General features: G+C 46.3%; 1 long non-coding RNA gene across 1 annotated transcript; it reads left to right on the top strand.

The window, feature by feature from the left end:
* The first annotated feature begins 46,615 nt into the window (after nt 1–46,615).
* On the top strand, nt 46,616–58,197 carry LOC139265152 (uncharacterized). Its single transcript, XR_011593480.1, has 2 exons — nt 46,616–46,837; nt 57,940–58,197. It is a non-coding gene; the product is annotated as an uncharacterized lncRNA (long non-coding RNA).
* The last annotated feature ends 13,892 nt before the right edge of the window (nt 58,198–72,089 follow it).

Here is a 72,089-nt window from a genome sequence, read left to right as displayed (position 1 = left end):
AGGATTTTCTTCTGAAGTCCCTGGAGTGGGACTTGAAACCATAACCCTCTGACTCAGAGGTGAGAGTGCTGCACATTGAGACATGGCTGACACTGGTTGGCCCCCTTTTAATATGCAGGTCAAGCATACCTAGCAACCCCGATTGCAAATTTAATGGATATCTGGGCAAGACAGACATAAACAGCGCGTTACGCCAACTTCAGTCCTCTGGGCTGCATAATGAGAAAATATTGACCACCCCCACCAACTCCTACACCCCTCCCTATCTCTGTAACTGTGGTATCTTCACAGAGCACAGCACACACAGCTCCTAACATGACAGATAGCTCTCTCGGAAGCCTCTCTGTATCTGCCTGGTTCTGTTTATTATTAACTCTGCAGTTGCAGTACACAATACGTCCATATCCACTGTGTGGAGCTACAAACACTACAAGCTTACAGACATTACACTTCTCCCTCCTTAATGAAGAAGTTATTATAACAAACATCATACATAACTTTTATGTTTATACATAACACAGGATGTAAACTTTTTTTTTCATATTTACAAATTTAAATTTACCACATGTTTTCTGTTTCAAAGAGGATACCTTCACTCTTGAACAGAACCTTCCAAACATGGTGTTGAATTTAAACTCATTGAGGCTCATCCTGAGGAACGTTTTCCTCCACGGAATTTCCTTGATTTTCATTTGAACTCACTCTAACTTCAGGCTCTTTGTTTTCCTGACTCAGACTCAGACTTTCATTCTGATTCTCTCCTGGATTTGTTTCCAGTACATTGGATTTAGGATTTGCTACTGTTGTATCAAAACTATCTGATGAGTCAGAAATAATTGAATCATTCCCACCTTCAACTCCTTCCATGTCTGTAGATAAAATATGATCAATATGAACAAACCTAACCTGTCCATTATCAAACATCTTTATCAAATATGTGCGAGGACCACATATCTTCACCACTCTTCCTGGTAACCACTTTAACCATTTATGGTGATGGTTCTTCACTCTCACCTTCTGGTTTAATTTCACACTTCTCTCTTTTACTCTACCTCTGTCATGATTCTCTTTCTGTCTTAATTGTGTCTCTTCTATGGACTGTGCCAAATTTGGTTTTAACAACGAGAATCTGGTTCGTGACTGTTGTTTGAGAAATAATTCTGCTGGTGTTCTACCTGTAGTTACATGAGGAATATTTCGATATGTAATAAAAAAATTAGCCAATTTGTGATCCAATGACAACTGTCGTTTCCTTGGATTTGGATCTAACATTTGTTGTTTGAGAGCACGTTTTACAATTTGTACAGTGCGCTCTGCTGCACCATTCGAAGCAGGATGGTATGGTAGAACCTAGGTATGTTTCACACCATTTTTGTTCGTGAATTGTGCAAATTCTTCTGAACGAAATTGTGGTCCATTATCCAAAACAATTTCTTCAGCGAGGCCAAATGAAGAAAATAATTTTTGCAAAATGTCCAATGTTCTACTTGTTGTTACTTTCCACATTGGAAACACCTCAATCCACTTCAAATGGCTATCAATTACAATGAACAATTGTTGGTCCTTCTAACTCAGCAAAATCAATATGTAGCCTTTGCCACACCCTGGGAGGCCATATCCATGGCTATAATGGTACTGGTGGTGGTTGCTTGCTTACCGATTGACATGTCATACGCTGACTCACGAAGTACTCTATATCTTTATCAAGACCTGGCCACCATAAATAACTGCGTGCAAAACTCTTGGTCAAGGACATTCCCAGGTGCTGGTCATGGAGGTCTCCTAATAATTTGGACCTGAATTTATTTGGTATAACCACTCTTGCACCCCACATGATACAATCTTTATCGACTGATAATTCATTCCTATGAATGAAGAATGGATGTGTATCTTTATCTGTTACCTGGTTTGGCCATCCATTTGCAATATACTCACACACCTTTGACATCACTAAGTCACGTTTCGTTGCTCTACCAATCTCTTCAGCTGTGACTGGCAGTTCATCAATGTATGAAAAATAAAACACTTCTTCCCTATCGGGTGTAACTTGTGATGGGGAAGGCAATCTAGACATTGCATCTGCATTACTGTGATCAGCTGATTGTCTGTATTCAATATCATAAGTGTACGCTGACAAAATCAAAGCCCATCTCTGCATTCGGGCTGCAGCTAATGTTGGAACTGGGGACTTTGGATGGAGGATTGCTGTTAGAGGCTTATGGTCTGTAACGACGGTAAACTTATGACCATACAAGTATTTGTGAAACTTCTTGACCCCAAAAATTAATGCCAAAGCTTCCCTTTCAATTTGCGCATAATTATTCTCACTGGCACTGAGAGTGCGTAAAGCAAAAGCAATTGGTCTCTCCTCCCCACTACGTGATACATGAGAGATCACGGCCCCAACTCAATACGGAGAGGCATCACATGCTAGCTTAATCTCCTTAGATGTGTCATAGTGAACTAACATGGTGCTCTCTACCAATTTGCTTTTACACTCCTTGAATGCTGTATCGCATTCTTTTGACCACTTCCAATGGACCTGTTTTTTCAATAGTTCATTCAGTGGATGTAATAGTGTAGCCAAATTTGGTAGGAACATGCCATAATAGTTCAAAAGACCAAAGAATGAACGAAGTTCAGTGACATTCCTGGGAGTGGGTGCATTTCTAATTGTATCCAATTTTTCCATGGTTGGATGTAAACCATCTTTGTCTACTCTGTACCCTAAGTACTCCACTGAGTTTTTAAATAACTCGCACTTACGAGCAGACACTCGTACTCTGTGCTTCTCTAGCCGTTTGAGGACTTCATTCAATATGTTATTATGAATTTGCCTATTTGGTGCTGAAACTAGTGTGTCGTCCAAATAACATACTACCCCTTCAATACCTTGCAAAATCTGGTTCATCACCCCTTGTAATAAGGCAGGGGAGGAAGACACTCCAAACGGTAGCCTATTAAATTGGTATAGGCTTAGATGAGTATTTATAGTCAAACATGATTTGGACTCCTCATCTAGTTCAAGCTGTAAGTAGGCATTCATAACATCCAGTTTTGAGAAGATCTGACCACCTGTCAGTGTTGCGAACAAATCTTCTATATTCGGCAATGTATTGGGGACATTACCCTCTAGAACCTGGTTTACGGTTACTTTATAATCACTGCACAATCTTACCTTACCATCAGACTTAGGTACAACAACAATGGGTGTAGCCCAATTACATCGATCTATCTTACAAATAATGTTCTCAGTCTCTAGTCTTTTGAGTTCTTGCTCAACTTTCTCCTTGAGTGCATTTGGTATGGAACGTGGCTTGTAGTAAACCGATCTAGCGTCCTTCTGTACCCTGACACTCGCCTTGAAACCTTGGATCGGACTGCCCGATTCGCAGAACACCTTCAGATTCTTCTTGATAAACTCATCCGTTGATGAAAATCTCGCTTCCACACAGAAAATCTATCTCCAACCCAGTTTCAGTGAGCTCAACAAATATCTTCTTAATAAGTCAGACTTGTCTCCTTTCACTACTATTAGAGGCAAGTTCTGAAATTGATCTTTATATTTCACCGGTACGGTGATACGACCTACCAGCAATTTTCTTTCCCAAGTAGCCTCACAGCTCTATCTTGGATTTCTTCAGTTGAAAATCACGCAATTTGTCGCGATATAGTGACTCCGGTACTACACTCATGGATGCACCCGTGTCAATTTCCATTGGTATCTTGAATCCCGCAACATCTATGTGGATTTTGATGCTTTCCGAATCGCTGTCCGTTAATCTTGTGCTCCTGATGACGTGTAACTCTAACATCTCCTCGTCCTGTTGTTGTTCTTCCATGCTATGTAGTCTCTTGGGATTTCTACTCATAGCGTTGAATGCTGGACTAATAGCTTTAAAAACTGGTTTACCTTTCAGTCGGCATGCCTTCGCAAGATGCCCAGTCTTTCTGCAGAAGAAATACTCTGCCTTCACGTATGGACAACTTTGAGCAATGTGTTGTCCCAGGCACCTATAGCATGACTTTGACGCTCTGTTAGAATTTCCAGTTTCTGAGAGTTTGTGAAACGTTACAGTCTGTAAGCTTGTAATGTTTGTAGCTCCACACTGTGGATGTGGACATATTGTGTACTGCAACCGCAGAGTTAATAATAAACAGAACCAGGCAGATTCCGGAGACTTCCGACAGAGCTGCCTGCCATGTTAGGAGCTGTGTGTGCTGTGTTCTGTGAAGATATCACATTTGGCGATGAGATGGGATTTTTCGGATGATTTAAAGCTTAAATTTTGTTGGTGAAGGATTCAGCCAGCCGATAGAGAGACTTTGGTATTTTCTGTCTTTGGAAAAAGCTACAAAAATCCGAGGTAAAATACTGCACACGGTGTGAACACCTAGAGATTAAAATGGCAGGTGTAATCGGACATTTGGGGGAATATAGACACGACTGGAAACGTTTTAAAGCGTATGTGGGTTGGCTAGAAATGTATTTCACTGCAAATAACATAATCAAAGTTCCAGACAATGCAGTCCAGAACCGGGCTGTGTTGGAACGTAAGAAAGCAATCTTCTTATTGGAGGCGGATCCAGCATTGTACGAAACCCTTGTAAATCTGCTTGTGCCTGACGAGCCAAAGGACACAACGCATAAAGAGATTTTAATGAAGCTGGAGCATCACTACAACTCCAAACCGTTAGAAATTGCTGAAAGCTAACGTTTCATAATCAAAAGCTGATGAAAGTATCAATGATTACATCGTAGCATTAAAAAAGCTATCGATGCACTGTCATTTTGGAAACGTTCAAAACCGAGCATTACGTTTTGTTTGTGAGATGAAAAATGATGCGATCAGAAGGAAGTTATTGACGACGGATGACTTGACTTTAGAGATTGCTTGTCAGACAGCGAGGTCGATGGGCATGGCCGAACAATATTCCCGAGAATTAAATAATGATTACGGTCGTCAGTCAAACGAGGTAAATCACCTGCAGGTTCAAAGTAAAAGATGGTCGGGGCCCAAAGTCTCAGAAACTGGAAATTCTAACAGAGCGTCGAAGTCATGCTATAGGTGCCAGGGACAACACATTGCTCAATGTTGTCTATACTTGAAGGCAGAGTGTTTCTTCTGCAGAAAGACTGGGCATCTTGCGAAGGCATGCTGAGTGAAGGGTAAACCAGTTTTTAAAGCTATGAGTCCAGCGTTCAAAGCTATGAGTAGAAATCCCAAGAGACTACATAGCATGGAAGAACAACAACAGGACAAGGAGATGTTAGAGGTACACGTCATCAGGAGCACGAAGTTAACGGACAGCGATTCTGAAAGCATCAAAATCCACATAAATGTTGCGGGATTCAAGATACCAATGTAAATTGACACGGGTGCATCTGTGAGTCTAGTGCCGGAGTCACAATATCGTGACAAATTGCGTGATTTCCAACTGGAGAAATCCATATTAGAGCTGCGAGGCTACTCCGGAGAGAAAATTCCTGTTGTAGGTCATATCACTGGACCGCTGAAATATAAAGAACAATTTCAGAACTTGCCTCTAATAGTAGTGAAAGGAGACAAGTCTGCCTTACTAGGAAGAAATTGGTTGATCTCACTGAAGCTGGATTGGAGTAAGATTTTCTGTGTGGAAGCGAGATTTTCATCAACGGATGAGGTTATCAAGAAGTATCTGAAGGTGTTCTGCGAATCCGGCAGTCAGATCCAAGGCTTCAAGGCGAGTGTCAGGGTACAGGAGGACGCTAGATCGGTTTACTACAAGCCACATTCCGTACCATACGCACTCAAGGAGAAAGTTGAGCAAGAACTCAAAAGACTAGAGACTGAGAACATTATTTGTAAGATAGATCGATGTAATTGGGCTACACCCATTGTTGTTGTACCTACGTCCGATGGTAAGGTAAGATTGTGCAGTGATTATAAAGTCACCATAAATCAGGTTCCAGAGGGTAATGTCCCCAATACAATTCCAAATATAGAAGATTTGTTCACAACACTGACAGGTGGTCAGATCTTCTCAAAACTGGATCTTCCGAATGCCTACTTACAGCTTGAACTAGATGAGGAGTCCAAGTCATGTTTGACTATAAATACTCATCTAGGCCTATATCAATTTAATAGGCTACGGTTTGGAGTGTCTTCTGCCCCTGCCATATTCCAAGGGGTGATGAACCAGATTTTGCAAGGTATTGAAGGAGTAGTATGATATTTGGATGACATAGTAATTTCAGCACCAAATAGGCAAATTCATAATAACATATTGAATGAAGTCCTCAAATGGCTAGAGAAGCACAGAGTACGAGTGTCTGCTCGTAAGTGCGAGTTATTTAAAAACTCAGTGGAGTGCTTAGGGTACAGAGTAGACAAGATGGTTTACATCCAACCATGGAAAAATTGGATGCAATTAGAAATGCACCCACTCCCAGGAATGTCACTGAACTTCGTTCATTCTTGGGTCTTTTGAACTCTTCTGGGATGTTCCTACCAAATTTGGCTACAGTATTACATCCACTGAATGAACTATTGAAGAAACAGGTCCATCGGAAGTGGTCAAAAGAATGCGATACAGCATTCAAGGAGTGTAAAAGCAAATTGTTAGTTCACTATGACATATCTAAGGAGATTAAGCTAGCATGTGATGCCTCTCCGTATTGAGTTGGGGCAGTGATCTCTCATGTATCACGTAGTGTGGAGGAGAGACCGATTGCTTTTGCTTCACGCACTCTCAGTGCCAGTGAGAGTAATTATGCGCAAATTGAAAGGGAAGCTTTGACATTAATTTTTGGGGTCAAGAAGTTTCACAAATACTTGTATGGGCATAAGTTTACCATCGTTACGAACCATAAGCCCCTAACAGCAATCCTCCATCCAAAGTCCCCAGTTCCAACATTAGCTGCAGCCCGAATACAGAGATGGGCTTTGACTTTGTCAGCATATACATATGATATTTAATACAGACGATCAGCTGATCACAGTAATGCTGATGCAATGTCTAGATTGCCTTCCCCATCACCAGTACGCCCGATAGTGAAGAAGTTTTTTATTTTTCATACATTGATGAACTGCCAGTCACAGCTGAAGAGATTGGTAGAGCAACCAAATGCGACCCAGTGATGTCAAAGGTGCATGAGTATATTGCAAATTGATGGCCAAACCAGGTAACAGATAAAGATACACATCCATTCTTCATTCATAGGAATGAATTATCAGTTGATAAAGATTGTATCATGTGGGGTGCAAGAGTGGTTATACCAAATAAATTCAGGTCCAAATTATTAGGAGACCTCCATGACCAGCACCTGGGAATGTGCTTGACCAAGAGTTTTGCACGCAGTTATTTATGGTGGCCAGGTCTTGATATAGAGTACATCGTGAGTCAGTGTACGACATGTCAATCGGTAAGCAAGCAACCACCAGTACCATTACAGCCATGGAAGTGGCTTCCCAGGGTGTGGCAAAGGTTACATGTTGATATTGCTGAGTTAGAAGGACAACAATTGTTCATTGTGATTGATAGCTATTCGAAGTGGGTTGAGGTGTTTCCAATGTGGAAAGTAACAAGTAAAACATTGGACATTTTGCAAAAATTATTTTCTTCATTTGGCCTGCCTGAACAAATTGTTTCAGATAATGGACCACAATTTGGTTCAGAAGAATTTACACAATTCACAAACAAAAATGGTGTGAAACACACCAAGGTTCTACCATACCATCCTGCTTTGAATGGTGCAGCAGAGTGCACTGTATAAATTGTAAAATGTATCCCCATAAAACAAATGTTAGATCCAAATCCAAGGAAACGACAGTTGTCATTGGATCACAAATGGGCTAATTTTTTGATTACATATCGAAATACTCCTCATGCAACTACAGGTAGAACACCAGCAGAGTTGTTTCTCAAACGACAGCCACGAACCAGATTCTCATTGTTAAAACCAAATTAAGACAGAAAGAGAATCATGATAGAGGTAGAATAAAAGAGAGAAGTGTGAAATTAAACTAGAAGTTGAGAGTGAAGAACCATCACCATAAATGATTAAAGTAGTTACCAGGAAGAGTGGTGAAGATATGTGGTCCTCGCACATATTTGGTAAAGATGTTTAATAATGGACAGGTTAGGTTTGTTTATATTGATCATATTTTATCTGCAGACATGGAAGGAGTTGAAGGTGGGAATGATTCAATTATTTCTGACTCATCAGATAGTGTTGACACAACAGTAGCAAATCCTAAATTCTATGTATGGGAAACAAATCCAGGAGAGAATCAGAATGAAATTCTGAGTCTGAGTCAGGAAAACAAAGAGTCTGAAGTTAGAGTGAGTTCAAATGAAAATCAAGGAAATTCCGTGGAGGAAAGCGTTTCTCAGGATGAGCATCGAATCAGTTTAGATTTGACACCATGTTTGGAAGGTTCTGTTCGCGAGTGAAGGTATCCTCTTCGAAACAGAAAACAAGTGGTAAAGTTAAATTTTAAATGTGTAAAAAAAAGTTTATATCCTGTGTTATGTATAATATGAAAGTTATGTATGATGTTTGTTATAATAACTTCTTCAATAAGAAGGGAGAAGTGTAATGTCTGTAAGCTGGTAATGTTTGTAGCTCCACACTGTGGATGTGGACGTATTGTGCACTGCAACTGCAGAGTTGATAATAAACAGAACCAGGCAGATTCCGGAGGCTTCTGAGAGAGCTCCCTGCCATGTAGGAAGCTGTGTGTGCAGTGCCCTGTGAATATATCACACAGACATTACAGTAGCCTCTTCCAGCCCTTCACCCCTCACTATCTCTGTAACCTCCTCCAGCCCCTACACCCCTCCCTATCTCTGTAACCCCATCCAGCCCCTACACCCTCCCTATATCTGTATGTTCCTCGAGCCCCTACACCCCTCCCTATCTCTGTAATCGCCTCCAGCCCCTACACCCCTCCCTATCTCTGTAACCTCCTCCAGCCCATACAGCCCGCCCTATCTCTGTAACCTCCTCCAGCCCTACACTCCTCCCTATTTCTGTAACCTCCTCAAGCCCCTACACCCCTCCCTATCTCTGTCACCTCCTCCAGACCCGACACCCCTTCCTATCTCTGTAACACCCTCCAGCCCCTACACCCCCCATCTATGTAACCTCCTCCAGCCGCTACACCATCCCTATCTCTGTAACCCCCTCCAGCCACTACACTCCTCCCTATCTCTGTAACCTCCTCCAGCCCCTACACCCCTTCCAATCTCTGTAACCTCCTTCAGCTCCTACACCTCTCCCTATCTCTGTAACCTCCTCCAGCCCCTACACCCCTCCCTATCTCGGTAACCCCCTCCCTATCTCTGTAACCTCCTCCAGCCCCTCACTATCCCTATAACCTCATCCAGCCCTACACCCCTCCCTATCTCTGCAACTGTTATATATGTAAACTTGTATTTACTCTGTATAGCCACCAGAGGGCTCATCCCCTGGAGTAGCAAAGGGATCCCATAAGGGAGCACAGGTATTTAAGGAGGCCTCACAGGTTGGAGAGGCACTCTGGAGATCTGCAATAAAGGACTAATGTCACACTTTACTTTGAGCTCACAGTGTTCAGTCTGACTCTTTCTCCATACATAACAACTGGTGACGAGATACAGACAGCGAACCCAAAGATGCAGAGAACAGTGGGCATCCTTGAGAAATTCTCCGTGGGAGATGATTGGGAAACTTTGGGAAGCGACTTGACCAATACTTTGTGGCCAACGAGCTAGATGGGGAAGAGAGCGCTGCCAAATGTAGAGCGATCCTCCTCACCGTCTGTGGGGCACCAATGTATGGCCTCATGAAGAATCTGCTCATTCCAGCGAAACCCATGGAGAAATCATACGACGATTTGTGCACACTGATCCGAGAGCATTTGAACCCAAAGGAAAGCGTTCTGATGGCGAGGAACCGGTTCTACACCGACAAAAGGTCTCAAGGCCAGGAGGTGGTGAGTTATGTCGCCGAGCTAAGACGCCTTGCAGGACATTGCGAATATGAAGGACATTTGCAGCTCATGCTCAGAGACTCTTTCATGCTTGGCATTGGCCACGAAACCATACTTCGCAAACTTTTGACTGTAGAGACCTTGAGTAAGGCCATAACAATAGCTCAGGCGTTCATTGCCACCAGTGACAATACGAAGCAAATCTCTCAGCACACAAGTGCTGCTACAAGTACTGTGAACAAAGTGATGTTGTTTTCGAATCATAACGTACAGGGCAGGTCACACATACCTACAGCTGCACGTCCGCAGATGTCTCAGAGTCTACCATCAAGGGTGATTAATACAAGGCCATTAACACCTTGTTGGCGCTGCAGGGGCGATCATCGTTTCCATTCATGCCGATTCAAAGGATATGTTTGCAAGGGCTGTGGAACAATGGGACACCTCCAATGAGTGTGCAGGCGAACATCTAATCCTGTTAAACCTGCAAACCACCATGTTGCAGAGGAGGACAGATCCATGGAGGATCACTACACACCAGAGCCTCAGACCGAGGAGGCAGAGGTACATGGGGTGCACACATTCACCATGAATTGTCCCCTGATAATGCTGAATGTTGAACTAAATGGACTCCCAGTGTCAATGGAGCTGGACACAGGCGGGAGCCAGTCCATCATGGGCAAAAAGACTTTCGGAAGATTGTGGTGCAACAAGGCCTCAAGACCAGTCTTAACTCCAGTTCGCACGAGGCTAAAAACTTGCACTAAAGAACTGATTCCTGTAATGGGCATTGCTACCGTAAAGGTCTCCTACGATGGAGTGGTGCACAAGGTACCACTTTGGGTGATACCGGGCGATGGTCCCACGCTGTTCGGCAGGAGCTGGCTGGGAAAGATACGCTGGAACTGGGATGACATCCGAGCGCTATTGCCCGCTGACGACACTTCGTGTGCCCAGGTCTTAAACAAATTTCCTTCACTGTTCGAACCAGGCATCGGGAAATTCCAAGGAGCAAAAGTGCAGATTCACCTAATTCCAGAGGCGCGACCCATCCATCACAAGGTGAGAACAGTACCGTACATGATAAGAGAAAGGGTAGAGATCGAGTTAGACTGCAAAGAGAGGGCATCATTTCACCAATCGAGTTCAACGAGTGGGCCAGTCCTATTGTCCCAGTCCTCAAGGGAGACGGCACCGTCAGAATCTGTGGCGATTACAAAGTAACTATCAATCGTTTCTCCCTGCAGGACCAATACCCACTACCAAAAGCCGATGACCTCTTTGCAATGCTGGCGGGAGGAAACACATTCACAAAGCTGGATCTGACTTCATCCTACATGATGCAGGAACTACAGGAATCATCGAAGGCCCTCACCTGCATCCACATGCACAAAGGTCTTTTTTTTAATAATAGATGCCCATTTGGAATCCGATTAGTGGCGGCGATATTCCAGAGAAAAATGGAAAGATAACTGAAGTCGGTCCCGCACACCGTGGTCTTCCAGGACGACATCTTGGTCACAGGTCGGAACACAGTCGAGCATCTGCAGTACCTGGAGGAGGTTCTTAGTTGACTGAACTGTGTGGGGCTCAGGTTAAAACGCTTGAAGTGCGTTTTCCTGGCGCCTGAGGTGGAGTTCTTGGAGTTCTTCTGCTAGAACCATTACATGTCTTACCATGGGTTTGGGGCAAATGCCAAGAAAATGCCGTTGTAAAAGCGAGAAAATTGTTATGCTCAAACAAATTGCTTGTGTTGTATGATCCATGTAAGCATTTGGTACGAGCATGTGATGCGTCGTCATATGGCGTCGGGTGTGTGTTGCAACAAGCTAATGATTTCGGGAAACTGCAACCGGTTGCTTACGCATCCAGAAGTCTGTCTAAGGCTGAGAGAGCTGACAGCATGATTGAGAAAGAAGCGTTAGCGTGTGTCTATGGGGTAAAGAAAATGCAACAATACCTGTTTGGGCTAAAATTCGAATTGGAAACTGACCATATGCCACTTATATCCCTGTTTTATGAGAGTAAAGGGATCAATTCTGTTGTGTTCCTAACACAGGGAGGTTAAAGTAACAGTGACCTCAGTCTTCATCAAGACACTCCAGAGTGAGCAACAGGCCTTAGGGGCTGGCTTATATACAGTGCTCCCAAGTGATCCTGGGATCCCTTGGGACTTCAGGGGATGCGCTCCCTGATGGCAGAACATGGGAGTGCATGCTTTACAGATACACAACATCACTCCCCCCCAAAGACAAAATGAAAACTATTTACAAGGTGAGTCGGTCGGGAGCCTTTCTTTCCCTGGTGGACCGCCTCGGTACAAATATCTGTTCTGGTGTGTTGGCTGTGCCCTCGCTGGGCTGGCGTGTTGTTGGCCCTGCAGGGCTGCTGGGTGAGCCTGGCCTTGCTGGGCTGTTGGGCATGATGTGTTCGATTTCCTGGTCCAGGGTGGTATCGTTGATCCTTTGGGTGTGTGTTGTGGGCTCCAAAAAGGTGGTGTTTGCTGTGGGTTGTTCAGGGCAGTCTGTGAACCACAGCCTTGTTTGGTCCAGGTGCTTTCTGCAAATTTGTCCATTGTCTAGTTTGACTACAAACACCCGACTCCCTATCACCGTGCCCGCGATCCACTTGGGACCATGTCCATAGTTTAGCACATACACAGGGTCATTCAGATCAATTTCCTGTGACAAGTGGCGCGACCATCATTTACATTTTGTTGCTGCTGCCTGCTCTCTATCTGATCATGCAGGTTGGGGTGAACCAGCGAGAGTCTGGTTTTAAGTGTCCTTTTCATGAGTAGCTCAGCCGGGGGCACCCCTGTGAGCGAGTGGGGTTTCGTGTGGTAGCTGAGCAGTACTCGGGACAGGCGGGTTTGGAGTGAGCCGTCTGTGACTCGTTTAAGGCTCTGTTTGATTGTTTGTACTGACCGCTCTGCCTGACCATTGGAGGCTGGTTTAAACGGGGCCGAGGTGACATGTTTGATCCCATTGCGGGCCATGAATTCTTTAAATTCGGCACTGGTGAAACATGGCCCATTGTCACTGACCAGTATGTCAGGCAGGCCGTGGGTGGCAAACATGGCCCTCAGGCTTTCAATAGTGGCGGTGGCGGTGCTTCCTGACATTATATCACATTCAATCCATTTTGTAAAAGCTTCAACCACCACCAGGAACATTTTACTGAGAAACGGAACCGCATAGTCGACATCGATCCTCGACCATGGTCTGGAGGGCCAGGACCACGAACTTAGTGGTGCCTCTCTGGGCGCATTGCTCAACTGAGCACATACGCTGCATTGCTATACACAGGACTCTAAATCAGAGTCGATACCAGGCCACCACACTTGGGATCTGGCTATCACTTTCATCATTACTATACCCGGGTGTGTGCTGTGGAGATCCGAGATGAACGTCTCCCTGCCCTTTTTGGGTAGCACTATGCGGTTACCCCACAACAGGCAGTCTGCCTGAATGGATAGCTCATCCTTTCACTGCTGGAATGGCTTGATTAGCTCTTGCATTTCAATGGGGATGCTGGCCCAGCTCCCATGCAGTACACAGTTTTTTACTAGGGACAACAGAGGATCTTGGCTGGTCCAAGTCCTAATCTGGCGGGCCGTGACAGGTGATTTATCATTTTCAAATGCTTCCATGACCATCAACAAGTCTGCGGGCTGCACCACCATCAACAAGTTTGCAGGCTGCACCATTTCCACCCCCGTGGTGAGCAATGGTAGCCAACTGAGAGCATCCGCACAGTTCTCGGTGCCTGGCCTGTGGCGGATGGTATAGTTATACGCTGATAGCGCGAGTGCCCACCTTTGTATGCGGGCTGAGGCATTTTCAGCGAACAGGGATATGAGAGGCTTGTGATCGGTTTCCAGCTCAAATTTGAGGCCAAACAGGTACTGATTCATTTTCTTTTCCCCGAACACACACACACGCTAATGCCTCTTTCTCAATCATGCTGTAGGCCCTCTCGGCCTTGGACAAGTTCCTGGAGGCATAGACGACAGGTTGCAACTTCCCCGCAACTGTGGCTTGTTGTAATACACACCCGACTCCGTAAGACGACGCATCACATGCTAGCACAAGTCTTTTACACGGGTTATACAATACAAGCAGCTTGTTGGAGCATAAAATGTTTCTGGCTTTCTCAAAAGCAATTACTTGGTTTTTTTTCCCATACCCAGTTCTCACCTTTACGCAATACACATGTAGGGGCTCTAAGAGGGTACTTAAACCCGGTAGGAAGTTACCAAAGTAGTTTAGGAGTCCCAGGAATGACCGCAGCTCCGTGACGTTTTGTGGCCTGGGCGCGTTCCTGATAGCCTCTGTCTTGGCGTCTGTGGGCTGAATGCCGTCCGCCGTGATCTTTCTCCCCAAAAACTCCACTTCTGTTGCCATGAAGACACATTTCGACCTCTTCAGCTGCAGCCCTATGCAATCCATTCGCTGGAGGACCTCCTACAGGTTTTGTAGGTGCTCGACGGTGTCCCGACCCGTGACCAATATGTCGTCCTGAAAAGCCACCGTGCGTGGTACCAACTTCAGTAGGCTCTCGTGTTTCTCTGGAAGATCGCTGCAGCCCACCGAATTCCAAACGAGCATCTGTTGTAGATGAACAGTCGCTTGTGCATGTTGATGCAGGTGAGGTCCTTCGAAGACTCCTCCAGCTCCTGCGTCATGTAGGCCGAAGTCAGGTCGAGCTTGGTGAACTTCTTGCCTCCTGCCAGCATCGCAAATAGGTCGTCTGCCTTAGGTAGCAGGTATTGGTCCTGTAGCGAGAAACGATTAATAGTTACTTTATAATCGCCGCAAATCCTAACTGTGCCATAACTTTTGAGTACTGGAACAATCAGGCTGGCCCACTCGCTGAATTCCACTGGAGAGATGATGCCCTCACATTGCAGCCTGTCCAGCTCGATTTCCACTCTCTCCCTCATCATGTGAGGTACCGCTCGCGCCTTGTGGTGAATGGGTCGTGCCTCTGGGACCAAGTGGATCTGCACCTTCATCCTGGAAAAGTTTTCAATGCCTGGCTCAAAAAGTGAAGGAAATTTGTTAAGAATCTGGGTACATGAGGCCTCATCGACATGTGATAGCACTCAGATGTCATCCCAGTTTCAGCGGAATTTGCCCAGCCAGCTCCTTCCAAGCAATGTGGGGCCATCGCCGGGACAATCCAGAGTGGCAGTTCATGCACCATGCCCTTGTAGGTGACCTTAACCATGGCGCTGCCCAGGACAGTGATAAGCTCTTTGGTGTACGTTCTCAGTTTCGTGTAGCTGGGGCTCAGGGCTGGTCTGATTGCCTTGTTGCACCACAGTCTCTTAAACATCTTTTTACTCATGATGGATTGGCTAGTGCCAGTGTCCAGTTCCATGGCTACGGGTAAGCCATTCAATTTTACGTTTAGCATTATAGGTGAACATTACAGCGAAAATGTTTGCACCCCGTGTACTTCAGCATCTGCCTCCTCTCTCTGAGGCTCGAAATTGCTTTGATCCACCAAGGACTGATCTTCCTCTGCCACATGGTGGTTTTCAGGTTTTGCAGAGCTTGCAGCTCATCTGCAAGCTCGTTGGAGGTGCCCCATTGTTCCAGAGTCCTTGCAAACATACCCTTTGAAACGGCTGAATGGAAGCCTCCACAATGCCAACAATATGTGAATTGCCTTACATTCATCCTTTGTTGCGGACCCTGAGTCATCTGGGTCACCTGAGGCCTGCTGGCAGTTGCAGACTCATGGTTTCTGCCCTGTACATTTCTGCTCACAAATATAGTTCCAGTTAATTTATGAACATTGCCAGCACTTGTGTGCTGAGAGATTTGTTTGGTGTTATCACTGCTGGACATAAACGCCTGTGCTATCGCAATGGCCTTACTAAGGGTCGGTGTCTCTACAGTCAAAAGTTTTCTTAGGATGGTCTCGTGGCCAATGCCCAGTACAAAAAAGTCTCTGAGCATTCGCTCCAGGTAGCCATCAAACTCACATTGTCCTGCAAGTCGCCTTAGCTCAGCGCCATAGCTCACCACTTCCTGACCTTCAGATTGCTGGCACGTGTGGAACTGATACCTCGCCATCAGCATGCTCTCCCTCGGGTTAAGATGCTCCCAAACCAGTGTACACAGCTCCTCATACAACTTATCTGTGGGTTTCACCGGAGCCAGAAGATTCTTCATGAGGCTGTAGGTCGGTGCCCCGCAGATCGTGAGGCGGACCACTCTCCTTCTCCGTCCAGCTCGTTGGCTATAAAGTACTGGTCTAGCCCTTCGACATAGGCTTCCCAGTCCTCACCCTTCGAGAACTTCTCCAGGATGCCCACAGTTTGCTGCATCTTTGCGTTGGATTCGTATACTCGTCGCCAGTTATTGTGTTCCTAACACAGATGAGACTGCACACAGGGAGGTTAAAGTAACAGTGACTTCAGTCTTTATTAAGACACTCCAGAGTGAGGAACAGGCCTTAGGGACCGGCTTATATACAGTGCTCCCAAGGGATGCTGGGATGACTTGGGACTTCAGGGGATACACTCCCTGGTGGCGGAACATGGGAGTGCTTGCTTTACAGATAGATGACAAGTGGTCCGCCACCATTCACGAGTGAATGTGCAGGACTGCAGAGCTTTGATCTGATTGTGGGATCGCTTAGCTCTGTCTATAGCATGCTGCTTTCGCTGTTTAGCATGCATGTAGTCCTGTGTTGCAGCTTCCCCAGGTTGGCACCTCATGTTTAGGTACGCCTAGTGCTGCTCCTGGCATGCTCTTCTGTACTCCTCATTGAACCAGGGTTGGTCCCCTGGCTTGATGGTAATGGTAGAGTGAGGTATTTTCTGGGCGTTGAGTTTACAGATTGTGGTGGAATACAATTCTGTTGCTGCTGATGGCCCACAGCGCCTCATGGATGCCCATATCCACAGCATAACTAAAACCGCCTATTTCCACCTCCGTAACATCGCCCGTCTCCGCCCCTGCCACAGCTCATCCGCTGCTGAAGCCCTCATTCGTGCCTTTGTTGCCTTTAGACTTCAATATTCCAACGCACTCCTGGCTGGCCTCCCACATTCTACCCTACGTATATTAGAGATGATCCAAAACTCGGCTGCGACTGTCCTAACTCGCACTAAGTGCTGCTCAACCATCATCATCATCATCATAGGCAGTCCCTTGAAATCGAGGAAGACTTGCTTCCACTCTAAAAGTGAGTTCTCAGGTGACTGTACAGTCCAATACGGGAATTACAGTCTCTGTCACAGGTGGGACAGACAGTGGTTGGGGAAAGGGTGGGTGACACACTCTCCTTCCGCTGCCTGCGCTTGATTTCTGCATGCTCTTGGCAACGAGACTCGAGGTGCTCATCGCCCTCCCGGATGAACTTCCTCCACTTAGGGCGGTCTTTGGCCAGGGATTCCTAGGTGTCAGTGGGGATGTTGCACTTTATCAGGGAGGCTTTGAATGTGTCCTTGAAACGTTTTCTCTGCCCACCTGATGATCGCTTGCCATATAGGAGTTCCGAGTGGAACGCTTGCTTTGGGAGACTTGTGTCTGGCCTGCGGACGATGTCACCCATCAACCCTGTGTTTGCTGACCTACATAACCTCCCGGTTAAGCAAGCCTTAAATTTCAAAATTCTTATCCCTTTTTTCAAATCCCACCATGGCCTCGCCCCCCCCTGCCTATCTCTGTAATCTCCTCCAGCCCAACAACCCCCCGAGATGTCTGCGTTCCTCAAATTCTGCTCTCTTGAGCATCCCTGATTATAATCGCTCCACCATTGGTGGCCGTGTCTTCTGTTGCCTAAGCCCCAAGCTCTGGAACTCCCTCCCTAAACCTCTCCGCCTCTCTACCTCTCTTTCCTCCTTGAATACGCTTCTTAACACCTCCCTCTTTGACCTAATTTCCCCTTACGTAGCTCGGAGTCAAATCGTTTGTCTCATAATATTCCTGTGAAGCGTCATGAGACGTTTCACTATGTTAAAGGTGCTATATAAATACATGTTGATCTTGACTGAACTTTGGGCTAAGTTATATAATTTTTGAATTTAGCTGCAGTTTGCGAACTTAGCCTATTTGCTTGTGAGGCACAGCCGTATTTCAGTTTTAATTATCCGCCTTGTCATCTTTATTGCTCGCTTTGACAGACCCAGTACCAGACCACACAGGCATGCATCCATGTGTAATGAAACAGTTCTGGATGTCTAATGAATGTGGATGAAATGCCGAATCCAATAACAGTGCTGCCTGAGGTTCCTCAGAATAGGTCACAACCAAACAGTGCCTAATGCCTCTCGTCATTATAACTGCTCCAGGAACAACTGATGCACCCGTTTGCAATTGGAATTGATTGTTGATGAACTGAATGAAAATTAAATTGTCGTTCTCTGGAGCTGAGAAGAAGCATTCAGAGATCAGTATTAAAGTCCAAACTTCCCGTGTGTATGTTGTAACAGAATGACACTCCAAAGACCGGTAAGACCCAAAGCATAGAATCAGAGAGCTGTTGGCCTGCACTCTCCTCTGAGTCAGAGGTCGTGGGTTCAAGTCCCGCTCCAGAGACTTGTGTACAAAAATCCAGGCTGACACTCCAGTTCAGTACTGAGTGAGCGCCGCACTGTCGGAGGGGCAGTACTGAGGGAGCGCTGCACTGTCGGAGGGGCAGTACTGAGGGAGCGCTGCACTGTCGGAGGGGCAGTACTGAGGCAGAGCTGCACTGCCGGAGGTGCCATCGTTCAGATGAGACGTTAAACGGAGGTCCTGTTTGCCCTCTCAGGTGGACGTAAAAGTTTCCACGGCACTATTGCGAAGAAGAGCAGGGAGTTCTCGCTGGTGTCCTGACTAATATTTATCCCTCAACAAACAACTAAAACAGATTGGGTCGATGAGGGCCTGGACAAGTGAGGGCATGGACAGGTGAGGGCATGGACAGGTGACACAGGCAGGTGAGGACATGGACAGGTGAGGGCATGGGCAGGTGAGGGCATGGGCAGGTGAGGGCATGGACAGTTGACATGGACAGGTGAGGGCATGGACAGGTGACACAGGCAGGTGGGGACATGGGCAGGTGAGGACATGGACAGGTGAGGGCATGGACAGGTGAGGGCATAGACAGGTGACATGGACAGGTGAGGGCATGGACAGGTGACATGGACAGGTGAGGATATGGACAGGTGACATGGACAGGTGAGGGCATGGGCAGGTGAGGGCATGGACAGGTGAGGACATGGACAGGTGACATGGACAGGTGAGGGCATGGACAGGTGACATGGACAGGTGAGGACATGGACAGGTGAGGATATGGACAGGTGAGGGCATGGACAGGTGACATGGACAGGTGAGGGCATGGACAGGTGAGGGCATGGACAGGTGACATGGACAGATGAGGACATGGACAGGTGAGGATATGGACAGGTGAGGGCATGGACAGGTGAGGGCATGGACAGGTGACATGGACAGGTGAGGGCATGGACAGGTGAGGATATGTACAGGTGACATGGACAAGTGAGGGCATGGACAGGTGAGGGCATGGACAGGTGACACAGGCAGGTGAGGACATGGACAGGAGAGGGCATGGACAGGTGAGGGCATGGACAGGTGACACAGGCAGGTGAGGGCATGTGCTGCATATAAAGAGGGAAGGAGCGTTAACATTAAATGAGGAGTAACAGTGAGCCTTGCTAGTTACTTCATGATTAGAACTACAAATATTTAATTATTATTCACATTTTTTTTTACTTTCCTGACAGCGATTATTATCATGTGTTAAGGAAAACAAACTCTTCCCCGGGAGTTGAAATGTTCTAATGATTTAACTAAAAGCAGGAGCAGTAAAATAACCACCAGTTACGTTACTATACAAAACACACACAGAACAATTAATTAACCCAACAATAACTGTGCGCGATATCAATGAACTTGCACGGGGCACTTTTCATAGAATTATAGAATTAGTTAGCACAGTACGAGGCCATTGGGCCCATCGATCCTGTGCCGACTGTGAGAGCGCGATCCCATCAGTCCCACTCCCCCCGCTCTTACTTCATCACCCTGGAACTTTTTCATTTAAAGTATTTATCCAATTCCCTTTTGAAAGTTACTATTGAATCTGCCCCCACCGCCATCAAATCACAACAACTCGCTGCATAAAAAAACCTCTCCATCTCCCCTCTGGCTCTTTTGCCGATGACCTTAACTCTGTGTCCCTCTGGTTACCGACCCTCCTGGAAGCAGTTTCTCCTTGTTTACTCTGTCAAAACCTCTCATGATTGTGAACACCTCGATCAAATCTCTCCTTAACCGTCTCTGCTCTGAGGAGAACAATCCCAGTTCTCCAGTCTCTTTTAGCTGACATTCCTTGACGCAGGTATTTGACCTGTGGAGGCCCCGACCTGCGAGGAAACATCAGGTCGGGGCCATAAAAGGAGCGGCAGACGATGGACCCTGGACAGCGTGGTGGCATATCACTCCAGGGAGCAGCACGAGCTGGTGCACGAGGGCGACGGCAGCGAAGAGTGACGTCATCAAGGTCCAGGTCGCTGATTGGAGCATGGGCAGATGCATCAAGAGCGGCGAGGTCGGGACGAAGGAGCTGTGAGAGACTGTAGAGGGATGTGATCAGGGCCCAGGGGAAGCGTGAGTTCGGGGCCAGGGGCCCAGGGGCCCAGGGGCAGCACGGGCCAGCCCACACTACGATATGTGTGCGCATTAGGTCCGTGCAGCAGAGCTGGTCTCCAGCCGCCCCGGTCAATCCCTGTCACTGGATCAAGACCTAGCTCTGTCAAGCCCGTGTGGTGGCTGGTATGCAACGGCCACCCCACATTAAAAAAATCCACGCACAGGCATCTTCCACCCTTCAGGATGTAGTTCGGGTCCTTCATTGAAACACCTGTGAACTCATCCTTATTTTGGCGTGGAAGCAAGTCATCCTCGTTTCGAGGGACTGCCTATGATGATGATATGACCTGTGTATCTAAGATGGATTAGCAGCTCGGCAAAAGTGACGGGCAGTGGGATGTCACATGGCAGCGTCCAGTGTCGGTCCGCTATCACCCACCGCGATTCTCAGGCTGGAGATTTTGTCTCAGTTCCGACATACCAGCATCATCATCATCATCATCATCATAGGCAGTCCCTCGAAATCGGGGAAGACTTGCTTCCACTCTAAAAGTGGCAGTTGTGTACAGACCACCAAACAGAATTAGTAATGTTGGGGACAGCATCAAACAAGAAATAAGGGATGCATGCAATAAAGGTACAGCAGTTATCATGGGTGACTTTAATCTACATATTGATTGGGCTAACCAAACTGGTAGCAATGCGGTGGAGGAGGATTTCCTGGAGTGTAGTAGGGATGATTTTCTAGAACATTAAGGCGGATTGCAAAAGTTTCTATAGGTATGTAAAGAGAAAAAAGTTAGTAAAGACAAACGTAGGTCCCCTGCAGTCAGAATCAGGGGAAGTCATAACGGGGTAAAAATAAAAAAGGGAAGGTGGCTCAACTGTGGCTATCTAGAGAAATCAGGGATAGTATTAAAGCCAAGGAAGTGGCATACAAATTGGCCAGAAATAGCAGCGAACCCGGGGACTGGGAGAAATTTAGAACTCAGCAGAGGAGGACAAAGGGTTTGATTAGGGCAGGGAAAATGGAGTACGAGAAGAAGCTTGCAGGGAACATTAAGGCGGATTGCAAAAGCTTCTATAGGTATGTAAAGAGAAAAAGGTTAGTAAAGACAAACGTAGGTCCCCTGCAATCAGAATCAGGGGAAGTCATAGCTGGGAACAAAGAAATGGCAGACCAATTGAACAAGTACTTTGGTTCGGTATTCACGAAGGAGGACACAAACAACCGTCCGGATATAAAAGGGGTCAGAGGGACTAGTAAGGAGGAGGAACTGAGGGAAATCTTTATTAGTCAGGAAATTGTGTTGGGGAAATTGATGGGATTGAAGACCGGTAAATCCCCAGGGCCTGATGGACTGCATCCCAGAGTACTTAAGGAAGTGGCCTTGGAAATAGCGGATGCATTGACAGTCATTTTCCAACATTCCATTAACTCTGGATCAGTTCCTATGGAGTGGAGGGTAGCCAATGTAATGGAACTTTTTAAAAAAGGAGGGAGAGAGAAAACAGAGAATTATAGACCGGTCAGCCTGACCTCAGTAGTGGGAAAATGATGGAATCAATTATTAAGGATGTCATAGCAGCGCATTTGGAAAATGGTGACATGATAGGTCCAAGTCAGCATGGATTTGTGAAAGGGAAATCATGCTTGACAAATCTTCTGGAATTTTTTGAGGATGTTTCCAGTAAAGTGGACAAAGGAGAACCAGTTGATGTGGTGTATTTGGACTTTCAGAAGGCTTTCGACAAGGTCCCACACAAGAGATTAATGTGCAAAGTTAAAGCACATGGGATTGGGGGTAGTGTGCTGACATGGATTGAGAACTGGTTGTCAGACAGGAAGCAAAGAGTAGGAGTAAATGGGTACTTTTCAGAATGGCAGGCGGTGACTAGTGGGGTACCGCAAGGTTCTGTGCTGGGGCCCCAGCTGTTTACATTGTACATTAATGATTTAGACAAGGGGATTAAATGTAGTATCTCCAAATTTGTGGATGACACTAAGTTGGGTGGCAGTGTGAACTGCGAGGAGGATGCTATGAGGCTGCAGAGTGACTTGGATAGGTTAGGTGAGTGGGCAAATGCATGGCAGATGAAGTATAATGTGGATAAATGTGAGGTTATCCACTTTGGTGGTAAAAACAGAGAGACAGACTATTATCTGAATGGTGACAGATTAGGAAAAGGGGAGGTGCAACGAGACCTGGGTGTCATGGTACATCAGTCATTGAAGGTTGGCATGCAGGTACAGCAGGCGGTTAAGAAAGCAAATGGCATGTTGGCCTTCATAGCAAGGGGATTTGAGTACAGGGGCAGGGAGGTGTTGCTACAGTTGTACAGGGCCTTGGTGAGGCCACACCTGGAGTATTGTGTACAGTTTTGGTCTCCTAACCTGAGGAAGGACATTCTTGCTATTGAGGGAGTGCAGCGAAGATTTACCAGACTGATTCCCGGGATGGTGGGACTGACCTATCAAGAAAGACTGGATCAACTGGGCTTGTATTCACTGGAGTTCAGAAGAATGAGAGGGGACCTCATAGAAACGTTTAAAATTCTGACGGGTTTAGACAGGTTAGATGCAGGAAGAATGTTCCCAATGTTGGGGAAGTCCAGAACCAGGGGACACAGTCTAAGGATAAGGGGTAAGCCATTTAGGACCGAGATGAGGAGAAACTTCTTCACCCAGAGAGTGGTGAACCTGTGGAATTCTCTACCACAGAAAGTAGTTGAGGCCAATTCACTAAATATATTCAAAAGGGAGTTAGATGAAGTCCTTACTACTCGGGGGATCAAAGGGTATGGCGAGAAAGCAGGAAGGGGGTACTGACGTTTCATGTTCAGCCATGAACTCATTGAATGGCGGTGCAGGCTAGAAGGGCTGAATGGCCTACTCCTGCACCTATTTTCTATGTTTCTATGTTTCTATGAACCAACCAGGGAGCTGGTCATCCTAGACTGGGTGATGTGTAATGAGAAAGGACTAATTAACAATCTTGTTGTGCGAGACCCCTTGGGGAAGAGTGACCATAACATGGTAGAATTTATTATTAGGATGGAGAGTGACACAGTTAATTCAGAAATTAGGGTTCTGAACTCAAGGAATGGTAACTTTGATGGTTTGAGGCGTGAATTGGCTAGGGTAGACTGGCAAATGATACTTAAAGGGTTGACAGTGGAGTGGCAATGGTAAACATTTAAAGATCACATGGATGAACTTCAGCAATTGTACATCCCTGTCTGGAGTAAAAATAAACAGGGAAGGTGGCTCAACCGTGGCTAATAAGGGAAATTAAGGGTAGTGTTAAATCCAAGGAAGAGGCATATAAATTGGCCAGAAAAAGCAGCAAACCTGAGGACTGAGAGAAATTTAGAATTCAGCATAGGAGGACAAAGGATTTAATTAAGAGGGGGAAAATAGAGTACGAGAAGAAGCTTGCTGGGAACATAAACACTGACTGCAAAAGCTTCTATAGATATGTGAAGAAAAAAAGATTAGTGAAGACAAACGTAGGCACCTTGCAGTCAGATTCAGGTGAATTTATAATGGGGAACAAAGAAATGGCAACCAAACTGAACAAATACTTTGATTCTGTCTTCACGAAGGAAGACACAAATAACCTTCTGGAAGTACTAGGAGACCGAGGGTCTAGTGAGAAGGAGGAACTGAAGGATATCCTTATTAGGCGGGAAATTGTGTTAGGGAAATTGATGGGATTGAAGGCCGATAAATCCCCGGGGCCTGATAGTCTGCATCCCAGAGTACTTAAGAAAGTGGCCCTAGAAATAGTGGATGCATTGGTGATCATTTTCCAACAGTCTATCGACTCGGGATCAGTTCCTATGGACTGGAGGGTAGCTAATGTAATACCACTTTTTAAAAAGGGACGGAGAGAGGAAGCGGGTAATTATAGACCGGTTAGCCTGACATCAGTAGTGGGGAAAATGTTGAAATCAATTATTAAGGATGAAATAGCAGCACATTTGGAAAGCAGTGAGAGGATCGGTCCAAGTCAGCATGGATTTATGAAGGGGAAATCATGCTTGACAAATCTTCTGGAATTTTTTGAGGATGTAACTAGTAGAGTGGACAAGGGAGAACCAGTGGATGTGGTGTATTTGGACTTTCAAAAGGCTTTTGACAAAGTCCCACACAAGAGATTGGTGTGCAAAATCAAAGCACATGGTATTGGGAGTAATATACTGACATGGATAGAGAACTGATTAGCAGACAGGAAGCAGAGAGTCGGGATAAACGGCTCCTTGTCAGAATGGCAGGCAGTGACTAGTGGAGTGCCACAGGGCTCAGTGCTGGGACCCCAGCTCTTTACAATATACATCAATGATTTGGATGAAGGAATTGAGTGTAATATCTCCAAGTTTGCAGATCACACTAAACTGGATGGTGGTGTGAGCTGTGAGAGGGATGCTAAGAGGCTGCAGGCTGACTTAGACAGATTAGGTGGGTGGGCAAATGCAAGGCAGATGCAGTATAATGTGGATAAATGTGAGGTTATCCACTTAGGGGGCAAAAACGCGAAGACTGAATATTATCTGAATGGTGGCAGATTAGGAAAAGGGGAGGTGCAACGAGACCTGGGTGTCATGGTTCATCAGTCATTGAAAGTTGGCATACAGGTGCAGCAGGCGGTGAAGAAGGCAAATGGTATGTTGGCCTTCATAGCTAGGGGATTTGAGTATAGGAGCAGGGAAGTCTTACTGTAATTGTACAGGGCCTTAGTGAGGCCTCACCTGGAATATTGTGTTCAATTTTGGTCTCCTAATCTGAGGAAGGACGTTCTTGCTATTGAGGGAGTGCAGCGAAGGTTCATCAGACTGATTCCCGGGATGGCCGGACTGACATATCAGGAGAGACTGGATCAACTGGACCTTTATACATTGGAGTTTAGAAGAATGAGAGGGGATCTCATAGAAACATACAAGATTCTGACGGGACGGGACAGGTTAGATGCTGGCAGATTGTTCCCGCTGTTGGGGAAGTCCAGAACCAGGGGACACAGTCTTAGGATAAGGGGTAGGCCATTTAAGACTGAGATGAGGAGAAGCTCTTCACTCAGAGAGTTGTTAACATGTGGAATTCCCTGCAGCAGAGAGTTGTTGATGCCAGTTCATTGGATATATTCAAAAGGGAGTTAGATATGGCCGTTACGGCTAAAAGGATCAAGGGGTATGGAGAGAAAGCAGGAAACGGGTACTGAGGGAATGATCAGCCATGATCTTATCGAATGGTGGTGCAGGCTCGAAGGGTCTAATGACCTTATTATTTTCTATGTTTCTATGTTTCTATTTTTCTCAGGTGGCTGTACAGTCCAATACGGGAATTACAGTCCCTGTCACAGGCGGGACAGACAGTTGTTGGAGGAAAGGGTGGGTGAGACTGGTTTGCCGCACGCTCCTTCCGCTGCCTGCGCTTGCTTTCTGCATGCTCTCGGCGACGAGACTCAAGTGCTCAGTGCCCTCCCGGATGCTCTTCCTCCATTTCGGGCGGTCTTGGGCCAGGGATTCCCAGGGGTCGGTGGGGATGTTGCACTTTATGAAGGAGGCTTTGGGGGTGTCCCTGTACCGTTTCCTCTGTCCAGCTGGGGCTAGCTTACGGTGTAGGAGTTCCGAGTAGAGTGCTTGCTTTGGGAGCCCCGTGTCGGGCCTGTAGACGATGTGGCCTGCTGTGGACATAGAACAACAATAATAACAACTTGTATTTATATAGCGCCTTTAACAGGAGTATTATGAATCAAAAAATTTGACACCGAGCCGCATAAGGAGAAATTAGCGCAGGTGACCAAAAGCTTGGTCAAAGAGGTCGGTTTTAAGGAGCGTCTTGAAAGAGAGGTAGATAGGTGGAGCGGTTTAGGCAGGGAGTTTCAGAGCTTGGGGCCTCGGCAACAGAAGGCACAGCCACCAATGGTGGAGCTATTAGAATCAGAGATGCTCAAGAGCGCAGAATTAGAGGAGCGCAGACATCTCGAGGGTTGTGGAGCTGGAGGAGATTACAGAGATAGGGAGGGGCAAGGCCATGGAGAGATTTGAAAATAAGGATGAGAGTTTTGAAATCGAGGCCTTGCTTAACCAGCAGCCTGTAAAGTCCTGTCCCCTCAGTACAGATTCACACGAGGCATGTAGTGAAGTCAAGGACCTGCACCTTTATTTCACAGTTCTGGAATGATGCACTTGCCTGAGACCTGCCCTTATATACCTGTCTCTTGCAAGTGCTCCCCTGGTGGTAAGGTATGCTGGTGGTTACAGGTCATATCTTATTACAGTCATGTGTAGCATGTTAGGATACAGTTATATATAATAATGTAAGATACATGACATCACCCTCTCCCAAGGTCTTATTGTCTTTATAGGTTCAGTCTCTCAGGTGGCCTACGCTCTCGCGTGGAGCATCTGAGTTGTGGTTCAGTTGTTTGCCTTGGTGTCTGTTTTTCTTTGGGTGTGGTTGCTGGTATCTCACCTGGGCTGTCTGTTTCGATTGGTATGATTGTTGTTGACTCGCCTGGGCTGTCTGTTGGGATTGCCCTTTCCTCAGGTTGTTCCCTCTGTCTGTCCACCAGATGTGGTGCGAGTTCCACATTGTAGTCTGCCTCTGATTCCGCAGTGTTGTTGGTAAATCTGCTTTTGACTAGGTCTACATGCCTCCGGTAGATTTTGCCATTGTCCATTTGTACTACCTGTAGCCTGTTTCCTTCCTTGCCCGTTACTGTCCCTGCAAGCCATTTGAGACTCCTGCCATAGTTTAGTACAAACACTTTGTCCTCTATCTCATTCCATCTCCCCCTCGAATTTCTGTCATGGTACTCAGTCAGCTTACGGCGTTTTGCCTCAACGATTTCGTGCATGTCTGGGAGGATTAATGAGAGCCTTGTTTTTAAAGTCCTTTTCATCAACAGTTGCATGGGGGGGATCCCAGTCAGTGAGTGTGGACGAGATCTGTATGCCAGCAGCAGTCGCGACAGGTGACCCTGCAGCGTGGGACCTTGGATTTTAAGCATGCCTTGTTTAATGATTTGCACTGTTCTCTCCGTCTGGCCATTGGAGGCCGGCTTGAACGGTGCCGTCTTGACGTGATTTATGCCGTGGTCAATTATAAAGTCTTGGAATTCTGCGCTGGTGAAGCACGGACCATTGTCACTGACCAATATGTCAGGGATTCCATGCGTTGCAAACATGGTTGCAAGGCTCTCCACAGTGGTGGAGGTTGTGCTCGAGTTTAAAATGGTGCATTCGATCCACTTTGAAAATGCATCTACAATTACGAGGAACATTTTGCCCATGAATGGGCCTGTATAGTCTACGTGCACTCGCGACCACGGTTTTAGTAGGCCAGGGCCAGGGGCTCAGTGGAGCCTCTCTGGGGGGCATTGCTGAGTTGGGCACAAATGATGCACCTTCGGACGCAGAGCTCCAAGTCTGTGTCAATACCAGACCACCAGACGTGGGATCTGGCTATGGCCTTCATGAGAACGATCCCCGGGTGCTCGCGGTGGAGCTCCCGGACAAATGCCTCTCCGTCTCGCAGAGGCATGACTTACTTGGCTGCCCCACATCAGGCAGTCTGCTTGTAGTGATAGCTCATGCATGCATCTGTGAAAGGGTTTTAATTCCTCGGGGCAGGCATCGCGAGCCTCTGCCCAGTCACCGGTTAGGACACATCTTTTTACTAAGGATAACGTGGGGTCGCTGGCCGTCCAGGCTCTGATTTGGCGAGCCGTCATGGGCGAACCTGTGGACTCAAAGGCATTGATTGCCACGACTATCTTACAGACCTGTTCGTCAGACCCTTCCGTGCTCGCCAGGGGTAGCCTGTTGAGCGCGTCGGCACAGTTGTCTGTGCCTGGTCTGTGCTTTATGGTATAGTCGTAGGACGCCAGCATGAGTGCCCACCGTTGAATTCGCGGTGAGGCGTTGGCGTTTATTGCCTTGCTCTCAGATAGGAGGGACGTGAGGGGCTTGTGGTCGGTTTCTAATGCAAACTTGGCCCCAAAAAGGTATTGGTGCATCTTTTTGACACCGTACACGCACGCGAGCGCCTCCTTCTCTACCATTCCGTACCGGTGCTCCGCCCGCGAAAGTGACCTGGAGGCATAAGCTATGGGTTGTAATTTGCCCGCACTATTGACATGTTGCAAAACACACCCGACCCCATACGCTGACGCATCACATGTGAAAACTAGCTTTTTACCTGGGTCAAAGAAAGTCAAAACACTGTTGGAACACAGAAGGTTGCGTGCCTTATTGAAGGCGCGTTCCTGGGCGTCCCCCCAAAACCAATCGCACCCCTTCCTGAGTAGCACGTGGAGAGGCTCCAGCAGCGTGCTTAAGTTCTGCATAAAGTTCCCAAAGTAATTGAGTAGCCCGAGAAAGGCTCGCAGTTCTGAGACATTCCGCGGCCTGGGTGCCAGGCGAATTGCTTCTGTTTTGGACTCTGTTGGGCGGATTCCATCAGCGGCAATCCTTCTGCCCAAAAATTCAACCTCGGGTGCGAGAAACAGGCACTTGGATTTCTTGACTCGTAGGCCTACCCGATCCAACCGCTTTAGTACTTCCTCCAAATTACGGAGATGGGAGTCGGTGTCCCTGCCCGTGATAAGAATGTCGTCTTGAAATACAACCGTCCCCGGGATGGACTTGAGCAGACTCTCCATGTTGCGCTGGAATATGGCAGCTGCCGACCTGATGCCGAATGGGCATCGATTTTACATGAAAAGGCCTCGATGTGTGTTGATGGTGGTGAGTAGCTTGGATTCCTCGGTCAATTCTTGCGTCATATAAGCAGATGTGAGGTCTAATTTTGAGAAAAGTTTACCTCCAGCCAATGTGGCAAATAAGTCCTCCGCTCTGGGCAGCGGGTACTGGTCCTGTAGGGAGACTCTGTTTATGGTAGATTTGTAGTCCCCACAGATTCGTACGGATCCATCAGGCTTCATGACTGGGACGATGGGACTTGCCCAGTCGCTAAATTCCACAGGTGATATAATGCCTTCCCGCAGAAGCCTGTCTAGTTCGTGTTCAATCTTTTCCCTCATCACATAGGGTACAGCTCTGGCCTTGTGATGGACCGGTCTAGCATCCTGTGTGATGTAGATTTTGACTTTGGCCCCTTTGAAAGTGCCCACACCTGGCTGAAAGAGATGTTCAAATCGCTTTATAACTGTTGAGCAGGAGGTTCGTTCCTCTAATGACATGGCATGGACATCATCCCATTTCCAGTTTAGTTTTGCCAGTCAGCTTCTCCCCAGCAGTGCTGGGGGGTCTCCGGGGACAATCCACAGGGGAAGCCGGTTCACTGTCCCTTTGTGTGTGACAGAGAGCATGGCGCTGCCGAGGACTGGTATGATTTCTTTGGTATAGGTCCTTAGTGTGGTGTTGACCCTTGTGAGTTTTGGTCTGTCTCTTTTATGCGGCCACAGTTGTTCAAATTGTTGAGCGCCCATGAGAGATTGACTCACTCCCATATCCAGCTCCATGTTGACAGATATCCCATTGAGTAGGACCCTCATCATTATAGGAGGCGTCCTGTTGTAGGAGCAGCGGCCATTGATCGTGTTGACTCGCTGTACACCGGTGTCCCGGGTACTGTCCCCACCATCTTCTGGTCCGCTTTCCGATCCATCCGATTCGTATACCAGCCGAGCTGCCGTTTTCTTGCACATGCGGGCCAAATGCCCTGTATATTCACAATTTCTGCAAACAGCCTGCTGAAATCGACATCCCTTTGATGAGTGCCCACCCCCACACCTCCAGCACAGACCTGTTCCATTATTCAAAGAGTTCCCAAAGAATGAGCTGCGTCTGGCTGATCTCTCTTGAGCTTCTCTCAGTTTGTAGTTGATTGCTCGCATTGTGGGTTGATGAGGTGTGAACGGCTGTTCCTGTGGCCCTTGATGGCTTCTGCCTGCTGTCAAGAGCCTGTTCTCCCGGTTTTGTCTGCGTGTCAGGGCAGCAGCTTGTTTAGTGCTGTGAACTTCTTCTTCCGATATTTCGTTAGTTGTCGTACCTGCATTGTAAATCAACCTCATTTCTTCTTCCCCTACCAAGAATGTCTGTGCAACCAGTGCTGCTGCCTCTAAGGTCAGGTTCTTGGTCTCTATGAGCTTTCGGAATATGCCTGTGTGGCTTATTCCTTCAATGAAAAAGTCTCTCAGCATTTCTCTCCTCAGTTCATCGGAGAACTCACATAAACTAGCCAACCTCCGAAGTTCTGCCACGAAGTCGGGTATGCTCTGGCCCACACAGCGTCTGTAGTTGTAGAACCTGTGTCTGGCCATGTGTAGGCTGCTCGCTGGCTTCAGGTGGTCTCTTACCAGTGTGCTCAATTCTTCAAACGACTTGCTTGCTGGTTTCTCGGGTGCCAACAGATCCTTCATTAAAGCGTATGTTTTCGAGCCACAGCTGGTCAAGAGATGGGCTCTTCTCTTGTCTGCCTTATCATCGCCTAACCAGTCTTTGGTTACAAAGCTTTGCTGGAGCCTTTTGATAAAGTCCTCCAAATTGTCTCCCGCATTGTACTTTTCATCTGATCCGTTGTTCGTCATTCTGTGGATTCTGTAATCCCGTAACCCGTCGCCACTGTAAAGTCCTGTCCCCTCAGTACAGATTCATACGAGGCATGTAGTGAAGTCAAGGTCACTCTGGACCTGCACCTTTATTTCACAGCTCTGGAATGCTGCACTTGCCTGAGACCTGCCCTTATATACCTGTCTCTTGCAAGTGCACCCCTGGTGGTAAGGTATGCTGGTGGTTACAGGTCATATCTTATTACAGTCATGTATAGCATGTTAGGATACAGTTATATATAATAATGTAAAATACATGACACAGCCAATGTAGGTCAGCGAGCACAGGGGTGATGGGTGAGCGGGACTTGGTGTGAGTTAGGACACCGGCAGCCGAGTTTTGGATCATCGCTAGTTTACGTAGGGTAGAATGTGGGAGGCCAGCCAGGAATGCGTTGGAATAGTCAAGACTAGAGGTAACAAAGGCACGGATGAGGGCTTCAGCAACAGATGAGCTGAGGCAGGGGTGGAGACGGGCGATGTTACGGAGGTGGAAATGGGCGATCTTAGTTAATCTGCGGATATGTGGTTGGAAGGTCATTTCAGGGTCAAATATGACACCGAGGTTTACTACAAAGAGCCAATCACCCCGATGCTGACAGCACCACCTGACACATGCGATGCCCCGCGAAGTTTCACTTCACTCCGCGCAGAGGCCTGATCACTTTTCGCTCCAGTGACTCAATATCCCACACCCGATATATCTCATTGTTCCTCAGCTCCAATCACGACCGTCCCATCAGCTCAACGTCTCCCGGTATTCTCAGTGTTTGACCCACAAACTGATTTAGTGTGACCAAACAGTAATTGGCACTGATCTGGGAGCTGACCTACATTTTCCACAGCCCATCTAGCAAAATAATTAGAATGGGCTGGCAGCTTTTGCTGGAAAGTTAAACCGCGAGCTGGGTGGGTGGTTTGTGTGTCACTGGCCGCAAGTTTAGTGGTGAAGAAACTTTATTCAGACAAAGGTGAATTGTCATGGTTCTAAAAGCAATGAATATCACAAATCTCAGATTACATCATGTTACACCATCTTCGTTGCTGAGTTTTCTGTGATGGATAACAGAACAAAAGACTGGCTTTTCTTGAGCTAATCTGTGGCCATTCTGCAGAAGCAGGACAACAAGGAACAAACTTGCATTTCAATAGCGCCTTTCACGACCTCAGGACGTTCCAGGCGCTTTACAGCCAATGAAGTACTTTTTGAAGTGTAGTCACTGTTGCAATGTAGGAAATGCAGCAGACAATTTGCGCACAGCAATCTCCCACAAACAGCAATGTAAAAATTGACCAGTTCATCTGTTTTAGTGATGGTGATTGAGGGATAAATATTAGCCAGGACACCGGGGATAACTCCCCTGCTCTTCTTCGAAATAGTGCCATGGGATTTTTTACGTCCACCTGAGAGGGCAGACGGTGCCTCGGTTTAATGTCTTATCTGAAAGACGGCCCCTCCGACATTGCAGCACTCCCTCAGTACTGCCCCTCCGACAGTGCTCGGCTCTCTCAGCAGTGTCCCTCCAACAGTACGGCTCCTCCTCAGTACGGCCCCTCCGACAGTGTGGCATTCCCTCAGTACTGACCCTCCAACAGTGCAACGCTCCCTCAGTACTGCCCGTCCGACAGTGCAGCACTCCCTCAGTAGTGCCCCTCCTACAGTGCGGCACTCCCTCAGTACTGCCCCTCTGACACTGCGGCACTCCCTCAGTACTGCCCCTCCAACAGTGCGGCACTCCCCAGTACTGCCCCTTCAACAGTGCGGCGCTCCCTCAGTACTGCCCCTCCGACAGTGTGGCACTCCCTCAGTACTGACCCTCCGACAGTGCAACGCTCCCTCAGTACTGCCCGTCCGACAGTGCAGCACTCCCTCAGTACTGCCCCTCTGACAGTGCAGCACTTCCTCAGTACTGCCCGTCCGACAGTGCAGTGCTCCCTCAGTAGTGCCCCTCCTACAGTGCGGCACTCCCTCAGTACTGCCCCTCTGACACTGCGGCACTCCCTCAGTACTGCCCCTCCAACAGTGCGGCACTCCCCAGTACTGCCCCTTCAACAGTGCGGCGCTCCCTCAGTACTGCCCCTCCGACAGTGCGCCGCCTCCTCAGCACTGCCCCTCCAACAATGCGGCACTCCCCCAGTATTGCCCCTCCGACAGTGCGGCGCTCCCTCAGTACTGCCCCTCTTACAGTGCGGCGCTCCCTCAGTACTGCCCCTCCGACAGTGCGGCACTTCCCCAGTACTGCCCCTCTGACAGTGCGGCACTTCCCCAGTACTGCCCTGGGAGTGTCAGGCTGGATTATGTACTCAGGTTGCCTGGAGTGGGGCTTGAACCCGCAACCTTCTGCCTCAGAAGCGAGAGAGCTACCCCACTGAGCGACGGCTGGCACATGTTGGGTGGTCGATTGTGACTGTGGACGATGGTGTAAAGTGGGCGCCAGCGAGTCGGTTGCACGTTTTACATTGCTCCCCATTTTAAGTTCCATTGTCCGGAATGGGGAGAGATGTAGGGCGGGGTGCTGCTCCGACAACAGCCAAAGTCACAATGAACCTCCACCCCCATTGTCTAGGAAAATATAAGGGACTCTCAAACTGATCTGTTGCCAGGGGTCCCCACAACGCTGCCCCTTCACTGGGCAGCGAAGCTCGTAGAATTTGTGTTACTGGCAGGGTTGCTTTTTTAAAGTTTGTCTCCTGCAACTATGTCCTAATTTCCTGTCGTATGTCAGTGGATGAGCTTTAACTTATTCGTGCTCTTAAACTATGTTTTTGGGGATGTTCAGCAGCCCATAATATATCACATTGACCCTTTGCTACCAAGGTGAATTTGTGCAAATTTTGTTCTTTCAAAATGGAACAGTAATTTCTGTGACGGCACATGACTCTCGGGTCACAGGAGGTCGTTGGTGTCACACCATGTTCTTATTTTCTGTGCTTAAGCACCTCTGATGTTTGTAAAATATATTGAATGAGTTGCTTCTCAGCAAACGCTCACTGAAACACAACCTCCCCTTGTGACATGAAGAATGTGGAACTCACTGCGTCTTTGTGCTTTGAAGGTTATGGCGGTCACAACACTACTTAGAGAGGTTTATGTTTTGGAAGCCCCCCCATCCAGTGTTCGTGCTGCCAGTCCTTTAACTGATCGCACATGGACTCTGTAACATCATCCCCCTGGAGAATCCCACTCTTTAATCGCTTAATAAATGTTCGTCTGTGAGTAAAACATCTTTCCCGGGTGATGAATGTACAGAAACGTATAATAGCTTGAAAAAACATTTGTTGCTCAAATTTGACATTCTGCAAGACATTTGTTTCACTTATGTTCCCTTGTTACATAAATCATTCATTGGTTAACAGTTAGAGCATTGAATGACCTTTTTAAGAATTATTTTACAAATCGCTCCATGGCCTCGCCCCTCCATATCTCTAATCTCCTCCAGCCCCACAGCCCCCACCCGCGCCGCCGAGATGTCCTCCAATTCTGCCCTCTTGTGCATCTATGATTTCCATTGCTCAACCATAGGTGGCTGTGCCTTCTGATGCCTAGACTCTAAACTCTATAATTCCCTCCCTAAACCTCTCCACTTCTCTCTGCACCTTCAAGACGCTCCTTAAAACCTACCTCTTTGACCAAGCTTTTGGTCACTGTGATATCTTCACAGAGCACAGCACACACAGCTTCCTAACATGGCAGGCAGCTCTCTCAGAAGCCTCCAGAATCTGCCTGATTCTGTTTATTATTAACCCTGCACTTGCAGTACACAATACGTTCACATCCACAGTGTGGAGCTACAAACATTACAAGCTTACAGACATTACACTTCCCCCTCCTTAATGAAGAAGCCATCATAACAAACATCATACATAACTTTCATGTTTATACATAACACAGGATATAAACTTATTTTTTTTCCATATTTACAAATGTAACTTTACCATTTGTTTTCTGTTTCAAAGAGGATATCTTCGCTCTCGAATAGAACCTTCCAAACATGGTGTCAAATCTAAACTTATTCGAGGCTCATCCTGAGGAACAATTTCCTCCACGGAATTTCCTTGATTTTCATTTGAACTCACTCTAACTTCAGACTCTTTGTTTTCCTGACTCAGACTCAGACTTTCATTCTGATTCTCTCCTAGATTTGTTTCCAGTACATTGGATTTAGGATTTGCTACTGGTATATCAAAACTATCTGATGAGTCAGAAATAATTGAATCATTCCCACTTTCAACTCCTTCCATGTCTGTAGGTAAAATATGATCAATATGAACAAACCTAACCTGTCCATTATCAAACATCTTCAACAAATATGTGCGAGGACCACATATCTTCACCACTCTTCCTGGAAACCACTTTAACCATTTATGGTGATGGTTCTTCACTCTCACCTTCTGGTTTAATTTCACACTTCTCTCTTTTACTCTACCTCTATTATGATTCTCTTTCTGTCTTAATTGTGTCTCTTCTATGGACTGTGCCAAATTTGGCTTCAACAACGAGAATCTGGTTTGTGGCTGTCGTTTGAGAAACAACTCTGCTGGTGTCCTACCAGTAGTTGTATGAGGAGTATTTCGATATATAATCAAAAAATTAGCCAATTTGTGATCCAATGACAACTGTCGTTTCCTTGGATTTGGATCTAACATTTGTTTTATGAGGGCACATTTTACAATTTATACAGTGCACTCTGCTGCACCATTCAAAGCAGGATGGTATGGTGGAATCTTGGTATGTTTAAAACCTTTTTGCTCGTGAATTGTGTAAATTCTTCTGAACGAAATTGTGGTCCATTATCCGAAACAATCTCCTCAGGGACGCCAAATGAAGAAAATAATCTTCGTAAAATGTCCAATGTTTTACTTGTTGTTATTTTCCACATTGGAAACACCTCAACCCACTTCGAATGGCTATCAATCACAATGAACAATTGTGGTCCTTCTAACTCAGCAAAATCAATATGCAGCCTTTGCCATACCCTGGGAGGCCATTTCCATGGCTATAATGGTACTGGTGGTGGTTGCTTGTTTACCAATTGACATGTCGTACACTGACTCATGATGTACTCTATATCTTTATCAAGACCTGGCCACCATAAATAACTGCGTGCAAAACTCTTGGTCAAGCACATTCCCAGATGCTTGTCATGGAGTCTCCTAATAATTTGGACCTGAATTTATTTGGTATAACCACTCTTGCACCCCACATGATACAATCTTTATCGACTGATAATTCATTAATTCATTCCTTTGAATGAAGAATGGATATGTATCTTTGTCTGTTACCTGGTTTAGCCATCCATTTGCAATATACTCATACATCTTTGACATCACTGGATCATGTTTGGTTGCTCCACCAATCTCTTCAGCTGTGACTGGCAGTTCATCAATGTATCAAAAATAAAACACTTCTTCCCTATCGGGTGTAACTTGTGATGGGGAAGTCAATCTGGACATTGCATCAGCTTTACTGTGATCAGCTGATTGTCTGTATTCAATATCATATGTATATGCTGACAAAATCAAAGCCCATCTCTGCATTCGAGCTGCAGCTAATGTTGGAACTGGAGACTTTGGATGGAGGATTGCTGTTAGAGGCTTATAGTCCGCAACGATGGTAAACTTATGACTATACAAGTATTTGTGAAACATCTTGACCCCAAAAATTAATGCCAAAGCTTCCTTTTCAATTTGTGCATAATTACTCTCACTGGCACTGAGAGTGCGTGAAGCAAAAGCAATTGGTCTCTCCTCCCCACTAATTAATACATGAGAGATTACTGCTCCAACTCCATATGGAGAGGCATCACATGCTAGCTTAATCTCCTTAGATGTGTCATAGTGAACTAACATGGTGCTCTCTACCAATTTGCTTTTACACTCCTTGAATGCTGTATCGCATTCTTTTGACCACTTCCAATGGACCTGTTTTTTTAAAAGTTCATTCAGTGGATGTAATACTGTAGCCAAATTTGGTAGAAACTTCCCAAAATAGTTCAAAAGACCCAAGAATGAATGAAGTTCAGTGACAGTCCTGGGCGTGGGTGCATTTCTAATTGCATCCAATTTTTCCATGGTTGGATGTAAACCATCTTTGTCTACTCTGTACCCTAAGTACTCCACTGAGTTTTTAAATAACTCACACTTACGAGCAGACACTCGTACTCTGTGCTTCTCCAGCCGTTTGAGGACTTCATTTAATAATGTTATTATGAATTTGCCTATTTGGTGCTGAAATTAGTATGTCATCCAAATAACATACTACCCCTTCAATACCTTACAAAATCTGGTTCATCACCCCTTGGAATATGGCAGGGGCGGAAGACACTCCAAAAGGTAGCCGATTAAATTGATATAGGCCTAGATGAGTATTTATAGTCAAACGTGATTTGGACTCCTCATCTAGTTCAAGCTGTAAGTAGCCATTCGTAAGATCCAGTTTTGAGAAGATCTGACCACCTGTCAGTGTTAGAAACATAGAAACATAGAAAATAGGTGCAGGAGTAGGCCATTCGGCCCTTCGAGCCTGCACCACCATTCAATGAGTTCATGGCTGAACATGCAACTTCATTGCTGCTTTCTCGCCATAGCCCTTGATCCCCCTAGTAGTAAGGACTACATCTAACTCCTTTTTGAATATATTTAGTGAATTGGCCTCAACAACTTTCTGTGGTAGAGAATTCCACAGGTTCACCACTCTCTGGGTGAAGAAGTTTCTCCTCATCTCGGTCCTAAATGGCTTACCCCTTATCCTTAGACTGTGACCCCTGGTTCTGGACTTCCCCAACATTGGGATCATTCTTCCTGCATCTAACCTGTCTAAACCCGTCAGAATTTTAAACGTTTCTATGAGATCCCCTCTCATTCTTCTGAACTCCAGTGAATACAAGTCCAGTTGATTCAGTCTTTCTTGATATGTCATCCCGCCATTCCGGGAATCAGTCTGGTGAACATTCGCTACACTCTCTCAATAGCAAGAATGTCCTTCCTCAAGTTAGGAGACCAAAACTGTACACAATACTCCAGGTGTGGCCTCACCAAGGCCCTGTACAACTGTAGTAACACCTCCCTGCCCCTGTACTTAAATCCCCTCGCTATGAAGGCCAACATGCCATTTGCTTTCTTAACCGCCTGCTGTACCTGCATGCCAACCTTCAATGACTGATGTACCATGGCACCCAGGTCTCGTTGCACCTCCCCTTTTCCTAATCTGTCACCATTCAGATAATAGTCTGTCTCTCTGTTTTTACCACCAAAGTGGATAACCTCACATTTATCCACATTATACTTCACCTGCCATGCATTTGCCCAATCACCTAACCTATCCAAGTCACACTGCAGCCTCATAGCATCCTCCTCGCAGCTCACACTGCCACCAAACTTAGTGTCATCCGCAAATTTGGAGATGCTACATTTAATCCCCTCGTCTAAATCATTAATGTACAATGTAAACAGCTGGGGCCCCAGCACAGAACCTTGCGGTACCCCACTAGTCACTGCCTGCCATTCTGAAAAGTACCCATTTACTCCGATTCTTTGTTTCGTGTCTGCCAACCAGTTCTCAATCCACGTTAGCACACCACCCCCAATCCCATGTGCTTTAACTTTACACATTAATCTCTTGTGTGGGACCTTGTCGAAAGACTTCTGAAAGTCCAAATACACCACATCAACTGGTTCTCCCTTGTCCACTCTACTGGAAACATCCTCAAAAAATTCCAGAAGATTTGTCAAGCATGATTTCCCTTTCACAAATCCATGCTGACTTGGACCTATCATGTCACCTCTTTCCAAATGCGCTGCTATGACATCCTTAATAATTGATTCCATCATTTTCCCCACTACCGATATTAGGCTGACCGGTCTATAATTCCGTTTTCTCTCTCCCTCCTTTTTTAAAAAGTTCCATTACATTGGCTACCCTCCACTCCATAGGAACTGATCCAGAGTCTATGGAATGTTGGAAAATGACTGTCAATGCATCTGCTATTTCCAAGGTCACCTCTTTAAGTACTCTGGGATGCAGTCCATCAGGCCCTGGGGATTTATCGGCCTTCAATCCCATCAATTTACCCAACACAATTTCCCGACTAATAAGGATTTCCCTCAGTTCCTCTTCTTACTCGACCCTCCGACCCCTTTTATATCCGGAAGGTTGTTTGTGTCCTCTTTAGTAAATACCGAACCAAAGTATTTGTTCAATTGGTCTGCCATTTCTTTGTTACCCGTTATGACTTCCCCTGATTCTGACTGCAGGGGACCTACGTTTGTCTTTCCTAACGTTTTTCTCTTTACATATCTATAGAAGCTTTTGCAGTCCATCTTAATGTTCCCTGCAAGCTTCCTCTCGTACTCTATTTTCCCTGCCCTAATCAAACCCTTTGTCCTCCTCTGCTGAGTTCTAAATTTCTCCCAGTTCCCGGGTTCGCTGCTATTTCTGGCCAATTTGTATGCCACTTCCTTGGCTTTGATACTATCTTGATTTCCCTTGATAGCCACGGTTGAGCCACCTTCCCTTTTTTATTTTTACGCCAGACAGGGATGTACAAGTTTTGAAAATTACATTGCATCGATAGCTTTTTTAATGCTATGATGTAATCACTGATACTTACATCAGGCTTTTGATTCCGAATCCCGAAATGATAGCTTTCAGCAATTTCTAACAATTTGGGGTTATAGTGCTGCGCCGGCTTGTTAAAATCTCTTTAAGCGTTGTGTCCTTTGGCTCGTCAGGCACAAGCAGATTTACAAGAGTGTCTTATAATGCCGGACCTGCCTCCGATAAGAAGATTGCTTTCTTACGTTCCAACACAGCCCGGTTCTGGACTGCATTGTCTGGAACTTTGCTTGTGTTATTTGCAGTGAAATACATTTCTATCCAATCCACATACGCTTTAAAACGTTCCCGGTCATGTCTATATTCACCCAAATGTCCCAATACATCTGCCATTGTAATCTCTAGCTGTTCACACCATGTGTTGTATTTTACCTCGGATTTTGTAGCTTTTTTCCAAAGACAGAAATTCCAAAGTCTTCTGTTGGCTGGCTGAATCCTTCACCAACAAAATTTAAACTTTAAATCATCTGAAAAATCCCATCTTCCGTCGCCAAATGTGATATCTTCACAGAGCACAGCACACATAGCTTCCTAACATGGCAGGCAGCTCTTTTGGAAGTCTCCGGAATCTGCCTGGTTCTGCTTATTATAAACCTGCACTTGCAGTACACAATATTTCCACATCCACAGTGTGGCGCTACATACATTACAAGCTTACAGACATTACAGTCACCTGCGCTAATTTCTACTTATGCGGCTCGGCGTCAAATTTTTTCCTCATAATCACTGTGAAGCTCCTTGGGATGCTTCACTATGTTAAAGGCGCTTTATAAATACAAGTTGTTTTTGTTGTTTATGGAGGCCATTCAGCCCATCGTGCTGGTGTCAGTACTAGCCCTTCAACAGGAGCTCGCTAATCTAATCCCGTTTTCCTGAACTTACTCCACGTCCTTTAATATTCTTTCTTTTCAAATACTTAATGTATTTAAAAAAAATATGTTCTTGTCTTACGCTGAGCCTTGTCAGCCGTGGCTCAGTGGGTCACACTCATCTCTCAATCAGAAGGTTGTGGGGTCAAATCCCATTCCCAAGACCTGAACACAAAAATCTAGGCTGACACTCCAGTGTGGTACTGAGGGAGTGTTGCACTGTTGGAGGGGCAATTTTTCTAATGAGACGTTAAACCAAGGCCCCTCAGGTAGATGTAAAAGATCCCATTGCCATTAATTTGCAGAAGAGCAGGGTAGTTATCCCCAGCATCCTGGCTAATATTTATCCCTCAACCAACATCACTGAAGCAGATTATCTGGTCAATATCATATTGCTGTTTGTGGGAGCTTGCTGTGCGCAAATTGGCTGCTGCGTTTCCGACATTACAACAGTGACTACACTCCAAAAACACTTCATCAGCTGTGAAGCACTTTGGGACTTCCTAAGGTTGTGAAAGGCACTATAGAAATGCAAGACCTTCTAAATCGCATCTCATTGGGCTCAATTTTCCCCAGTGCTGCTTTTTGGGTACTGCAAGAGCTTTTTGGCCCGGATTACTCCAAAAAAATAACTTGTAAGTTTCCCCGTTCTAATTTTGGAAATTGGCGCAGCGTAGCCTGTTTTTTAACTTCGGGGTTGGAGCCTAATGTCTCCGCTGAAAAAACGAGGCCCTCCCCCCTTCTGCGCATGCGCGGAAAAAAAATGACATTTTTGACGTGACTGCTATGGGCGCGCATGCCAAGTACAGCTCCCGGTCAGCAATCGGCCATTTATAATGAGAACTTTGATTCTCAGTGTGAAAATCAGAACTGCATTATGCAACGTGGCTCAAGGACCAAGAATTTAACACAGGATGAAGTGGTGGCACCGGTTACTGTAATTGAGGCCAGGTGGCAGGAGCTGGACACCGGCAGAGGTCACATAACAGTTTCACCAAAAGAAATGAAGAAACGCTGGAACCAACTTGCAGAAGATTACTGTGCAATGGTGACCACCCCGAGGTCTGGAGGCCAGTGTAAAAAGAAGTGGCAGGACCTTGGTCAAGTAGTAAGTGTAAGTAATATTTTCATTTATTCAATGGAATTGCAATTGTAAATGTGACCAGCTGTATATGTCCCACCCAGCTGAAAGACATCATATCTAAAAAGTTATATTTTCATCTTTGCAGAGGAAGGTGGCACACAACAAATGGGAAAGAACTCGAACAGGAGGAGGCCCGGCAAATCTGCACCCACTGACAGACACCCTTAGAAGATAGAGTCGTTGCTTTGATGTTTTTTGTAAGTGATGTAAATTTACAAGTTTAAAAGTTTGTAAGTGATCTTATAGTTCGTAAGTGATCTTTACTGAAAACTTTAAACTTTGATACAAGAATATTTTTATTAAAGTTAAGTTAAGTACAAACAAGTGTTTGTTAAACTTTTGAATAAAATATCTTTTAAATTATAACTGAGTCATTTCCATCATTTGTTCCATTAACACAACACAACATTACGGAACAGGTCCAAACAGTAAACATGGTCCATTTGGAATAGTTGCCGCTGAGCCTTCAGGCAGCAAAGCGTTCACGGATGAGCTGCTGGCGCAAGGCTCGAGCAATCGTTAAAGAAGCACGACGGCTCGCCCTCCTCCATCATCGTGCTCCGGGTTCAGGTAGTTGCATGGCTTCCTCATCCTCATCTTTGTCCATCTCGTTATCTGCATCTTTCTCATCATTATCATCAGCCACTCTCACCAGCTGCTGCTGCCTCATGATGCTTAAGTTAAGCAGCATCAGCACACAACAGTGAACTGACCGACAATCTCAGGGGAGTATTACAAGTAACCTCAGGAATGGTCCAGGCATCGTAAATGCTGCTTCAAGATGCCAATGGCCCTATCTATTGTGCTGCACATCGCAATGTGTGACATGTTGTATTACCGGTCAGCTTCCGTCCGGGTTATGCGTAGAGGCGTCATGAGCCAGTGGTGAGGCCGTACCCTTTGTCTCCCAGCAGCCAGCTCTGCCCTTCTGGCTGCTGCTGAAACATGGAAGATATAACGCTCTCGCGTAGGATGAACGCATCATGGGTACTCCCAGGGTATCTTGCATCGACTGACATGATACAATGCATGTCGTCACAGACGAGCTGCACTTTCACGGAGTGGAAACCTTTTCTGTTCCTGTACATCTCGGAATCCTGCAAAGGTGCTCGCAAGACGATGTTGGTACAATCAATGTAGCCCTGTACCTTTGGGAAGCCAGCAATCTTGGAGAAGCCCACAGCCTTTTCACTCATTGCCTGGGTGGTCATGGGGAACTTTATGTAATCATTCCTCCGGGCATATAGTGCAGCAGTCACCTGACGAATGCAGATATATGTTGCATGTTGAAAGATGGCGCACACATCCCCAGTTGTGATCTGGAACGATCCAGATGCATAGAATTAAAGTGCAGCTGTAACCTTCACTTCAACTGCAAAGCAGTCCTCCTGACACTTCTAGGATGCAGGTCTGCTTTGACCAACTCACAGATCTCAGTTACAACTTAACATAGAAACATAGAAACATAGAAACATAGAAAATAGGTGCAGGAGTAGGCCATTCGGCCCTTCAAGCCTGCACCACCATTCAATAAGATCATGGCTGATCATTCACCTCAGTACCCCTTTCCTGCTTTCTCTCCATACTCCTTGATCCCCTTAGCCGTAAGGGCCATATCTAACTCCCTCTTGAATATATCTAGTGAGCTGGCATCAACAACTCTCTGCGGCAGGGAATTCCACAGGTTAACAACTCTTTGAGTGAAGAAGTTTCTCCTCATCTCAGTCCTAAATGGCCTACCCCTTATCCTAAGACTATGTCCCCTGGTTCTGGACTTCCCCAACATCGGGAACATTCTTCCCGCATCTATCCTGTCCAGTCCCGTCAGCATCTTATACGTTTCTATGAGATCCCCTCTCAGCCTTCTAAACTCCAGTGAATAAAGGCCCAGTTGATCCAGTCTCTCCTCATATGACAGCCCAGCCATCCCTGGAATCAGTCTGGTGAACATTCGCTGCACTCCCTCAATAGAAAGAACGTCCTTCCTCAGACTAGGAGACCAAAACTGAACACAATATTCCAGGTGAGGCCTCACCAGGCTCTGTACAGCTGCATTAAGACCTCCCTGCTCCTATACTCAAATCCCCTAGCTATGAAGGCCAACATATCATTTGCCTTCTTTACCGCCTGCTGGACCTGCGTGCCCACTTTCAGTGACTGATGAACCATGACACCCAGGTCTCGTTGCATCTCCCCTTTTTCCAGTCTGCCGCCATTCAGATAATATTCTGCCTTTGTGTTTTTGCCCCCAAAATGGATAACCTCATATTTATCCACATTATACTGCATCTGCCATGTATTTGCCCACTCACCTAACCTGTCTAAGTCACCCTGCAGCCTCTTAGCGTCCTCCTCACAGCTCACACCGCCACCCAGTTTAGTGTCATCTGCAAACTTGGAGATATTACACTCTATTCCTTCATCTAAATCATTAATGTACATTGTAAAGAGCTGGGGTCCCAGTACTGAGCCCTGCGGCACTCCACTGGTCACTGCCTGCCATTCTGACAAGGACCCGTTTATCCCCACTCTCTGCTTCCTGTCTGCCCACCAGTTCCCTATCCATGTCAGTACATTACCCGCAATACCATGTGCTTTGATGTTACACACCAATCTCTTGTGCGGGACCTTGTCAAAAGCCTTTTGAAAGTCCAAATACACCACATCCACTGGTTCTCCCTTGTCCACTCTGCTCGTTACATCCTCAAAAAATTCCAGAAGATTCATCAAGCATGATTCCCCTTTCATAAATCCATGCTGACTTGGTCTGATCCTATCACTGCTTTCCAAATGTGCCGCTATTTCATCCTTAATGATGTGAATAAGACGCTGTGTAAATGGAAGTACTATTAATTATCTTTTAGAATGGCATGAGAGCCAGGCCGATGGCTTAATAAAGACACGCAGTCTATCACCACAGACCCAAGGCAGGCTTCAGCTATCACTGCACCCTAACTAGTATTACCTTTGTTATTCTGTAAGCATAGCCTCAACCTTCGCTCCATATTATGCTTTAATTCAGTGATACAGTGCTATGTATTATATTACACTCGCGACCGTTATTGTTGAATTCATTCACTTGAGCAGCATTTAAGCTGTCAGATCAGCACAGACCCTGACCACTGAGCAGTGCATAGAACGGCAGCCTGTGTGTAATAATTTGTGGCCTGTTATATCCCTTTAGGGATCTGCAGCAATTTTCTTTTTATAATGCTTTAGTGAAACTGGGAGGGTCGGTTGCATGCAAAGCAAACACAATAACCAGTACAGAAAGAAAGACTTTACATCAGATATACGGCACAGCAACAGGCCATTCGGCCCAACCAGTCCATGCTGGCGTTTATGCTCCACTCGAGCCTCCTCCCGTCTTTCCCCATCTAAATCTATCAGCGTAACTCTCTATTCCCTTCGCCCTCACACATGTGATGTATGTAACACTGAAATCACTGACTCCACACAGTATGGTGTTGTAGTAACTGTTGTGACCTTAGTCCTTTATTGTGTAACTCCAGAGTGCCTCTTAGGTGTGGTGGGCAGCCTTTTATACTCTGTTTTGCAGGTATTTTCGGGTCTCCCACCACAGCGCCCCCTGTGGTGCACCATTGTAACTATACATTTAATGTAGCTGGACAATACATAACATCTCACTCACCCCACCCAAGTTCCAAAAGCACATTGTCGGAAACCTCAGCCTTGTTCGTCCTGATTGATTTGTGAGTGTGAGTCCATGACCATCCACTTCCCTCTTCCCCCCCATGTAAAGATTATGCTTGCGATCCGGTGCAAATATGTGGTATTTGCAGTCCTTACATGGGTGATGAAGTACACAAACATAACCTCCAATCGAAAGCAGGTACACATAGTCAGTACATTTGTATGGTACATATAGATGCATTGAAGAGTTATATCAAAAGGTTGCAGGTACACTGAACAGTTATTTAATCCCAGCTCCACTGGGTGAGGTATGGTGGCGGCATACTGCCCCTTTTTGCTCGAGGTAATGGGCTGCACTGAGACAGGGTATCGCAACTAGTGCGTTGCCTCTGTTCTCAGAAAATAGTTGCCTTTGCGGCTCATCTGCAGCCGCTGAACCATTGCATGAATCACATTAAATCAGAAATCGCATTAATCCATTCGTCATGTTAGTCACAGAACCCTTAACCCTTTTACTTGTGCATTGTGATATTAACTCTTTTCACCAATCATATCAATCATTTTAATCACAGTAATCATTTTAGCATCAAAATATTAATTCTTGTCATAAATCACGTCATCATACAAATCACAGTAATCATTTTGACTCACTGTTGCCCTTACAAAAGTCTCTTTGTGGGGACCGCCAATGGTGTAAGGCCTCTTTAAGACTCCCGGGTAGATTTCCCTTTTAAGACGCCATTTTGATTTTTCCATGAGGGCGCCGCCATTTTTGGTGCGCTGCTTGCCTTTCTCTGCAGAACTCTGCTGCCATGAGGCTCGCCGCCATCTTGAGCTCGCTGTACTGAAGCTGAAAACGTCACTATCCTCGATCACTCGCACCTCGGAGATCTGCCCGTACTTGGAGAGCACTTCTTCCAGGGCCTGCTCGTCTGTGTCGAGATTGAGACCGCCGATGAACAGCTTTCCTTCTTCGGACCCTTTTGCGAGGTTGGTTTGCTGGGTGTTTTCCCTGCTGGACTCTAGCCTGCTGCAGCCTAACGTTTCACTCTCGACTCTCTCTGTCTCTCTCTCGAGATCCACCACACTTCGACTGCACCCAGGAGCTGCAACGCACCGGCCCCCGCACCGCTGCATCCTCCGGAGCACCCCACGCAGCTGACCTTTTTGCCCGGGAGCCACCACACACACACACGTCCTCCGGAACCGACATCTGCCCGCGGGCTGACGGTGCCTGCTGGAGCAGTCTGTCGAAGCCCTTCTCTCTCCTCCAGCTCGGTCGGCGCTGCTGCTTGTGAACACGGGAGACAGCCGTCTGTGGAGGAATGATGTTTTCCCAGCTCCCACAGACCTTTCCCACCCACCTCCTGCCGAGTAGCGTCGGCCCATCGTCTGCAATGATCCACAAAGGTAAACCGTGCGTCTCGCCACCGTGAGATAATTGCACATCCGCTCTGCCAAGAACAGGTATCAGTTCCTTGGTGTAGGTGCGCAGCTTTGCCGTGACCGGGACCAGCTTGGGTCGTGCAGCTGGGTTGATCCACAGTTTATCAAAAGTTTCCTGACTCATCAACGACTGACCCGACCCCGTGTCTACTTCCATACTCACTGGGACTCCGTTAATCTTGACTTCCATAATAACTGGGGCCGAATCGCCGAATTGCGTTTGGACAAGTATACAGTCCAAACGCATTATCTTCTTTTACCTGCTCCTCGCCGGATAGTAGATCATCTACCATCTCCTCAGCCACATGGTGAGTCGTGTTTCTTTTACACATACGCTGAAGGTGGCGTTTCGTGTGGATCATCTGCTTGGTGCTGCAAGTCGAGGTCATAAATGCCTGTGGATAGTACCTGCCGGGTTCGAGACCATGTGGATCATCTGCTTAGTGCTGCAAGTCGAGGTCATAAATGCCCAGCTAATGTTGATGGCTTGCTGCAGGCTGGCTGTAGGTTCAGTGGATAGCAGCTTGTGAAGGGGACACTCATGGCCAATCTTCATAACAAAGACATCTCACAGCGCCTCGTCAAGGTGTGCGCCAAAATCGCATGGCGCCGTGAGTCTCCTGATGTCCGCAACAAATTTGGTGACATCCTGGCCCTCAGGTCTGCAGTGGTGATAGAATTTGTGCCTGGCCGTGAGGATGCTCTACTTCACTTTCAGTTGGTCACGAATGAGTTCAATCAGCTGCCCATATGACTTGTCCCTGGTGCTCGCGGGTGCCAGCAAATCCCTGACGAGAGAGTAAACCTCATCGCCACAACTGGACAGCAATATCGCCTTATGCTTCTCTCTCAGTGCGTTCGTGTCCATCATCAGGTCGTTTGCTATAAAGTAGTACTCGAGCCTTTCCGTAAAGTCATTACCCACTGTAAAATCCTTTAGCAAGCCCAGAGTAGCCATGGTTGCGTGACGCTCGTCTGTGTCCTCGTCGCCTATTTGTGATGTATGTAGCGCTCAAATCATTGACTCCGTGTTGTAGTAACTGCTGTGACCTTAGTCCTTTATTGTGCAACTCCAGAGTGCCTCTCAGGTGTGGTGAGCAGCCTTTTATACTCTGTCTTGCAGGTACTTTCGGGTCTCCCATCACAGCGCCCTCTGTAGCGCACCATTGTAACTAGACATTAAATGTACCTGGACAATGCATAACAATATACTTGTCCAGCCTCCCCTTAAATGCATCGATACTATTCGCTTCAACCACTCTCTGTGGCAGCGAGTTCCACATTCTCACCACTCTCTGGGTAAAGAAGCTTCTTCTGAATTCCCCATTGGATTTCTTGGTGACTATCTTATCATAGGCAGTCCCTCGATTTGAGGATGACTTACTTCCATATCAAAAAGTTCACAGGTGTTTCAATGAAGGACCTAATATTCCGTATCCTGAAGTAAGCCTTGACGGGTGGAAGATGCCTGTGCGGGGATTTTTTTATCGTGTGGTGGACGTTGCACACCAGCCATCACATGGGCTTGACAGAGCTGGGTCTTGGTCCAGTGGCAAGGATTAACCAAGACGACTGGAGACCTGATCTGCTGCACGGACCTAGTGCCCTCAGCTTTTCTGGGCTCCGAACTCATGCCTCTCCTGGGTCCCGATCACATCGCTCTGCAATCTCTCGCCACTCCTGCTGTACCTGCCCACGCTCCAATCACTGACCTGGACCTTGGTGACATCCCTTTTCACTGCTGTTGCTCTCCTGCTCCAGCACCTGCTGCTCCCTAGAGTGGTACGTTGCCACACTGCTCCTTCCGCTCCTTGGCCTGCTCCGATGGTGCTCGCCTGCTGGGCCAGACTATCTTATATTGATGGCCTCTAGTTATGTGCTTCCACATAAGTGGAAACACTCTCCCTGTATCCACTCTATCAAAACTTTTCATCATTTTAAAGACCTCTATTAGGTCACCCCTCAGCCTTCTTTTTTCAAGAGAAAAGAGACCCAGCCTGTTCATCCTTTCCTGATAGGTATAGCTTCACATTTCTGGTATCATCCTTGTCAATCTTCTCTGCACCCTCTCCAGTGCCTCTATATCCTTTTTATAATATGGCGACCAGAACTGCACGCAGTACTCCAAGTGTGGTCCAACCAAGGTTCGATACAGGTTGAGCATAACTTCCCGACTTTTCAATTCTATCGTTCTAGAAATAAACCCTAGTGCTTGGTTTGCTTTTTTATGGCCTTGCTAACCATGGGGCTCAGTGCTGGGACCCCAGCTATTTACAATATACATCAATGATTTATATGAAGGAATTGAGTGTAATATCTCCAAGTTTGCAGATGACACTAAACTGGGTGGCAGTGTGAGCTGTGAGGAGGATGCTAAGAGGCTGCAGGGTGACTTGGACAGGTTAGATGAGTGGTCAAATGCATGGCAGATGCAGTATAATGTGGATAAATGTGAGGTTTTTGGTGGCAAAAACATGAAGGCAGAATATTATCTGAATACGGCAGATTAGGAAAAGGGGAGGTGCAACGAGACCTGGGTGTCATGGTACATCAGTCATTGAAAGTTGACATGCAGGTACAGCAGGAGGTGAAGAAGACAAATGGCATGTTGGCCTTCATAGTTAGGGGATTTGAGTATAGGAGCAGGGAGGTCTTACTACAGTTGTGCAGGGCCTTGGTGAGGCCTCACCTGGAATATTCTGTTCAGTTTTGGTCTCCTAATCTGAGGAAGGACGTTCTTGCTATTGAGGGAGTGCAGCGGATGTTCACCAGACTGATTCCCGGGATGGCAGGACTGACATACAAGGAGAGGTTGGATCGACTGTGCCTGTATTCACTGGAGTTTAGAAGAATGAGAGGGGATCTCATAGAAACATACAAAATTCTGACGGGACTGGACAGGTTAGATGCAGGAAGAATGTTCCCGATGTTGGGGAAGTCCAGAACCAGTGGTCACAGTCTAAGGATAAGGGGTAAGCCATTTAGGACCGAGATGAGGAGAAACTTCTTCACTCAGAGAATTGTGAACCTGTGGAATTCTCTACCGCGGAGAGTTGTTGATGCCAGTTCGTTAAATATATTCAAGAGGGAGTTAGATATGGCCCGTATGGCTAAAGGGATCAAGGGGTATGGAGAGAAAGCAGGAAAGGGCTACTGAGGTGAATGATCAGCCATGATCTTATTGAATGGTGGTGCAGACTTGAAGGGTCGAATGGCCTACTCCTGCACCTATTTTCTATGTTTCTATGTTTCGTAACTTTTAGCGATTTGTGTATTTGTATCCGAGATCCCTTTGTTCCTCTACCCTACCCAGACTCATACCCTCCAAGTAATATGTGACTCCCTATTCTTCCTACCAAAATGTAATACTTCACATTTATCTGTGTTAAACTTCATTTGCCAACCAAATGCCCACTCTGCAAGTCCTCCTGTAATTTGTTGCAGTCCTCCTCCGTATTGACTATCCCCCAATTTGGTATCATCGGCAAATTTAGAAATTGTGTTTTTGATTCTAAAGTCTAAATCGTTAATATAAATTGTGAACAACAGTGGTCCCAGCACTAATCCTTGTGGAACACCACTCCTCACCTTCTGCCACTGTGAATAGCTACCCTTTACCCCCACTCTCTGCTTTCTGTCTTGAAGTCAGCTAGCGATCCATTCTGCTACTTGTCCCCAGACTCCACATTCTCTGACCTTGTTCATCAGTCTATTATGGGGTACCTTATCGAAGGCCTTTTGAAAATCTAGCACTTACATCTTTTTCTAATGAATTATGAAATATGTGTAGTAATGCCTCTGATATCTCTTCCATAGATTTGTTTTAAAATGCGTGGATTCAATCCATCCGGATCAGGGGTTTTATCATCTTTGAATTTGATTAGTTTATTTAATAAATCCCCTCTTTATTTTAAATACACTTATCTCATTACTAATCTCACCATCCAATGTCATGTCCACCTGTTCTCTCTCCTAGTAAATAGGAAAATAATTTTTTTATATTTCTGCCATCTCTTCTCTCCTAATCTTTTTGTATTCTCCCATATCATGCACTCCCCTTGCTGTCTATGTATTTAATGAATGCCTCTTTCCTTGCCCACAATTGTTCCTTATGGCTTTATTCATCTATGGAGTCTCATTCGTGTTTAGTTTGTTCTTTCCTTTCAGTGGAATGTATTGTTCCTGCACTCTTTTGAACACCTTTTAAATGTTCCCCTTTTCTGTTCTACATCGTTTTGTTTGCCAATATCGTTGCCCATTTTATTTTCCCAAGTTCTATTCTCAGCCCCTCAAAATCAGCTTTTCTCCAATCTATTAGCCTGGTCTTCATCATACTTGCGTCCTTCTCGATTATTATTTTAAAGCACATTGTATTATAATCACTATTGCCTAGGTGTTCCCCTACTTTTACTTTTCTTATGTGCTCTGGTTCATTCCCCATTACTAGATCCAATAACCAATCCAACCTTGTTGGGCTTTTTATATATTGGGTTCGAAAGGAGTCCTGTACACACTGTAGGAACTCCATTCTCTTATCCCCTTTACCTACCTCTTCTATCCAATTAATATCGGGGTAGTTGAAGTCCCCCATGATTATTATTCTATGTTTTTTACTCATTTCCCTAATTTGTCTTCATATTTCTTCCTCCACCTCCCTTCCACCGTTGGGTGGTCTGTAGACTACATCTATTAGTGTGATTGATCCTTTATTATCTTTTGTTTCTATCCATATGGATTTTATTTTTGTCTTGCTGATAGCTGCATCACATTTTTCTCCTGCCATTATGTTATAAGTACAGCTGGACCACCTCTCCTTTTCCCACTCTATCTTTTCTAAATATGTTATACCCTGTAATTCCCAGTCCTGATTTTTCTGTAGCCATGTCTCAGTAATCACTATTATGTCTGGTTCCTCGCAATGCATGATTGCCTCCAGCTCCCCTGTTTTATTACGGACGCTGTGTGCATTGCTCTACAGTCAGTTTAACGCATTTTTAATAGAATTTCCTCTCACTTTATGTTTAACCATCTTTTTAGACTCCTGTTCTATAACTCTATTTGCTCCCATACTATCAACTATCAGTGCCCTCCCTTACTTTATTCTTCCCTGTGCTCTCTTTTCCTGTTTTGTTTATAGTAAGGCTAGTTAGGTTTTGCGTAGATCCCTCCCCTCACCTTACCAGTTTAAAGCCTTTGCCATCTCCTTATTTACCTTTTCTGCTAGGACACGGGTCCCATCCTGGTTCAGGTGGAGCCCGTCCCATTGGTACAGCTTCTTCCTGTCCCAGAACTGGTGCCAGTGTCCCATGAAAAGGAAGCCCTTTTTCCCACACAAGCCCTATAGCCACGTATTAATTCTCCTGATCCGTCTGCTTCTGTGTCAATTTGCATGTGGCTCGGGCAATAATCCAGAGATTATTACCCTCAAGGTCCTGCTTTTTAATTAGAGCCTAATTCCTGATACTCCTTCAGCAGGACCGCCTTCCTGTTCCTGCCTAAGTCATTCATTCTAACATGGACCCCCTCCCTTTCCACGTGCCTCTCCAGCCACCGTGAGATATCCTTTACCCTGGCCCCTGTCTGAGCCGGAGAGATTTGAGATGGAGACATCTTCTGCAGACGAGTTTGCTCGGGACAGTCTCTCTGTCCACAAACTCTCACATACTGCAGCCCAGACACACCACCTGCCCTGCTATATCTTAGTCTAACCTTGTTTTATTTATTTACTTAGTATTTATTCACTGATTATTAATAGTTATATTAATTAAATTAACTAGTTCAGCTATAAGTTCAATACAGTACTTTATCGTTTCCCATACCTAAAGAGAGAAAAAAAAATCTTGGGGCCGAAATTGGTGAAGGCCAAGGGCCACCCAAAGGACCGCCGATGGCCGCCGAGAAACCTGACGGTATTCTGGGCAGGAGTTTCAGCAACAAGGTCCTTGAAAGGGCGTCTGGCGGCAAAAGAGGGACTTAAGCTGTCAATCTGGGCGGCAGCGGACGGGAATTCCCAATCTTGGCGACAGAGGCGCTTGCCGCCCAAGTGCCGCCGAGAGTGGAGTCGGGCCTATGGAGGGTCGAGGAGCTGAAAAGCAAAATCAATGCAAAAAAAAAGGGACCCCAGGCAGGTAAGTCGCTGTAAGAAAACTAAAAAAAAATGTTCTCAGATTTTTTTTGCATGTCTTCATACCAATCGTCGGGGACAGACCGGCCTCCATGCAGCAATCCTTACCCGTTCTGGCACTGACTGCCGCCCGCACCAATCTGGCATTTCGGACAGGAGGTCACTTGAGCCATTTGGGGGCCCGCTGACATCAGTGGGCAGTTCCCGGCGGCTCTCCACTCCCACCCGCTGCTGCCCAAGTGCAAACTGGCACAGAGCGGAACCGGAAGAGGAATGTTGGTGGCAGTGGACGGTAAGACCATCAATTTCGGCCCCCTTAATACTCACCAACCAATCACCTACCTGCTGTCCTTGTTTTGTTTGCAAATCATCAAAGGTTCCACCGCCTCTGATTCCTCCTCCAATTAGGTCCTTCGCCTCTTCTCCCAATTCCCACTCTTTCCAAATTCCCAAATAAACCACCCTGTTTAAGTGCACTCTGGTTAGAGACACTCTGGGGAAGAAATTCCCCAGCGCACCGTTTGTGGGCGTTTACCCAATCGGGGACAGACTTCCTTTCCCCGGCACGCAAGTTCTGCCCCGACCGCGAAATTCTGGTCACTGTCCCTCACAGGAAGTGGAGGGCAATGTCGCGAGCTCCACTTCCTGTTGGGGCGGTATCTGGGGCGCTATTCATAGAAATTTATGACAAAGGAGGCCATTGCAGCCCATCGTGTCCATGCCGGCCGACCAAGAGCTACTCAGCCTAATCCCACTTTCCAGTTCTAGGTCCGTAGCCCTGTGTGTTACGGCACTTCAAGTGCACATCCAGGTACTTTTTAAACATGGTGAGGGTTTCTGCCTCTACCACCCCTTCAGGCAGTGAGTTCCAGACCCCCACCACCCTCAGGGTGAAGAAATTTCCCTTCATATCTCCTTTAAACCTCCCCCCAATTACTTTAAATCTATGCCCCCTGGTTGTTGACCCCTCTGCCAAGGGAAACAGGTTCTTCCTATCCACTCTATCGAGGCCCTTCATAATACACCTCAATCAGGTCTCCCCTCAGCCTTCTCTGTTCCACAGAAAACAGACCCAGCCTATCCAATCTTTCCTCATAGCCAAAATTCTCCAGTCCAGGTAACATTCTTGTAATCTCTGCACCCTTCCCAGTGCAATCACATCCTTCCTGTAATGCGGTGACCAGAACTGCACGCAGTACTCCAGCTGTTTTATACATTTCAAGCACAACTTCCCTGCTTTTGTATTCTGTGTCTCGACTAATCAAGGCAAGTATTCTATATGCCTTCTTAACCACCTTATCTACCTGGCCTGCTACCTTTAGGAATCTATGGACCTGCACTCCAAGGTCCCTTTGTTCCTCTACACTTTTCAGTGTCGTACCAGTTATGTGTATTCCCTTGCCTTGTTCGACCTCCCTAAATGCATGACCTCACACTTATCTGGATTGAATTCCATTTGCCACTGTTATGCCCACCTGACCAGTTCATTGATATCTTCCTGCAGTCTACAGCTTTCTTCTTCATTATCAACCACACAGCCTATTTTAGTGTCATCTGCAAACGTCTTAATCTTACCCCTAACATTCAAGTCCATGTCAATGCTATATACCACAAAAAGCAAGGGACCCAGTACTGAGCCATGCGGAACCCCACTGGATACAGCCTTCCAGTCACAAAAACACTCATCAACCATTACCCTTTGCTTCCTGCCTCTGAGCCAATTTTGGATCCAACTTGCCACTTTGCCCTGGATCCCATGGGCTTTTACTTTCGTGACCAGTCTGCCATGTGGAACCTTATTGAAAGCCTTGCTAAAGTCCATATACACTACATCATATGCACTGCCCTCTCGACCCGCCTGGTTACCTCCTCGAAAAATGCGATCAAGTTAGTCAGACACGACCTTCTCTTAACAAATCTGTGCTGACTATCCTTGATTAATCGATGTCTTTCCAAATGAAGATTTTTTCCAATTATTTTCCCACCACCAAGGTTCGGCTGACAGGCCTGTAATTACTTGGCCTATCCCTTTCTCCCTTCTTAAACAAAGGTACCACATAAGCAGTTCTTCAATCCTCTGGCACCACACCTGTAGCCAGAGAGGACGGGAAAATGATAGTCAGAGCCTCTGCTATTTCCTTTTTTGCTTCTATTAACAGCCTGGGATACAATTCATCTGGGCCTGGGGATTTATCCACTTTCAAAGCTGTCAAGCACCTTAATACTTCCTCTCTCACTGTTTATCTTGTCTATAACATTTCACACTCCTCCTCCCTCAGTGCAAATTCTGCATCGCCCCTCTCTTTTGTGAAAATGATGCAAAGTTTTCATTAAGAATCATACCCACATCTTCTGCCTCCACACACAGATTTCCTTTATGGTCTCTAATAGGCCTCACTTTCTTTAGTGATCCTCTTGCTCCGAATGTATTTATAAAACATCTTTGGGGTTTCCCTGATTTTACTTGCCAACATTCTTTCATGCTCTCTCTTTGCTTTCTTGACATCTTTTTTAATTGCACCCCTGCACTTATACTCCTCTGGAGTTTCTGCAATATTGAGCCCTCGATATCTGTTATAAGCCTCCCTTTTTTCTTTATCTTACCCTGTATGTCCCTTGACATCCAGGGGGCTCTAGATTTGTTAGCCCTATCTTTTTACTTTAAGGGAACATACTTGCTCTGTACCCTCGGGATCTCCTCCTTGAATGCCTCCCCCTGCTCTGAGACTGATTTACCATCAAATAGCTATTTCCAGTCCACTTTGACCAAATCCCATCTCAGCTCAGCAAAATTGGCTTTACCCCAATTGAGAATGTTTTTTGCTGGTCCACCTTTGTCCTTTTCCATAACTACCCTAAAACTTACTGAATTATGATCACTAGCACCAAATTGTTCTCCCACTGATACCCCTTCCACTTGCCCCTCTTCATTCACCAAAACCAAGTCCAGAACTGCCCCCTCCCATGTTGGACTTGTTACATACTGGATAAAAAGGTTCTCCTGAATGCATTTTAGGAATTCCGCATCCTCTGTACCATTCACACTACATTTTTCCCAGCTAATATTGGGGTAGGTGAAATTCCCCACTATTACAGCTCTATAGTTTTTGCACTTTACAGCAATGTGCCCACATATTTGTTCTATCTCCCTCTAACTGTTTGGGGGTCCATTGTATGCTCCCAGTAGTGTGATCGTCCCTTTTTTGTTCTTCAATTCAACCCATATGGCCTCGTTTGATGGCCTCTCTAACATATCATCCCTCCTCACAGCTGTAATTATTATTTTTTTTTTAAATCGATGCTGCGCCCCCCACCTCCTTTTTACCCCCTCTCTATCCCATCTGAAAACCCTGTAACCAGGAATGTTGAGCTGCCATACCTGCCCTTCGTTCAGCCATGTCTCAGTAATAGCTATAATATCATACTCCCAAGTGGCTATCAGTGCTCTCAGCTCATCTGCCTTATTCCCTAAACTTCTTGCATTGAAGTATATACCATTTAATGGTACCAAACCCATTCGAATTTTCTGTTTTCCAATTCCAGCTTGGCTTCTCTCCCCACTCAATCAATTCTCCGGTTCCCTACCCCTGCCAAGCCCCTCCCCAACAGCACTAGCAAACGCTCCTGTGAGGATACTGGTCCCGGCTCTGTTGAGGTGCAACACGTCCGGCTTGTACAGGTCCCACCTCCCCCAGAAGTGGTCCCAATGCCTCAGGAATCTAAAGGCCTCCCTCCTGCACCATCCCTCCAGCCACACATTCATCTGCTCTATCCTCCTATTTCTGTACTCACTAGCTCGTGGCTCCGGGAGTAATCCGGAGATTACTACCTTTGAGGTCCTGCTTTTTAATCTCTCTCCTAGCTCCCTAAACTCTGCCTGCAGGACCTCATCCCTCTTTCTACCTATGTCATTGGTCCCGATATGGACCATGACCTCTGGCTGTTCACCCTCTCCCCCAGACTGCCCTACAGCCGCTCAGTGACATCCTTGACCCTGGCAGCAGGGAGGCAACATACCATCCTGGAGTCACGTCTGCCTGAAGTGTAGTCACTGTTGTAATGTAGCGAAATGAGGCAGCCAATCAATATACAGTAAAATCCCAGAAACTGCAATGCGATCAATGTCCAGATAATCTGCTCTTTAGCATGTTGTTTGAGGGATAAATATTGGCCAGGACACCGGGGATAACTCCCCTGCTCTTCTATGAATAGTGCCATGAAATCTTTTACATCCACCTGAGAGAGCAAACGGAGCCTCGGTTTAACAACTCGTCCGACAGACGGCCCCTCCGACAGTGCAACGCTCCCTCAGTACTGCCCCTCCGACAGTGCAACGCTCTCTCAGCACTGCACAGATACATCATCATCATCATAGGCAGTCCCTTGAAATCGAGGAAGACTTGCTTCCACTCTAAAAGTGAGTTCTCAGGTGACTGAGCAGTCCAATATGGGAATTACAGTCCCTGTCACAGGGAGGAAAGGGTGGACGGGGAGTCTGGTTTGCTGCACGCTCCTTCTGCTACCTGCGCTTGATTTCTGCATGCTCTCGGTGCTCAGCGCCCTCCCGGATGCACTTCCTCCACTTAGGGTGGTCTTTGGCCAGGGACTCCCAGGTGCCGGTGGGGATGTTGCATTTTATCAGGGAGGCTTTGACGGTGTCCTTGTAATGTTTTGTTTGCCCACCTTGGGCACGCTTGCTGCGTAGGAGTTCCAAGTTGAGCACTTGTTTTGGGAGTCTTGTGTCTCTTGTTTATCACTAGGCTGGTGTCAAAATTTCTGAATGGATTATAAGGAGTGTGCCAATATTTTTTAGCGGACCTAACAAAGCTTGAAGAACATTTTCCTAATGACATCACTATATATTGGTTTTTAGTGATACAAGAGAAAGAGAAATTGAAGCTCGAGTCCAGTAAATGGAAATGTGTTTTCATTCATTCCATAGATTAAAGCAGAGAAGCAAAAGCAAAACACTGCGGATGCTGGAACTCAAATAAAAACAGAACATGCCGGAAACTCTCAGCAGGTCAGGCAGCACCTGTGGGAAGAAACAGAGTTAGCGATTGTGGTCGAAACCTTTCGTCTGACTTGGAAGATGTTCGAGGTTTAAAAGTTTGTCAGCAAGAGGATAAGTGTACATCTCACACAACATGACTCAGAAAGTCAGAAAGATCTTAATAAATCAAACATTTTTATTTTTAAATGGTGAGAGATTGGGAAATGTAGAGAGAGAGACCTGGGTGTCCTTGTACAGGGATCACTGAAAGTTAACCTGCAGGTACAGCAAGCTATGTGGAAGGCCTTTATTACAAGAGGATTTGAGTATAGGAGTAAAGACATCTTACAGCAATTATATAGGGCCCTGGTGAGATCGCACTTGGAGTATTGTGTACAGTTTGGGTCTCCTTACCTAAGGAAGGATATACTTGCTGTAGAGGGAGTGCAACGAAGGTTCACCAGACTGATTCCTGGGATAGAGGGATTGTCCTATGAGGAGAGATTGAGTAGACTGGACCTATATTCTCTAGAGTTTAGAAGAATGAGGTGATCGGATTGAAACATACAAAATTCTTACAGGGCTTGAGAGGGTAGATGCAGGGAGGATGTTTCCCCCGGGCTGGGGAGTCTAGAACCAGGGATCACAGTCTCAGGATAAGGGGTCGGCCATTTAGGACTGGGATGAGGAGGAATTTCTTCGCTCAGAGGGTGGTGAATCTTTGGAATTCTCTGCCTCAGTGGGCTGTGGATGCTGAATTGTTGAGTACATTCCAGACGGAGATGGATAGATTTTTAGATATTAAGAGAATTAAATGACATGGAGATAGTGCGGGAAAGTGGAGTTGAGACCGATGATCAGCCATGATCTTATTGAATGGTGGAGCAGGCTCGAGGGGCTCCTAAATCTTACCTTTTTATGGGGCGAATTTTCGGGCCCTCTGCGCTCTGTTTTCCGCCACAGAGCGGCGGCAATGGCGGGGGTGAGGTGTTCTGGGCGGGCGGTCAGCCTCCAGCGCCCCGCGGCGATCCTCGGGCCTGGTTTAGCGGCGGCGCGGAGCAGCACCTCCCGGAAGAGCTGCACCCCGGTGTGCAACGCCCCTGGTCGCGACACCGGCACGAATTTGTGCTCCTGCCCGACCCGGCCGCACCACAGGACGCCCCGCACTGACCGTCCGGGAAATCAGGGCTGTCCCACCGTCCAGTCGGTGGACTGGTGAGTGATGGACTCCTGAGGTAAGTGCGATTGTTTGTTCTTTTAATGTTTTTAGCGATTTGTGTTGTGATGGCGTGGGTAATGTTTTGGGAATGTGGTATTTTTTAAGGTTCCCCCCCCTCCCCCTCCCTAGGCTTCTCTGGGAGCGCTCCCAGCCCGGCTCTTTAGCTCGGGAGTTTCCCGCGGTAATGCCCCATGAGGGGTGTACAGCGCCTCCCTTAGCGCTGCGTCCCCTGACTCAGGGCCCAGCTGCCCAAACTTACCGACTGAGGCGCAAACTGTTCCCGGGCGCTAACTTTCCCGCCGCCGCTATTACTGCCCAAAATCATCAACGCCAAAAATCCAGCCCTACGTTCTTAACAAAGGTTTAAAAAATAACATTCCAAAAAAAGCTGGCTGTGTCTTCAAATGAATGGCAGCAATTTGTGGTAAGGGAAGAAAGAGATTAGCAAACGGCAATTGCAATAGGTGAATGGGCGATGAGTAATTTCAGATCGAATTACCTGAATTTATGTTGGAGAAATACAAGGTTCTAATTATAGGCTGTATTAATTAGTTTGAATTAAAGCATAATGAGGTTGGGGACCTTTGAACACTGGGTGGTAAATACATGGAGCTAATGAAGGATTGCTTCTGATGGAGTGAAAGAGGGAATGGAACGAGGCTGTGCCTGATTTCACGGTGGGCCCAAGCTGTTCGCAACATTCAGGGCACTGGGAATCAACTCGAACAGCTGCGACGGTGATGTCATTACACTTGGTAGTGCAGCAAGGGCAAGAGCAAGGGGAAAAATCCGATCAATAGATCAAATGTTGGAGAGCTGAGCCTGGATATTGGTGGGCAAGCACTTGCATGATATACCTCAGCGCAACAATTACATGAAGGGTTTATTCATTTAAAATAAACGGGCTGAAGTTTTCACCGAAATAACAGACGGCGTGTTTTAGCATGTCCCAAGTGTTTGTATGCTACCATTACCAGCAGGATTGGGTAGAGAGCCTTCAGCTCAGTGCTACAATCCCTGTCTCGGAGTCACAAGTTGCCAGGTTCGAACCCCCATTCCAGACAATCCCAGTGAGTGGAGATCGCAGCCCTGGCACTGGTCAGTATCCGTGGCTCAGTGAGCAGCACACTCGCCTCTGAGTCAGAAGATTGTGGGATCAAGTTCCAATCCAGAGACTTGAGCACATAATCTAGGCTGACACTCCCAGTGCAGTGCTGAGGGAGTGCTGCACTGTCAGAGATGCTGCGTTCAGGTGAGACGTTAAACCGAGGCCCCGTCCGATCTCTTAGGTGGATGTGAAAGATCCCATGGCACTATTTGGAAGAAGAGCAGGGGAGTTATCCCTGGTGGGGCCAATATTTATCCCTCAACCAACATCACTGAATAAACTGATTCTTTGGTCTATCACATTGCTGCTTGTGGGGGCTTGCTGTGCGCTGCTTGTCTCTGCTGCATTTTCCACATTACAACAGTGACTACACTTGTAAAGTACTTCATTGGCTGTAAAGCGCTTTGGGATGTCTGGTGGTGGTGCAAGGTGCTATATAAATACAAGTCTTTCTTTTCTTTCTCTGAATTCTGGGATGACATCCAATGGGAGCAGTGCACTACGGAAGTCCTGCCCCCTCACAAGAAGTGGAGTGCAATGTCATGCGCACTTCTTCCTGTTGTGGCGGTAACCGGAGCGCTACGCAGGTGGGATCAGCAGCGCTACGTGGCCTCACCGCATATCGCTGATATGTTTCAATGCCCCTCCCTTTCTGTTAAAGGGGAGGGGCCGCTGCGCACTCTGCCAGGCTTTTGACGGCCTCCACTGGCCCACTGGCCCACCGGGGCTGTGAGGTGCCGTGTCCATTGTCCGGCACCGAGACAGAGCACCGGGCTGCACGATGGTGGCCACGACCACACCGCTGAGCCGCAATACGGGCCGACCGGGGAGTTGGCCAAAATGGCGGCGGGTGGCGCAGCGCACCTCCCATTTAATTTCCTCCCCAGGAGCGGAGGTCGGCCCAGATCGCGGCCTGCGAGGTTGGCCCTGACACCGCTCACAGCGGCCTTCTGGGCCGCTGGACACGTTCAGCTGCGAGGCGGTAACGGTGATGACATCATCGATGGTTGCGTGGCAGCCCGGGGCGCGGTGCCACTGTGTTTGCGTCTCCGCGAACTCTTGCGCAACTTCACAGGAGCCCATAGCACCTCCCCTCACCCCATGCAGAAACAGGTTCGCGCCCCATTAGCGACCCCCGTCAACGCTAACAGGAGGTGCACAACTGAGGAATTTCGTCCCCTTAATGTCAGCAAAGTAAATAAAAATAAGACAAAGATTGAGGAAATGTGTAAAGCAAATCAAAGCACAATCAAATCTGTTGAAAATTAATTGTGAAAGAACTGAGGAACATTGGAAAAACAACAAAGAACAAAAAGGATTTTATGGGTGTGTTTTTAGACAAATAAATACGAAAAGAGGAAGTGGTGTTCAGTAACAATGAGAGGGGCACGCAGAGAATGGACTATAACAACGTTACACAAACATTAAAATATTTTTATTACGTCTCACTGTCAAAAACATAATCTAAGGTAAGAAGCTCCTTAACATTCATGGATAAACTGGGAATTAAATGGGCACTAAAACGCTGGAATGTTGATAAAATATTCATTGCAATGCAGGGCACTGTCGACAGACTGATTGGGCAGAGGCATCAGCAATGCTTGAGAAATAGCAAGGGCTTTAGACTTAAGCCTATTAAGTTCAGAGTAGCCAAATGTATTGACCTGGAAATCCCAGCCTCCCAGGGTCTGTACGGAGTGTGTACGGAGTGTGTATGGACCCGGGAAGGCATGGCAAAAGCCGGTTTTCAGCGCACAATGCGCATTCGCTGAGAACCAGCTCCACTTCCGTGCCCACTCCCCATAATCCTTTACTCCCTTGTCATTCAAAAATCGGTCTATCTCCGCCTTAAATATATTCAATGGCCCAACTTCCACAGCTCTCTGGGGCAGAGAATGCCACAGATTTACAACCTTCTGAGAAGAAATTCCTCCTCATCTCAGTTTTAAATGGGCGGCCCCTTATTCTAAGACTAGTCCCCTAGTTATAGTTTCCCATGAGTGGAAATATCCTCTCTGCATCCACCTGTCGAGCCCCCTCATTATCTTATGTTTCAATAAGATCACTTCTTCTGAACTCCAGTATATTGCCCCAACCTACTCATAAGTCTATCCCCTCATCTCCGGAATCAACCTCATGAACCTTCTCTGAACAGCCTCCAATGCAAATATATCCTTCCTTAAATGAGAACAAAACTGTACACAGTACTCCAGGTGTGGCCTCACCAATACCCTGTATAACTGTAGCAGGACTTCTCTGCTTTTATACTCTATCCCACTTGCAATAAAGGCCAACATTCCATTTGCCTTCCTGATTACTTGCTGTACCTGCATACTAACGTTTTGTGTTTCAAGTACAAGGACCCCCAGGTCTCTCTGTGCTGCAGCACTTTGCAATTTTTCTCCATTTAAATTATAATTTGCTTTTCCATTATTTCTGCCAAAGTGCATAACCTCACACTTTCCCACATTACACTCCATCTGACAAATGTCTGTCCACTCACAGCCTGTCTCTATCCCTTTGCAGATTTTTTGTGTCCTCCTCACAATTTGCTTGCCTACCCATCTTTGTATCATCAGCAAACTTGGCTACATTACAGTCCGTCCCTTCATCCAGGTCATTAATATAGATTATAAATAGTTGAGGCCCCAGCACTGATCCCTGCGACACCCCACTAGTTACTGATTGCCAATCCGAGAATGAACCATTTATCCCAACTCTCTGTTTTCTGTTAGTTAGCCAATCCTCAATCCATGCTAATATATTAGCCCCAACCCCGTGAGCTTTTATCTTGTACAGTAACCTTTTATGAGGCACCTTATCGAATGCGTTCTGGAAATCCAAATACACCACACCACATTCCTTAATAATGGACTCCAACATTTTCCCAACAACAGATTTTAGGCTAATTGGTCTATAGTTTCCTGCTTTTTGTCTGCCTCTTTTTTTTTTTAAATAGGGTCGTTACATTTGCGGTTTTCCAATCTGCTGGGACCGCCCCAGAATCCGGGGAATTTTGGTACATTACAACCAATGCATCCACTATCTTTGCAGCCACTTCTTTTAAGACTCTAGGATGTAAGCCATCAGGTCCAGGGGACTTGTCCACCTTTGTCCCATTATTTTACTGAGTACTATTTCTTTAGTCACAATGATTGTATTAAGTTCCTCCCTCCCTATAACCCCTTGATTATCCACTATTGGGATGTTTTTAGTGTCTACTACCATGAAGACCTATACAAAATATTTGTTCAATGTCTCTGCCATTTCCCTGTTCCCCATTATTAATTCCCCGGTCTCATCCTCCAAGGGACCAATATTTACGTTAGCCACTCTCTTCCTTTTTATGTACCTGTAGAAATGGACCGATGAAGACGGTGGGCACAATGGTCTGGCACAGAATGAACGAATCATGGCTGCTGCCTACCTTGCCCCACTGCCTGTCTGCACGGTGCTGATGGCGACGCCTTCTCCTGCGTGCCCCCCTGCTTATGACCAGGTGTCGCCCTCCCAACACTCCTCCCATCCTCAGGGTGAACCCTGTCAAGCAGGTCTGTGTAGCCCACAGGACTCCACTAAAGAGTCAGACCTGAAAGTTGTACAAAAGTACAGGGGTATGTGCAAACCTCTGAGCAGCACTCAGCAGGTTGAATGGAGCCAAAATAATTAATAAAACTATTTCAAAAGCTAAATACTGCAAACCATGGAAAATGAAATAAAAACAATAATTAATAAAACTATATCAAAAGCTAAATACTGTGGATGCTGGAAAATGAAATAAAAACACTAAAAAGTAATAAAACTATTTACCTACCAAAGGGTCCCAGCGATATCGCTTTCAAGCACTGCATCGAAAACCTCGCGGGGGCACTGCTGGGGTAAGTCCTACCTTTTCCTTGGTGAATGTCGCTGTGGTAGTCCCTTTCCAGCGGCCTGCATGCTGCAGAGCTCACCGTTGGAGACCTTCCTTTACAACGGCTTCACCGCGCCATTTGCGGCAGAAGTGCGCACTGCTGAAATTTCCCCCGAGCTGAATATGGCTCGGGGAGAGAAAAGCACCCGACCGCGGCAGCCCATCGATTTTTTCGGTCGACCGCCCAAACCCCGCGGTAGCCTTCCCTTTGGGGATGGTGAATTTCATGCCCCGGAACTGTGCACAGTGCTCCAAGTGTGGTCTAACCAGGATTCGATACAAATATCATTACTTTCTGCTCCGACAGGGTAACCCTGTCATGTGGTGTACAAACCAGAGAAGCAAAGGATATGAGGCAGGCATGGCGAGCATTGTGGACTCTGGTAATAATAATATTATTATTGAAGTTTATAAGTGCCCTTTGTTTTATGGTTCAGGTCCTTATTAATCATGCCCCTCTGAAAAGAGGGCCATTTTTCAATGACACTGGGGCAACCCAGGATCTCCTAGTTGGTTAGTTAGAGAAGAATATAAACTGATCCAGCAGCACTGTTCAAGTGAACGACACACGAGCAATAAAGTAACCAGAATTATTTAACTTGCTTGTAAATTGCTTGCTTTGGAGGCAGTTCAGAGAAGGTTCACTCGGTTGATTCCGGAAATGAGGGGGTTGACTTATGAGGAAAGGTCGAGTAGGTTGGGCCTCTACTCATTGGAATTCAGAAGGATGAGAGGTGATCTTATCGAAACGTATAAGATTATGAGGGGGCTTGACAAGGTGGATGCAGAGAGGATGTTTCCACTGATGGGGGAGACTAGAACTAGAGGACAAAATCTTAGAATAAGGGGCCGCCCATTTAAAACTGAGATGAGGAGGAAGTTCTTCTCTGAGGGTTGTAAATTTGTGGAATTCTCTGCCTCAGAGAGCTGTGGAAGCTGGAACGTCAAATAAATTTAAGACAGAGACTGACAGTTCCTTAACCAATAAGGGAATAGGAGTTATGGGGAGCGAGCAGGGAAGTGGACCCGAGTCCATGATCACATCTGCCATGATCGTATTAAATGGCGGAGCAGGCTCGAGGGGCCATATGGCCTACTCCTGCTCCTATTTCTTATGCTCGTATGTAAATTACAACGAATAACTAGGGAAATATAGTTCCGCATTAACCGATAGATTAATGCGACTGAAGTGTCTAAGTTTCCAACGCGTCGGTTTGTGGTTGTGAGTTGTCAAGGCAACACTGTTCAGTTACTTGGCTTTCTCTGGACTTTGCAGCTTGAATCTGAAATGTTAATACAGCCCGACTTGGTCAGAGAATAGTGCACGTAACATCACATGGGCCAGCACGGACACCGTGGGCTGAATGGCTTCCACCTGTGCGGTAACCATCTACGGTTTGACTGGCTGTTGGAACTGTGAGCAGATCAACTCTTGATCTGTTCCATTCCCGTCTCTCTCTCTGGCTCCTATTTTAGAGTACGTGTGAAACCATTTATTAGGAATTGGTTGCAATTCCCATCTGAGAGTCAGAAGGTTAAGGGTTTGAATCGGCTTCAGACAACCGAATTATGGATTGACATCCATTCGACCCAGCCAGTCTGAGCTGGTGTTTATGCTCCACACCAGTCTCTTCCCATTCCATCTCCCTCATCTCAGCCTTTCAGCCTATCATTCTATCGCCTTGTCTCTCATGTACTCATCTACTTTCCTTTTGAATGCATCTGAGCTATTCGCCTCAACCACTCCCTGTGGTAGCAAGTTCCATATTCTCACCACTGTCTGGGAAAATACATTTCTCCTTATTTTCCGATTGGATTTCTAAGTGACTATCCTGTACTCATGGCTCTTAGTTTTGGAATCTACCACAAGTGGAAACACTCTCCCCACACCTATCCTGTCCAACCCATTCATAATTTTATAGGAAAGAGAGAAGGATAGTAAGAGAATCACCAGACTGAAAATAGAAACTTCAAAGGGGACTAGGGACCAAATTCAGACCTACGCATGGAGACAGAGGGCATGGCTGAGGTTCTAAATGAGTATTTTGCATCTGACTTTTCCAAGGGCGAGGATGCTGCAAAAGTCACATGGTGAAAGAGGAGGTAGTTGAGATACTGGATGGGATAAAAATTGATAAAGAAGAGGTAATAGAAAGACTGGCTGTACTTAAAGTAGATAAGTCACTAGGACCGGGTGGGATGCATCCCAGGACACTGAGGGAAGTAAAGATGGAAATTGCAGAGGTACTGGCCATAATCTTCCAATCCTCCATAGATACAGGGCTGGTGCTAGAGAACTGGAGAATTGCAAATGTTACACCTTTGTTCAAAAAAGGGTGTAAGGATAAACCCAGCAATTACAGGCTGGTGAGTTTAACCTCTGTCATACATGTAGACCATGTATACTAAGGTGTGCCACCAGAGGGCACTGCAGTGGGAGACCTGAGGGTCACCTGCATAGATGTGCAGGGCCCAGTATAAAAGGCTGCTCACCATGCTAATGCCTCACTCTAGAGTTACAATAAATGGGACTAAGGTCACAACAGCTCAAGTACAATACTAGACCTCGTGGAGTCATTCATCAGAGTATTAAAGACATAACAACCTCTGTAATGGGGAAACTTTTAGAAATGATAATCCAGCACCAAATTAACAGTCACTTGGACAAGCGTGGATTAATTAAGGAAAACCAGCACGGATTTGTTAAAGGCAAATCGTGTTTAACCAACTGGATCGAGTTTTTTGATAAGGTGACAGAGAGGGTTGATGAGAGCAATGCGGTTGACGTGGTGTACATGATTTCCAAAAGGCATTTGATAAAGTGCCACATAATAGGCTTGACAGCAAACTTGAAGGCCATGGAATAAAAGGGACAGTGGCAGCATGGATACGGAATTGGCTCAGTGACAGGAAACAGAGTGTAGTGGTGAACGATTGTTTCTCAGACTGGAGGAAGGTATACAGTGGTGTTCCCCCAGGGGTCGGTACTGGGACTACTGCTTTTCTTGATATATATTACTGACTTGGACTTGGGTGTACAGGGCACAATTTCAAAATTTGCATGTGACACGAAACTTGGAAGTATAGTGAACAGTGAGGAGAATAGAGATAGACTTTAGGAACACAGACAGGCTGGGGGAATGGGCAGACACGTGGCAGATGAAATTTAACGCAGAAAAGTGTGAAGTGATATATTTTGGTAGAAAGAATGAGGAGAGGACATATAAACTAAAGAGTACAATCCTAAAGGGGGTGCATGAACAGAGAGACCTGGGGGTATATGGGCACAAATCGTTAAAGGTGGCAGGGCAGGTTGAGAAAGCAGTTAAACAATATATACTTGATCCTGGGCAAGGATGTTACGATGAACCTGTATAAAACACTGGTTCGGCCTCAACTGGAATAGTGTGTCCAATTATGGGCACCGCACTTTCAGAAGGATGTGAAGGCCTTAGAGAGGGTGCAGAAAAGATTTACAAGAATTATTCCAGGGATGGGGACTTCAGTTACGTGGATAGACTGGAGAAGCTGGGGTTGTTCTCCTTGGAGCAGAGAAGGTTGAGAGGAGATTTGATCGAGGTGTTCACAATCATGAGGGATCTGGACAGAGTAGATCGAGAGAAACTGTTCCCATTGGTGGAAGGTTCGAGCAGCGCGAGTCCGGGGTGCGTGGTGAGGCCGATAGGAGGCCTAACGTCGGAGGAGGAGCGGCAGTTCGAGCAGCGCGAGTCCGGGGTGGAGAGGCCTATAAAAGCCCAGCTTGTGCAGCTCCAGCCAGGAGAAAAATCAAAAAAGAAGTAGGAAGAAATCAAGAGGTGACGTCACAGCCAAAGGGGTAAGTGATTGGCTGGTGTTTGGTGAGTAGATTTTCTTTTTCTTTTTGATATCATTAATAACCTGTTAACATTGTTATCACCAATTTAAGTTAATCCAAGGGTGAAGTCATGGCAGGAGAGCTCGGTCACATGATATGCTCCTCCTGTACCATGTGGGAACTCAGGGACACTTCCGGTGTGCGTGGTGAGGCCTATAAGAGGCCCAACGTCGGAGGAGGAGTGGCAGTTCGAGCAGCGCGAGTCCGGGGTGCGTATGCGGGAAGTGTATCTGCCTCCATCTCCTGACGGACCGCGTTACGGAATTGGAGCTGAGGTTGGATTCACTCTGGAGCATCCACGATGCTGAGAATGATGTGAGTAGCACGTGTAGCGAGTTGGTCTTACCGCAGGTGAAAGGTCCACAGCCAGCTAGGGAATGGAAGACCAGCAGGAAGAGCAGTGCAAGGAAGGTAGTGCAGGGGCCCCCTGCGGTCATCCCCCTGCAAAACAGATACACCGCTTTGAGTACTGTTGAGGGGGATGACTCATCAGGGGAGGGCAGCAGCAGCCAAGTTCATGGCACCGTGGCTGGCTCTGTTGCACAGGAGGGCAGGAAAAAGAGTGGGAGAGCGATAGTGATAGGGGATTCAATTGTAAGGGGAATTGATAGGCGTTTTTGTGGCCGCAACCGAGACTCAAGGATGGTATGTTGCCTCCCTGGTGCAAGGGTCAAGGATATCTTGGAGCATGTGCAGGACATTCTGAAAAGGGAGGGAGAACAGCCAGTTGTCGTGGTGCACATTGGTACCAACGACATAGGTAAAAAAAAGGGATGAGGTCCTACGAGACGAATTTAAGGAGCTAGGAGCTAAATTAAAAAGTAGGACCTCAAAAGTAGTAATCTTGGGATTGCTACCAGTGCCACATGCTAGTCAGAGTAGGAATCGCAGGATAGCTCAGATGAATACGTGGCTTGAGCAGTGGTGCAGCAGGGAGGGATTCAAATTCCTGGGGCATTGGAACCGGTTCTGGGGAAGGTGGGACCAGTACAAACCGGATGGTCTGCACCTGGGCAGGACCAGAACCAATGTCCTCGGGGGAGTGTTTGCTAGTGCTGTTGGGGAGGAGTTAAACTAGTATGGCAGGGGGATGGGAACCAATGCAGGGAGACAGAGAAAAACAAAATGGAGACAGAAGCAAAGGACAGAAGGGAGATGAGTAAATGTGGAGGGCAGAGAAACCCAGGGCAAAAAACAAAAAGGGCTAATGTACAGCAAAATTCTAAAGGGTCGAAGTGTAATAAAAAGGCAAGCCTGAAAGCTCGGTGCCTCAATGCGAGGAGTATTCGGAACCCAGGAGAGGGCTCTGAGCTAGTTAGAGTGGGTGAGAGCGCAGATGAACAGGACCCCAAGAAAGAATGCAAAAGGCAGGAGGCAACAGAGCAGAGTAGCACTGGGGTAAGTGTAAACCACAAGGTGATAGGAAGGGACAATATGTATGAATATAAAGGGGCTGCAGGAGGGGTCAAAACTAAAAATCATGGTTTAAAAACTAGTATTAAAACACTCTACCTAAACACATGCAGCATTCGAAATAAAGTAAATCAGTTGACGGCACAAATCATTACAAATGGGTATGATTTGGTGGCCATTACAGAAACGTGGTTGCAGGGTGGCCAAGACTGAGAATTAAACATACAGGGGTATCTGACAATTCGGAAGGATAGACAAGAAGGGAAAGGATGTGGGGTAGCTCTGTTAATAAAGAATTATATCAAGGCAGTTTATTGGCTCTAATGAACAAAATGTTGAATCATTGTGGGTGGAGATTAGAGATAGTAAGGGGAAAAAGTCACTGGTGGGCGTAGTTTATAGGCCCCCAAATAATAACTTCACGGTGGGGCAGAAAATAATCAAGGGAATAATAGAGGCATGTGAAAAAGGAACGGCAGTAATCATAGGGGATTTTAACCTACATATCGATTGGTCAAATCAAAATCGCACGGGGTGGCCTGGAGGAGGAATTCATAGAATGCATATGGGATTGTTTCTTAGAACAGTATGTAACGGAACCTACAAGGGAGCAAGCTATCTTAGATCTGGTCCTGTGTAATGAGACAGGAATAATAAACGATCTCCTCCTAAAAGATCCTCTCGGAATGAGTGATCACAGTCTAGTTGAATTTGTAATACAGATTGAGGGTGAGGAAGTCGTGTCTCAAACGAGCGTACTATGCTTAAACAAAGGGGACTACAGTGGGATGAGGGCAGAGTTAGCTAAAGTAGACTTGGAACACAGACGAAACAGTGGCACAATTGAGGAACAGTGGAGGACTTTTAAGGAGCTCTTTCATAGTGCTCAACAAAAATATATTCCAGTGAAAAAGAAGGACGGTAAGAGAAGGGAAAACCAGCCGTGGATAACCAAGGAAATAAAGGAGAGTATCAAATTAAAAACCAATGCGTATAAGGTGGCCAAGGTTAGTGGGAAACTAGAAGATTGGGAAAATTTTAAACGACAGCAAAGAATGACTAAGAAAGCAATAAAGAAAGGAAAGATAGATTACGAAAGTAAACTTGCGCAAAACATAAAAACAGATAGTAAAAGCTTTTACCGATATATAAAACGGAAGAGAGTGACTAAAGTAAATGTTGGTCCCTTTGAAGATGAGAAGGGGGATTTAATAATGGGAAATGTGGAAATGGCTGAGACCTTAAACAATTATTTTGCTTCGGTCTTCACAGTGGAAGACACAGAAACCATGCCAAAAATTGCTGGTCACAGGAATGTGGGGAGGGAGGAACTTGAGACAATCACTAGGGAGGTAGTGCTGGACAGGCTAATGGGACTCAAGGTAGACAAGTCCCCTGGTCCTGATGAAATGCATCCCAGGGAATTAAAAGAGATGGCGGAAATTATAGCAGATGCATTCATTATAATGTACCAAAATTCTCTGGACTCTGGGGAGGTACCAGCGGATTGGAAAGCAAGTAATGTAATGCCACTGTTTAAAAAAGGGGGCAGACAAAAGGCAGGTAACTATAGGCCAGTTAGTTTAACTTCTGGAGTGGGGAAAATGCTTGAAGCTATCATTAAGGAAGAAATAATGGGACATCTAGATAGGAATAGTGCATTCAAGCAGACGCAACATGGATTCATGAATGGGAAAGGTTTGGCAGATGGAATACAATGTCGGAAAGTGTGAGGTCATCCACCTTGGGAAAAAAAAACAGTAAAAGGGAATATTATTTGAATGGGGAGAAATTACAACATGCTGAGGCGCAGAGGGACCTGGGGGTCCTTGTGCATGAATCCCAAAAAGTTAGTTTGCAGGTGCAACAGGTAATCAGGAAGGCGAATGGAATGTTGGCCTTCATTGCGAGAGGGATGGAGTACAAAAGCAGGGAGTTCCTGCTGCAACTGTACAGGGTATTGGTGAGGCCGCACCTGGACTACTGCGTGCAGTTTTGGTCACCTTACTTAAGGAAGGATATACTGGCTTTGGAGGGGGTACAGAGACGATTCACTTGGCTGATTCCGGAGATGAGGGGGTTACCTTATGATGATAGATTGAGTAGACTGGGTTTTTACTCATTGGAGTTCAAAAGGATGAGGGGTGATCTTATAGAAACATTTAAAATAATGAAAGGGATAGACAAGATAGACGCGGAGAGGTTGTTTCCACTGGTCGGGGAGACTAGAACTAGGGGGCACAGCCTCAAAAAAAAAGGGGAGCCAATTTAAAACTGAGTTGAAAAGGAATTTCTTCTCCCAGAGGGTTGTGAATCTGTGGAATTCTCTGCCCAAGGAAGCAGTTGAGGCTAGCTCATTGAATGTATTCAAGTCACAGATAGATAGATTTTTAACCAATAAGGGAATTAAGGCTTACGGGGAGTGGGCAGGTAAGTGGAGCTGAGTCCACGGCCAGATAAGCCATGATCTTATTGAATGGGGAGCAGGCTCGAGGGGCTAGATGGACTACTCCTGTTCCTAATTCTTATGTTCTTATTATGAAATCATGTTTAACTAATTTACTTGAATTCT

This window comes from Pristiophorus japonicus, chromosome 6 (genome assembly GCF_044704955.1).
Source record: "Pristiophorus japonicus isolate sPriJap1 chromosome 6, sPriJap1.hap1, whole genome shotgun sequence".
NCBI classification, from domain to species: Eukaryota; Metazoa; Chordata; class Chondrichthyes; family Pristiophoridae; genus Pristiophorus; species Pristiophorus japonicus.
The sequence above is the reverse complement of the archived record's forward strand: the minus strand, read 5'-3'. Positions and strand labels throughout refer to the sequence as shown.